The following is a 72,089-nucleotide window of genomic DNA, read 5'->3' on the forward strand; positions in this document are numbered from 1 at the left end:
TGGAAATCGGTGGTTGTTACGAATACTCTCCGGTTCTGCCGTCTGGGTTGGTTCAAGATACGTGACTCGGATGATAATAATTTAAACATCCCCTCCCCCCCCACCAGGTTACTTACTTAAAGGTACGATATTCGTCTAAATCAAGAATGTATACTGGTATTATATGTTAATATAACGTCGTTATAACGATGTTCGGGACCAACTAAAAGAGTATAAAGTGCAGAATTTGCTACAAATTATGAATACGTGTTTGATATATTTGTATGTACATGTGTGTGTGTGTGTACGAGAGAGAGTACAAGAAGAAAAACGTATAACATCAGGACGTTTAAAATACGAGAACGAGGATAAAAGCTGTCGCAAATGGCCAGAAATCCCGATGCGCCGAAACGATTATTCTTAAGAAGGATAAAACGATGCTTTTTCTTCGGAACTTTTATTTTTTTTCCCATACGGATTGTAGTTTTTTCCGGTGAAAAATAAATACGCATTTCTATATATATTCATAATGTTACATAACATATAATTGTTTATTCAAAGCGGATTTAAATACGTGTACGTACGTATTATTATTTCGTATGTGTATAGCCAATCGGGTGTGTTCGTATTGTCGCAATCTCGTCTATATTTTCCCATGCGTATTATGTGTAGTGAGATACATCGATTTATTCTCTTTGTTATGCTGTCATTTTTGTGTACCAGAAAATACTCGTTTCACCAGAAATATAGTAATTTGACGTATTAAAAAATTGAATTATAATAGTATTGTCAGTTGCCTTTTCGATTCCTTATTAGTTTATAATACGTTGGGCTTAAATTTATATGATATCCAGTTACACTATAAGGTATATATTTTTCACTTTCATTGAGTGGTTTTAAGTTCGTATTGTGTATTGACTTAACCACCGGAAAATATTTAAAAATATAAAACACCAAGTTCCCGCATAGAAATATGCTCGGTGCTCGGAGGTGTGCGTAGTGGATTACGTATCGGACGGATTGATCATATTTTACAGTACACTAAAGATTCTTGAGGTATACGGGTATTTTGTAGATTAAAATAACTCGGATCACTTTCGAGTTGCTATGACTTTATGAATATCAAGAAAATCAAGATACTGAGGACAATTAAATCAGAGATTATATACCGGCATAAGTAAAAGTACTATACAAAATATTTGGTGTGCTTTGAAAAAGTTCAAGGAAATGAAAATATTTATGTAATTAGTAAGCAAGCAGACAAGTTCAATTAAAACATACAAAATGTAAGGAACTATAATTTGACTCCGTTGAATTTGACAGTTTTATGTTGCGCGACCCTGGCGGCAAAAGAAAGTGCGATAAAAATAGTTAAACACCGGGAAAAGATAGCTAACACAGAACTGAAAAAAAAATTCAAGATTTTACGATAAGTAATTTGTTGATATGGTTCAACGATATCCATGATTTAAGTGCACTAGTTGAAGATTATAATGGTTAGTAGAGAAGTAAAATGATTTAGTATATCGTCAATAAAAAATTTGCTCCGTAACAATCATCGAAGCATAAAACGAGTTTCTTGTCTAATCCAACTTACAGGATTTACAGGAGTAGTGAAACTTACAATGGAACGGCACTACGTTTTGTTTGTTTTGTTAAAGTTGTAAAGCGTATAAGAAGCGAAGGTTGAGCTGCTACAGTATAATTGATAGGTAGTAGATTTGTGGGCGAGAAGGAAATAAAAAACGTATCGAGTACGAACAGAAAATTAGACAACAGATACGGATACATGGCGAACGATGCTAGAGATGAACGTGGAAAAAACCGAGTTTGGAGTGGCACACATGCGGGGTAGGTACGTGGGTGGAGAAGAGTTTGATCCAAGTCACATTAGAGATCATAAATCCAATAACAATAAATGGAATATCGTTGTAAGGGTTGCAGGCACATAAATAGGTACTTATTTTTGTTAGGGGGGAGGATTGGTCTTCTTCAAAATTGTTGAGGCATAAGGTAGTATAAACCGTATATCTTAATTCGTGGTTATTGAAATACGATTTTTGGGGGTAGTGATCGCGCCTACAACATCACTTCCTAAATTACGTGCTCGAGGGGTCAACATGAACAGGGAATAAACGTGACGGAACACGTATATACGGCCGTCGACGAAAAAAACGATGCACGTTCATTTACAAATGGTCTGAACGTTGAACATGTATACGGATTAAAAACAACCTGTGTTTGCGTGAGATTAATTAATAGAATCCGATGATCAATCCGTCACCCGCGTACCATTGAAATGTAAACAACTAAAGGTTAGCCGGCCCCAGCAAAATGCTCGTGGACGCGGCACCGTTTTACGAGTGCAACAGACGTCGTATCGACGCTCCATCGAAGTATTCGGATAAAATACGATTACCGGTCGACTTACACGGGACGTAGTCTCGTACGGTGAGATTGCAGATATTTTCGTCAACACTTGTCCCGACGGCGGTCGACGACGATTGATAATTGTTGACAACATGACCGGAATTATGGGGTGGAACACGGGTATTCATCCCCGGGCGTAAAACTATAGAGGGTGTAATATTTGTAATTATTAACAACTAATTTGATATTTTTAACTTTGTTAAATACTGTTATTAGGTTAAAACTCAATAAGTACGATTGCATATTAATTGTTAGAAAAGAATTGAGTATTCAAAAGAATGAGTATTTGATTGTTGGTCTATGATAAGGTGTAATTTTAACATTTTTTCCGGTGTTTCAGGCAAATCATACCACCGGAAAATATTACGGGGGGAGGGAATGATAAAATATAGATAATTAGCAAAATTGTGGTACTGAAATATAAAATTGCATATATGTTGGTAAAAATTATTTTAAGTAGATAACAGGAAGGAGAAAAAAACAAATTTTATTAATAAAATAACGTTTATACCTGCAACATTGTCTTTACATTAAAAAACAGATCGCTTAAAAAAATAATTGTATTTGTGCTGTATTTTCAGAACGCAGGAATATTGTACCGGGGGGGGGGGGGTAAAAATATTCTAGGAAAATCATACCCCCCTGGAGGTACAATATTCCTAGTAAATTCTTACCGGAAAGTAAGATTATCCTAGGATATTCTTACCGGGGGGTAAAACTTTCCTAGGATAATCGTACTCACCGAAGGGGGTATAATCAACCTAGGTTAATCTTATCGGGGGTAACGATAACCTAGGATAATTTTATCGGGGGTAAAATATGCCTAAAAAAATCTTAAACCCCCCTTCCCCCCGGTAATATTTTCCGGGGGTATGATTTGCCTATTACACCGGGCGTAAAATTTTTTAGTTCTATCTCTGGTTGTCAATCATCGGATCGGCTGGTTACGACGACGTCGGTTACGAGCCGCGTATCGCACGTGCCACAGGGATCATCGTGTGTTGCGGCGACACGGAAAGATGAAATATTGCAGTCATGTGCACACGGACAAATGTTGATTGTCGCGAAGGAAATATAGATGTCCTATCGCGAACTTCGAATGTCGAGATCGCGATTCGAGCTCATCGGTGTTTCCACGAATTGTTTTTGAACCTGTTACGAACGCGAATTGCGCTTAAGAGATCCCAGAGCGAGAGAGAAGCGAGCGTAGAAATAATAAGCGATTACGACGTTAGATGTAACCTCATTTGATCTCACTGCAACAAACCGTGCAACAGACCGAACTTCAAATTTTACCAGGGGACCGAAGTCGGACCGGACCACATTTAAACGTTAATCAAAGACCAAAATTGGACCGAACCGACGGTATCATATTATTTTTAGACCAGACCGGACCGGTAATCAAATAATATTTAATAAAGTAGACCGTGGACCGTACTGTCGGTCCGATCTTAAAACATTTTGGATCGTTTATGAACCGGTCCGTGAGGTTCAGTCTGTATTAGCCCAAACCGTACTATATGATGCGTTTACACTGGACCGGACTACCCGACTTTATGAATAAATATATACCTAAAGTTGTAAGTTTTTTTTTTCGTTTTATTTGTTTACAAAATAATATCTGTGTTTAGATTTTAAGTACCTACCATGATTGGGACTGGACTGAGACCGGACCGGACTGAAAATAATGCATTTGATCTGTAGACAGGACCGAACTACAACTAAAAATTATTGAACCGGACCAAACCGACGATTAAATAGTTTTTGTATGTTAGGACTGGACTGATTAAGACCGGACCATGCAGAGCACTAGTGTACGGTAATGAACCCGTTACGCGCGCGCTTCGTGCAGATCGTGACGACATGTTTTCAACAACGGACGAAAACAACTTTTTCTTCGGAAAACGCGAAACGTTTAGCGAAGAATAATAATAACATAATAATGCACACGTGTCCGCGTTCCGGGTTGCAAATCAGCTGTTGGCTCTATTTGCTCCGAACAATCGTTCTCGCGTGTTGTTTGCTTTCAAACTTTCGGAAATGGAAAAACTCCTAATTACAGTTATTGAAAAATTAATAAAGTGTCATCTCGTCCTTTCTTTTCGAACCGTTGTGCGGTGACGGTTGGTTTGTATTTTTTGATTTTTCACGTGATTGTTGTCCGACCGCCGTCGTACTCGAATTCCACGTCTTCTTGACAACGCCGTTTGTCCAGACTTGGGAATAATACTTTTTAAAAGTATTTAGAATAAATACTCGGATACTTACAAAAAATAGTATTCCGAATATGTATTCAAATTCATTATACAAATTGTATTCCAAATACATTATTTAGAATACTTCAAAAGTATTCCGGATACTTTTAAAATACTTCTAATTTTCGTACTATAAAATAATAGATGTCCATTCAACAGAAATATTTGAAACTGTAGACTAAATATATGTTATTTTATTGTATTTTTATATTACATAACTGTTATAGTTTATGGTTTACAACAATAATAAATACCGGGTATTAGCTTATACAAGATACGATGGAGAAGTAATAAAATCATTTGAAAAAGAGATGATTTAACAGTATTCAAAATACTTTATTCAATACTTTCAAAAAAAGTATTTAAAAAGTATTCTGAATATAGTATTCCGAATATTTTTTTCAGAATACTACCCAAGTCTGCGTTTACCACTCCGAACGAATAACTTCTACAACATATCATATCGTACCGCGAAACGGGTTTTTCCGTGAATAAGAAATAATGGATAGTTTGCATATTATTCCGTCCTCGTATACAAACGCACGCGCAACAAGTACGCCGGCCGGTTCGTTGTTTTCCATAAAATGTGTTACACCTACAGACACATATTCACCATTGTTTACGTGATGCGATACGGATTGTCTTACAGACGTCTATGTGTAAACCGCGTTCGAAAATCGTTCGACGTAATGTTGTACGAAATCGTATCTAAACCTGCAGCTAACCGCGCGAGTTCGTAAATTGTTATTTGTTTTCACGCATAAGCCTACGGCTATAGCCCATAAGCGCAAAATATGACCCAAACGCAACCCAAAAGCACAAAAAAAAAAAAATTACCATTTTAATAACCCGTAAACGCCAATCAATTTTACAAAAAGGAAGTGTATTTCATTCAAATCATATAATTATTAAGTTTTTAATGATTATAAAATTAATTAAAATATTTGAAATTTAAATATTTATTAGTAGTAGGTATAATATTATAATGAGTACCTTAAATAAATATTAATATTAAATTTTAAATTTGAAGCCAATAGTTTTCAAATAGTCGTAATCCGCAAATATTTTTTTCAGTAAACATGTTTCATGCATTTATATTGAAGTTGAATTTAGAGCTGCGTTTTGTAGTTTTTCGTTCATTTGATTGCGTTTTTAAGTAAACTTCGGCCTTTATTTCCCTTTAACTTCAGTTCTTCAAGCATTTCGATAAAATTATAAATAGATGGATATGGGTTATAAAATTGTTCTTTCCAATGACGGTGGTATGATTCTGAACCATTAGTAGTCCTTGACTCGTTTGAAGGTGGCTCAGCCTAGAGGTGCGGTGGATATCTACCGTCGTTTTCAACAAAATTTGCTAAAATATAATCAGAAAACGCTGATACCTTATCATTGTCAAGAGCAGTATAAAATATTTCATAAAACGCAACAGATATTTCAGTGGAAGATATAAAAGCTAATCCAAAAAAAAAAAAAAACTTTAACCAATTTGAAATTTCTGATTCATTTTTGTCATATTCAATTTTAAGTCACAATTTTCCACTTTGTCTATATCAATCATGTCCTCGGTGAAACCGGCAACATTTAATTTGTGCATTTGGAAAAATATGCAAAACGCCATTATGAGCAGATAATTGAAAATCCATAAGTATATTTTGAGGTTTTTATTCGTTAGTACATTACGTTTTTTATTAAATGCCACATATTGGCATAAATATAATTTGTTTTGTATGGAAACATAAAATACGCCACTTAAACATAAATTTATTTATGCAGAACATCAACTGTATAAAGTTGCTCAAAATGAGTAAAACTGTTAATCCACTCGTCCTATCGATTTTTTTTTCGGATTGTCAAAAATCCTCCGACGAAAAAGTAAAACCGTTTAAATCGTAATAATCAGTGTTAGTGAACTTGCGTACAATACTAATAAGGATTTAATTCGCAGTAACCGTATGGTCCAGGAATTTTTAATTTTTTTTTTTTTTCGATAAAATATATATATTATTACATGTTACGACGCCCGCGTGACGAATACAGGTCACAAAGGGTGCACAATACACATGTATCGTCGTGTACCGCTACGGTCGAACGGGTTTCCACGTCGTGGGCGAGCGCACGAAGTCACGAAGTTACGACACTCACATCGCGCGCGTAGGTGTTAACGTTATAGATGAACAATTTACGTACGTTATTCCTTTTTGCCGTTAATTTACCGAGAAAAATTTATGTACGCATACCGTAAACGCTGTAAATTCGGTAAATTTTGATAATTATTACATGTTGTCACCATAGGGAAAACCCTAGGCACGCACCCATCGCTTCCTCTTCTCCTGAACTTATAACTATAGCAACGCTTGTTTTTGTTATTCACCGGACAGGATCAGGACAGGTCGACCGGAAGGCGGTGCGTTGTGAACGAACGGCCGAAACGAAAAATCGGTTTCAGTTAACATTTGAATCATATCCATGACCCATCTCGTAGCTGTTTTATGGCCTATTGCGATGAGTATTTTTTACAGCGAAAACGAGATTAAATAATTTTTCCAAGTGAAATCAGTTATATTTAATGAAAAAAAAAAAGAAAAAAAAATCCAAAACATTAAACGATTTATACCAACTTATTATCGATGTACATGTCGTATTCGATGAAAATTAAAAGTTAAAAACCAGTTCAATGCAAAATGTATAACTTTTACCACTATGATAAGAATTTAACGTATTCATAAATGAAAAATTGATCGAGTCGCTTGAGATGTTATTTTATAAACAGTTGGATTATTATTTTTCCAACCATGAGTTGGTCGGTCTTAAGGTTTTTGGACTTTCAAGCGAAAACAAAACAATTAATTTAAAAAACAACATACTTTTGGACACATATATAGAAAATAATATTCCGTTAGAGAAAATGTAGTAATCAATGAATGTTTTGAATACCATGGATCGATTAGTTCTAAATTCCAATAAAATACAAAAATTTTTAAAACTCGGTTTGTTGCACATGTCAATAGTTTTTGTTAGTTTAAGGTTTGATTTTTTAAAAATACTAAAATTAAATTTATAAAATGCCTTACCTGTTACTACAAATTTTTATTGTTCATTTTTTCATTTCAGAAGTACACAATATATAACTTTGAGAACAGTTTGATTACACTGAAATATAAATAAATATTTAAAAATAACACAATGATATAAATGTATAAATGTCGTGCAACGAATTTACTCAACACACCGTGTTCAGAATTCAAAATGCCAGAACTTTAAAAGAAATCAAATTACTCAAAGAAAGAGTCCGACTTTTGTACAGCTTGTGTATCTCTGAAACAGCTAAAAAGTTTCCTTTTATTTATAAAATAAATGAGCTTTTTTATGGTGGTATCGAGAAGACTTTTGACCTTCTAAAATTAATTAAGTAACCTTAATATATATATCAAGATTTTTTTTATTAATTAAACCGAAATAATTAAAAAAAAAGAGATTGAGATATATTCAAACAAAGGAACGTCAATGGTGCAAATTGGAAAAACTGTTGGACACCTCATCTAAATATTCATATACATATCAAATGAACGAAATTCATTAATTATAAAATGTATATCATTATTAATAAGATGAAGAGGGTGGACGATCCCATATAGCCGAGATAAAAGGTGTTGTTAAACAAAAAATAATTTATATTATTAGACATTGTAATTTGTTAAAATTGCAAACAATATCTTCAATCTGTGGACGGAGTTCACCTGAGGAAATTAAAATTATAAAAACATTATGATAGTCAATGACGTTTTAGCATAGTATAATTATGTAATATTGGTGTAAACTTTAATTGGGAATTCAAGGATTATAAAATATTAATGTTTTGTGTGTTTATGGATCATAACAACATTATTATCAGTATTGTTCTTTCTAACGTAGTGGTTTATTAAAGATCTCTCGCACTAAACACAGAGTTTACTAATTTTATTTAATTTAATTTAATAATTATACTAATTTTATTTTAATTAATTATTTTTCCTTTTTGATCTTTCCTTTTTACACCGTTTGATGGCTCCGGAGAGCTTATAGTTTTTAATTTCCACCACTGTTGCTTATAATAGTATATTGTCATTGGCGGGCGCATCTACATGTGGACCGTTAATTGCGGTTATCATCGTAGCCAGCAAAAAAAAAATAGGAGGCAAACTGGGCAGCCGCTTATGGCCTAGCGCTTTATGAGGCCTCGTGCTTCATTGTTAGTAAAAGTATACAAAGTCCAAATACCAACTTGATATGCATGTGTAACATTACTCAATGCTCTTATTAATTTTATGGATGATTACAGAAAAACGAAATTAAATAAAGCTAAACTTGAATTAAAATACCTTGCAGAGTCTTTGTATTTTATTCAGATGAGGCGTGTACATAAAATACAATTTGAAAAGTATTAAGTTGGTGTTGTAAAAGCTATTTTTAGAGCCCTCTGGAATACTTTGCCTAGGGTATCGTAAAATCTTGCACTAGCCCTGGCGGTTATAATACAGAACTCCCGATAAAAATGAACATAAATAGTAACATTTTGGTACAAAATGCGTAAAAAATATAAATATGTGAGAAATTCTGTATTTTTAATAATTAGTAAAAAATCAGTTATTTAGATATCAAAACTTTAATATAAATCATACATAAAATAATACTAATCTAATTTTTAAAATCCATAATTCGAGTTTAGAGTAAAATAAAAAAAATGTTGGACAGAGCATAAAACGTGCAGGCACGAGAAAACAATGTACATTAAATATGTTATTACGTATACCGGATAGTTGATGTAGCATGTGAAACACCGAATACCATCGCAGGACATATACATTTTATACCATTTGATCAACACTTTTTAGGCGGCCGGTAGCTCTAATGATATTTAGTTAAACATACCTTCCAAGTGGAAAATACGTTTTAAAATTAAATGTTATCGCTGACTTTGAAATTTAATTTAGACATAAAGTATATATTAATGTTGAATGGAATTTGTGAGAGAGGACATAAGTTATTTTCCGACAGTTTTATATTACACGTTTATTTAATAGAACATGTCAAGCCGTACCGCACTACTACAATAAATTATTCATCTGTTTCTGTTTGCTTTTTGAAACGTAACTCAAAATGAAAAAATAAAAAAAAAAATTGTTCGTGAGAAAAAGTAGAAGGAAAAATGCATAGTGTATTTATAGAAGGTTAGTACGTATAATTTTTACCCTTGAAAAATAGTTATAAAATTGATAAAAGAGGACGTTGTAAAACAAAAGGAAAAAAATTAAAAATTATGTAAAAATGAACTTTTTGTATATTACATGCAAAAACATGTGAGCCATTTGAAGTGGGGTGGACTCATAGGTCTAAAAGCAGTAAATATATAAAAAAAATCTTTGATCTCTGCTTTCACTGTTGCATTAGTTGCTATGAATTATCTCTTGTATTATCATTTTTAACACGATTTATGTGTTTATCGAAATGGATAAAACAAACGGTATTTCGTTGAATGGTAACTGAAAACATTGACATATTTTATTTCGTATCGTATAACCTACGTACAAGGCCGTAGCTGGAGCAAATTTTCTGGTAGGGTTAGGGGGTTTAAAAATGAATTATCATATGTATTTAAATAGTAAAAAAACCTAGCATAGGTGTACAAAAAAATTTCTTTCATATCATGTTAGATAATATATCAAGATAAGATATTTAATGGTATGTATTACATATTTACATAGGTACATTGTAATTATAATTATAATTGACCTGTTATAGTTCTACAACATTTAATTATTGCAATATACTGCTGTTAAAATACTAAATTATGATACAATACAAAATGATAATACAAAACAATGCATAAATACAAAATGTTATTTTCATAGTACAAGGTCGGTCAGTTTTTTTTTTCTTTCGCAAAACGGTCAATCACTTCATCTGTATTTATTTTAATGTGTTTATGCGCACTCAGGAGAGCTAGCTTGTAAGTCGTTCTTGAACTGAGGAATTTCTTAAGAAGTTTTTTAACCTTTTCAGGATAGAGAATGAGCGCTCTGGCGAGGCAGTCGATACTGGTAATGTAGCTAATATTTTCAATAGAAAAGATATTATATTTGGGAATTATTCATAATTATATTTAATATATGCTACAATAGCTAAATTTTGAAGGATTTTTTTCAATCCATTTTAATTTCCACATAATAATTTCTTGTGGTAGTACATCCAAATTTAGAAATGCTGAGTATATTTCAAAATCATTTAAATTAATCTCAAATTTGTTGCACATTTTTGGTAATGACTTGTGTATTGAAGAAATTTTATTTTATGAATATTGAACCTTGTTTGAATTTGTTCAATGAATTCGTCAAAAAAAGGAATAGCTACAGTAATTCAGTAATATTCTTCAAGGGAATCCATAATAATGTTACTTCTACTTTTTTGACGTCCAACAATTCTAGGTACTTTTACGACTTCTTTGTCATCAATTGATTTTATGAAAGCATCTGTTTTTTTAAATATTTTGGAATATGAATTATTCATATTATCCCGCATATATTTTATTTCGTGTAACATAAAATCAACATACTCCATTGCTTCAGTCAAATCACAATTTAAGGACTGTAAATTCTTACACAGGAGTAATGTTAGGGAAAAAGTACTGATGCTGAGACCTTATAACAAAGTCTCTTGTTATAATAGTTTTTCCTAATTGTAACGAGTTTCAGTATCACGAGTTAACTGAAATTTTAGTGTATTTACAATAGCCTTATAAATTTCTGCAAATTGTATAAGTCCGTCGTGATTTTTACCCAACTTATTTCACACATTGACGTGAGTTTGGACCATTTAGATTCAGGAAATTGTTCTTTAAAACTTCTGCATGCATTGCTGAGCCTTTTATGGATTTGCCCACCAATTTTATGGTACCAATACAGTTACGAATATGTTGAATACTACACGAATGAGAGAGTGCCAAATTTAAATAATGAGCACTGCAGCGCACATAAAGTGTGGCCAGATATTCTTTTCAAATAATTGCTTGCACTCCTTTATAATTTCTTCTCATTGCAGCCGCCCCATCATATCCTTGGCCTACTAAATATTTCGGATTTATACCAAGAGAACTGATATTATTTAAAATTACACTGGATCAATTTTTACCAGTTGTATTTTCTACCGACACAAATTTTAAAAAGTCTTCACGTAAAATTAATTTATGTTCAGGATCTTCATCCATACATCGAATACAAAATTACATTTGTTCAATTCGTGAAATATAGTCTACTAAATTTGAAAATGATTCTGTTAACTAAACAATCTTAAATTATTTTTCTAAAGACATCGGTTAAATTATTTTGTGTAGTAGGACTTGAATATATAAGCTTTAAACGTGTCATTTTCCATACGATCAGTCATCAATTTTATCACCACAGTTCATTCGCATTCGCGGAAGAGTCGTAAAATTACCATCATTGTGTACTAACTCATTTATTATGAGAGGTCCAGCGTCTGATGTACCACGAAGAGCCAATTGTTGACGACCACGCAACATTATTGTTTGAATAACTGGTATTATTTTTTTTCTATTTTCATCGATTTGATTATTTATTATTTCGATATGATGGATTAAACCCTTGAAACCCCCTCCCCTAAAATACGGCCTTGCCTACGTATCAACGTGTCCCATAATAGAATTAATATATTATAGAAAACGCGTTACGTTTATTGCGTAACTGGCAACGGCGCGCATTAGGTATACCTACATGATTTCTTCTCAAAAGTCTAGAACTAAGCCTCATCGGCCGTGCAATTCCGGTTAACCAACGAGTCCAACCAATTGCGTTTGGTGTTTTGATGATGACAATGATAATAATAATTATAATACGTCGGTTGTAATATATTTTTTATAAAATCATCATTTTTTTTTCGTCGGACTCCGGTTCTTCGTATTCATACATATATACATTTAGTATGTGTGCTGTGTACACGGGAAAACGCGGGAAGTGCGGTGATTATGTAATTTTCTATATTTTCAAGTAAAATTTAAAAATACAACTCTTATGTCATTGATAGAAACATCAGCCGGCGCGTTCCAACACGGAATCATTGAAAAACCGATTCGATACGACGTAACAACGGATACGTGTGATTAGAACAGTATATGATTTTGTACATCGCACATCATAAAATACAATATTATGGTTTGAATAACGTGTTTTTTTTTTCTACGTCGGGCGGAAACTGCAACGCACGCGCTTGACTTTTGGTCCGCACACAAAACGTAATAATGTAGGCCACGATTAAAATATTTACTGATAAAATGTTTTTTCCCCTCTCATCGTTTAAATTACTTCGTAATTGTATTGTATCCACAACAGTTTTAGTGCACGTCGGATCCTATCAATATTTACTCGGGATTTTTCTTCGAAAATATTTACCATGTTCAACCGTCGTTTATACGTTAATACGCTACCGTTCGTGTACAACAATGTGTACGCATTACCATGATAAAACATTAGGACGTCAACGTTGACGTACGTCGGAATTCACGCCGATCATCATGTTATCTAAAAATTGATGCACATCATCACGAATGAACACCACTCTGTAACGATCGTCGTCACCGAGTTTCGGTTTCTACTTCGTTATTTTCAGTTTTGACTGGTTTCCAGGTTCGGGTCGTTCGCGAGAGCATACCAAACGGGTATTGTTATCGCCGAAGACTTCAAAGTCGGCTCCGTAGCAGCGCGGTCGCTGGTCCCGCGACCAAGGGTCGATGACGAAAACAACTCTCATACCGTTGCGATAGGTCAGTCGGCCACTCACACGCAATTTATAACGCAAATCGAATAGATTCGAAGCGGAGCGGTTGGATTGGATGACGTTTTATCTCTCCACGTTTTTTTCGGCACGAATTTATCTTTGACGTCGTACCACCGTATCCGGTGTGCTACATGTGTACATGACTGTACGTGCAAAGCATGCGCGTAATAATATTTTATATTAATATTATTATTTTTTTATCCGAAGCCCATTCGACATTTGTTGCAGCGAGCTCACTGCAGCAGCTGTAACGGTTAGACATTGGTCGCGCACCTATGTACACACTACGGTGCAAAACAGTCAAGCGAAATGGTATCGCATACGAGCGGACAAAATAGTTTTTTATTATTTAATTTTTATAATGATATCGCAAGAACGATTGCAGAAACGTAAGGATGTTTGTTGAGAACGATGTAGAATATTACTCGAAAATTACACACGTCAAAAATTGTGAACGAAGTACAAGTTTATAAAACCGCTCGTGATTTTTTGTTTTTCATTACAGGTACGACAAAACGAGTCTGAAAACATTGCAATAATATTTTAACGAGGAATATATCGAATTTTACTCGAAAAACGGAGAGTCGCGATTCGTGGATCAAAAACGATAAACAATCGAAAAACCAACAACAACCGAATCGTTCGAGTTTATTTTTTTATTTATTTATTCGCCTCGGTCAGCGGTATACTTCATAAGAGCTGTAATCGTACATCTCTAACGTGGTACGATGGTTTCGCACTTTAATCCGTAAATTTTAATACCGAAAACGGTCAACTATAAAATAGCAATACGCGCGATATTTATGCGCGTACGGTCGAACTCGGTTATTGATCGTGTTACGGAACAGGATGGGTCCATTGACCTAATGGGCCAGGATCGTTTGTTTCGTTAACGACCGTCGGTCTGGTACAATTCGTGGTACGTTTATCGACAGCCATAAGTAGAGCACGGTGCGGATCCTGTATAGATCTTCCTTCTTAGTTTAGACCGATCTACGAGCGCGTCTTCGTAGACAATACGCTCTGGTTGTTTTCCCGTCTCGGGGTACGACTGCGGCGACCGCAGTATAGTTTATGTACGAGCGTCGGAACGGCGGCCGACGGTTGAGGGTTGGTCGGCCGGGTCACGCGGGTTGGTGACATCAGTCGTTGCAGCAGTAGTGAAAACGATGTAGACGGTCCGATACGTTTCGCTCGTAAAAAAACTATACTTTCGTTTTTAATATATTTAATACCCTTTTCGCTCCCGCTATCGCCGATCACATTGTTCTCGTTTTTACGGCCCGCGCGTATCGCCGCAGACGAAAACAATAAAACGTCACACCGTCGCCCTCGTCACCCATAGCGGACGAACGAACACGCGCGTTGAAACCAAGTACGTGCGTGCGTTATTGCGCAGGTCGTAACGGCGGTTTTCAACAATGTTCGATCTCGTTCCGCCGCCCGTCATGGGGATGCGTGATGGAAATCGTTTGCAATAATGACGATGACTAACCATTGCGCATACCACGGTCTAATAATAACAATATTGAACAATCAAATAAGTGTACTTACAATACATGCGAGCGAATGGTACGCGCGTTAAAATGACGCGTACCTACGAAATCGTACACGTGCATCGTTCGAGCGTCGTCGAGATACGCTTTTCACTTTTTTTAAAAAAAAATTTTTACTCCAATTCGCCCCTTCCCTCCCCCAATGTTGTGTACACCATTATACTGTTTAAAATGCAAAACAAACTTATACCACACGAAAATCTCGAGAAGATTTCAGATAAATACTAGTGCATTTTTTTGTTGTTAATTTTTTGCTTGATATATCAATCGGGCGGTTTTAATAACGTAATAGGATGAACCCTTCGAACGGCTGCAACAACCATTACAAACGAGGCGAGTAAAACTATTATAATGTATACACGCGCACACTCGGATTATACATATTATAATATAATCGTTGATGGTCTTCGCGGCTGTTGGTGGTTTTTTTTTTCCAACGGATAATTTTAGTCTAATAACCTTGGGACGGTTCATGAATTCACGACAGTCTGATAAAAACGTCACTGGTTCTTCTGCCCCTCCACCGTCACACTTGGTTTGAAGGTGAAATGAAAAATAGTTTTCTCTTAACTTAAGTCGTCACGCATGCGAACCGAAACACGAACTTATTTCATTGTAAATAAATTTAACACGGGTGAGTTTGTGTGTGTGTGTGTGTGTGCGTGCCCACTCGCATCAAATATTCATAACTACTAACCACTAGTGTAGGCGCAATAATGTTTGCACATTTCTCGTAAAACTGGCTCAGCGAATCACTTATAACTTATTGCCACTCGTGCTATGCCTTTGACTTCCACAATGACCGTCGTTAAACTCAAGGTCGGGTTAAGGGCAAGGACATTCGGGCGGTCGCCTAAGGCGATGTTCTCAAACAAGCGCCATAATGCAAAATTGTTACTTTAAAATTGAAATTTTTATAATAATATTTAAACCGGGTTCTTAAATTATTTATACACGATAATGTTGTTAAGTGTTGTCATTAAAAAAATACTCGAGCAGTGGAATTATGTTTCTCCCTTGAGTGTTATGACCACATTTAAACACACGCTTTTAAAACGTTTTGCTTGCGGTGCTATTTTACCTCACGTCATCCTTAGTTCGTATTGTGTATTAAAATATTTTTGCGTAATGCATTCTAACTCCGAAGTTTGGAAACATAGGATTAAGTGACCGAGTAAATCATTCAAATTATCATTAATCGTCGCAAGTACCATTAAGTACTCTGTATACAAACACACACACAACAACACACATATTGTGTATATACTTATACATACTGTACACTATTGACCAAACACTTTACACAATGTATCGTACCTAACCTACCGCCAATTGCGTTTATCGAATCACCCTCGGCACCCTTAGTCTCTAAAACACTAATTTATTATTCTCTACATTTCACAATATAAACTTTTAGCCTTACATTATTCAATGAAAACAATTTAAATAATCAAATGAACTTCACGTCGTTAAGTCAAACATTCAAATGCAGAACAGCTAATATTCGATGACTGAAATCGTAATGATGTAATGAATCATAATAATAATAATAATATTGTTTTTTAACTGTATAGAAATGTACAAGAATATGGGTTAAGTGAACGAACATTGTTTATGCATCGTTTATCAGTAAAGATAAAATTGTTGTTTTGAAAGACGATGTACAATATGATAATATGTAGGGAACGGATTTATATGTAATAAAAATACAGAAATATGTACATATATATGTAAGTATAATTTATAAAATATGTGCTAAAAACATCCAAATATGTGGGGGAAAAAAAATTAAAAAAAAAGTGATTATTATTATTAAATTATCAAAAAGATTTGTTGCATTGAATTATTACAATATCTTGTAAATTATCAAATGTTAAATGTCTCCTATTAGGTATCAAAATACTTTTAAAGCGGCTAAATTATCGTTTCACATCAACCGATGTATTAAAAGCATATTTCAAGTGCATACTATCAGAAGGCGATAATTCCAAATTTTTAAAAGGTTGTCTGCCATTCATTATGTCATTGATTGTTTTAAAATCAATATTGCCTGGAATTTTTTTTCTGTAACAACATGAATTTTCTTTTTTACGACATCTATTGGTCCGCTTACGAGTTTTAATCGCTGATTCAACAATTTGCATACTATCATTTGGTGAAATATTTTTTATTAATAATTTTGTTAAATTATTTTTAATTAAAATTAAATTATTTTCAATGTTTCATTTTGCATAATATTTTGAGCTTTGCCAATAGAGATAAAAGTTTCTGGATATAATTTTTAAATAATTTCTTGTATTTTCGTACGAAGAAGACGCATGAATGATGAAATGATAAAAATATGTTTAAAAATATTTAAAAATTAGTGAAATATGTAAAAATATGTAATTATACCAAAATATGTAAAACTATGTAAAATAAAAGTATCATAATTTTAATAGGAATGATTTAAACCATAAACATTTCTTATCGAATCTTAAATACCTCGTTTTAATAAAAATATGCATTTACATATAAATCCGTTCCCTAATAATATGTAATATGTTGGATTTTTTTTTCCAACTACGTCAACTCATTGTAAATTATATACAGTATGTCTTTATTCATTCCAATCGTGATTAAGTGTATGTAAAAAAAATTTAAATTGCAAAATGATAATTATGATTTAAGAACAATAGCTATTTGTCGTGTATCTTATATAAGTACATATGTGACATTTTGGGGGACGAGGTGGCAGTTGCCCTCCCAGAAAAATTATCGAGGGGCAAACTTATCATTTAGCCCTTCTCCTATGTTAAATATTATTTAAACAATTTTTAATTTATGTTAAAATTACATTTGCACAATGAGAAAATAATTTCCCTTGTTAAATCAGATCAATATTATCAATATTACCATAAATTAATATAAACTAATGTACATGTACATTGATTAAATATACAATATAGTATACTTAATCAATGCTTAAGTCAATTCTTTTAAAACATAACATAACATATTATAGGTGTAAAAATGTTTAGTATATATATGAGTTGAATGTGAGTAAATTTTTAAATTGGTTAGTAAATTGTGATTAATTTTTCCTATTAATTTGACACTCGGAAAATCGTCCGAAGACGCGTGTGTTCAAATTGTGATCAATCTCAAAATTCCAATAATAGTATAAAAATATATTCGTATATTTATTATACGGTATAAACGGCACCTGAAGGTGCATTGTATTGAAATACATACGGCTCAAACCTTTGTTTTCGAGACGATCTGATTAGTCTTCTTTCAGTATTCCTTGCGTGATTTTTACCCTCTAAAAAGTCAATGTGTGCTAGATTTTGTTGTGATTTCAACTATACAAACGTAGTCATTTAATTAATTTTGCTGCCTAACATGTAAGTTTTTTTTTTTGTATCAATGTTAGTTATTATTATTTATATATTATGGTTTTGTGTTTACGAATATGAAACAATGGTGGGCTTACTAACCGGCCCAATACGAACAAGGGGCATACAAATCACCGATCCTCGTTCAAATTTGTAAATCACTGTAAGTATAACAATATTATATTATTGGATTGCATATTTACTACGTAAACCAGGGATGGCAAATAGGATTTTTTTTTAACATGCCAATCTATGACTTAATTAAAAAAAAAAAAATAATTTAGCCGTGCCAAAATTATTTTTATTAACACAAAAAAATACAAATGAAATATATAAATGAAAAAATAATGATTATAATATAGAAAGTTATATAAAAATAGAAATAATGTAAAAAAATATTAAATTATTACTGTTGTTTGTTAGAATACAACTTCTAGTCGAAGTGAACACACAATTCTAGTAATCTAGTATCCCACTATATTACAACATATAATTTTTTTTTTTTTTTTTTTAATAATAAATATAAGATAACAATACGTGGTTGTGAAATATGTATTATTAATATGTACAATTGATAATTCAATTTATTGTGTTTTACTTAAAAACCTATAAATATATATAGACAAATAAAAGTTTTTTGAGTGCCATCGAAAATCTCATGCGTGCCACTTATTTGTCACCCCTGACGTAGGTATTGCTGTGCATATTTTTATGGCCAATGATTAGTTTGATTTTGAAATACATATGTGTATTATTTAATTAATATTTTAAGTGTTTTGGGGACCCGGGGATTTCGTCACGCATCAATTGGATGGCTACGACAGTTGTATGCAATAACGAAGATGTGTAGTAAAAAATGATATGATTGAAAAACTATCCAAACGTACTCGACGAATATTTATGCACTGATAAGTATTGACCTAATGTAAAATTAACTCCATATTTCAATCACTTCATTTTTTTTCCAATCCCACATAACACACTTTCCCGCATAAAACGCTCTGGAGAGCCGGCCCCTTAAAGAGCGTCTTAAGCGAGTTTTACTGTATTATTTAGCGCAGATGTATAAATATAACTATTTTTTTTTTTTACTCCAAACATATAATACACTTTAAAATCAAGACACATTTGAACACCTCGAACAAGTACAAAATAAAAAAAAATTATCAGGTATATCATGAATATAAAATCATTGTTTTTTAAAAATGCTTTTTACCCACATAAACTATGGTTATCTTTCATAAAAACAATTTTAGTTGAACTTATTTTTATATCTCTAGGAATATATTTTTGGTATACTATCTTTATCTAGATAAAAAATTATTTATCCGCGCTCAACATTGGCCGTGACCACATTACCGATACACCAGCAGATAAATATTGGCGTACAATGACGTAAAAAAAAAAAAAAGTAAAACCCGAACAGTGGTAAATAAATGTTCACATCTCGAAGAATCTGGGCGCGGTGGCCGGTTCGTCATTGTGTAATGCTATTTTATAATATATAGAAAGATATTCTTGTACAAGTTTCACTTTTCTTGCGTACCGTACGCAGATGTTGCTGATACCGACACGGTGCGTTCGGCGTCACGTATACTTTGTAATCTTAGCTTACAGTATAATAACCCGGTTGTTAATCTATGTGAAGAATTTGGTGTATTTCGTGCATGGCGTCCGTGATTTTATGAATATTTTTGTTGCGCGGTAATCATCGAAAGAGAAATTCAACTGGTTCGGTAAAAAATAATTACGTTTTAGCGGAATTCCTTTTTTTATTTTTTTTTTAACCCACGAAACCATGATAACCGGTAGTGTACTATAATGTCATATCGAACATTATTGCGAACCGACCAAAAGTCACGTGTACTATGTCTAACTTTAGAAAGCTTCAACACGGGGTGGCGGGCGTTCAATTCGCCAAACGCATCGATTGCGTTTCGGTAGATTTAGCGTGCACACGTCGTTTTCTTGTCGGGGAACGAAACGGTGCAAGACGAGTGAATGTGAAAACGGCCGAGTCGGTGCAAAACGTATAGGCTCGAAAATCCGCAAAGCGTCTGAAGGGAAAAACGGTCTTTCGCGATTCGTATTGTTTGCGGTACACGTTGGAAATTTGGTTGGTGCTGATCGACGTCTCTCCTGCGAGATCGAATCATCGACCAGGGGCGAGAACCGTTTAATCACTACGACCGGTGACCGACTATTACGGGTCGGAACGTGGTCGCGTGCGATCGGTCGGTCGATGCGATTTATATATCGTATATAAGAAATACGATCTCGCGCGCCGTTTTACGATCGTTGGCATGGTTATACGGTCGGGACGACGTGACACGGTGTACGCGGCTGGTGCACGGCGATTGCATACGGGTGCAGCGGGCGGGAAGTGAAGGAAACGGCCGGAGCGGTCATCGACGGCGCGGGGCCGGTTGGCAGGACGGATTGGCGGGCGGGCGGGCGGCCGTCGCGGTCGTGCGTACCTAACCGGCGGCGGCAGGCGCGCGCGAAAGGTCTTAGACCCTCTCGTACCGCCACGGGCGCAGCGGATAGTCGCCGACTTAAGAGTTCAAGGACATCAGCCGCGCACCGTTCGCACCAATCGCGCGCGTTTTACATTGCATACGTTGCACGTCGTTTTCTCTCCGTCGTCGTATTATAACGTTCTCGCTTGCTCTCACTCTCTCTCTCTCTCTCTCTCGTTATCGCATCGTTTCGCGCCTCCGTCCGTCTCTCTCGCTTCGTCGCCGCGCGTGGGTTCTTTTCGGTGTTACGCGATGGCGGAGGCGGACGGTCGCGTTTTTCAGCTCTTTGTCCCGATGGTCCAATGACCTCCTATCTCCGTCGCTCCAATGCGCCACCGCTGTAATACTGCTACGATATTTGTGCACACCTCTCCTCGGGCCTCCCTCCCGCCGCGTTCTCGAAGCCGATGAACCCGTGCGAACGTATTCTTTTGGACTTTCCGACGTGCGGGGGCGGCCGGTCGCGGTTCGGCTGGCCGATTTTTCGTTACGTCACGCCCGGCCACCACCACAATATTATTGTTTACACTTGCGCGGTGCACATTGTTATTACGCCGTGTTTTTGTCGACGAGCCGCGTGTAATGTCGTCGACCACGAAATCCGCGAACCGTCTCGGTGTCCCTGCTGCTGTTGAAAGCAGAGCCGTAGCAACCGAATACCGCGCGCACGGGGCGCAGAGGCGTAGGAAGACTCGCTAGAGCCCCTGGCAAACTTCGAAAAAGTTACCTTTTTCACCGATACAATGTCATAATATTTTTTTTAGCCTTGAGTTTTACTAATATTTTTAAGTACACGATTCATAATTATAATAAGTTATTATTACAGTGTTCGTTTTAAACTTTGAGAATTTGCTATTCTCGCTTTATCACCGGCAAATTCATCGATAATTTCTTCGTATAACAATTTTTTTTATTTAAATGCCTTATTTTCATAGTTTCATCGTCAAATTCACACGTTGTGTGTACAAATAGACAACATCTAAGTATTTCAAAAAGTGTAATGAAAAAATGTCGATTTAACTGTAGGATAAAAATACGACTTTTACACAATTTTGCTTTGGGGTATGCGTATTTCTCCATACCCTTGCTACACCACTGTCAGAGCGAAATTCCAAAACGCGGCCTTAAGTATTTTAACTTATACAAAAACTCACAAAAAAACTGAATAATAATAATAATATTTCCTTATGATTGTGGAAGCGTTTGTTGTCGATTTTGTTCAAATCGATAACTTATTAAAAATACATAATAATTATAAGTAGGTTCAATGTAAATATATAAATACATAATATTACTTTTACTGATTAGTAATAAGTTATAAGTAACAGTTAAATTTAAATGTTTTCATTTTTGCCCCTCCCAGGAATTGCTCCCGGTGGCGTAGGCTCTTCTAGTCCCCCTTGCTACGGCCCTGGTTGAAACCGCGAACAACACGTTTGCCCTGCGACGGTTACGAAAATCGCGTTGAGAATATCACCTGGGTTACATGACCCTCGGGTCACGATAACCTCACAGCGCTCAACGAGTCGTCAGACCACTCGATATTACGGTTGTAGTCGCACGGGACGCACAAATCGTTTCGAGGACGAATTCGTTAAAACACACTCGACTCTCCATGGAAAATTAACTAAGTGCGCATGGTCCAGTAGTGAGTTGTACGCGTACCTCGCGATATACCACGCGGTTGCATAAAATATACATGGGCCGTTCAAAAACAATTAAAAATGTTTAAATTACATTCAGAATAAGACACATCTCTAAATCGCTATTCTGTTTGTGCGAGATTCACTCGAAGTAAAGGTCGGTTGATCACATCCATTTCCAGTAGCAAACTTAGAAGAAAACGTCTTTTACGCAATTAAAAATTTTTGATAAATTTTTTAACCTTTAATTTTACTGATTATTTATCTTAAGAATACAATGTATGTGTATAAGTTGCTATTACAGCAGAGCTTGAAATCGATTTCAAATATCGATAAAAATTGTTAATTCTTTTAGAAAATCAAAATCAATATCAAAATTATTAATGGTTGGTAATGATATTCAAAATTTATATTGAAATTAAAAAGTTAAATCGATATTTTATATCAAAATCAAAATCATTTTAATAATTAAAACGATTTTAAATCAAATTAATTTAAAATTCAACAGCCAACAGTTCTATTTATACCGTCAATTCGTAGATATGGCCATTTTTGGTAATAATATTGATTATACATAATAATAGATAACTAGTACTTATTTTGTTTTCTTAGAATATTTACGATAGGAATCAGCGTTCGACGAGCGATTGTTGTTTTTATACACACGATTTATTCCGTATAATATAGTATATAAAGATATTTTGTAGTGTATTATTATGAATAGGATATAAATTTATAATACTCCATTGGCTGTCACCCGTGAGTTATACTTTTAACCAATAGTAAACAATTAAATAACCTAAAATAGTTTTATTTTGTACTTTTGCAGTCGTTACAGCCTACAACATTATTATGCTGATGATGTACTAAAATTTGAGAAATTATTATAAGTCATGGATAACATTCTGTTGTGAACCCGAAATCGAAAAAAATAAATACCGATTTCTGAAACCGAAATTGAAAACAATTAATATCGATATTCGAAATAAAAAACGAAATTGCAAAAAATAAACATCAATATTTGAAATCAAAATCAAAATTAAAAAAAACTAATATCAATAATCAAAATTGAAATTAAAATCAAATTTTTTATTTCGATTTCAAGCCCTGTATTGCAGTGTAAATTTGAACTTTGAAAATTTGCTATTTTCGTTTTAAAAATGGCGAATTCATTGATATGTTTTCCTACATGAATTCCCATGTACTATTTTCATAATTTCATCATTAACTGTACAATTAGACAAAATTTACACATATTAAAAATTATAACGGAAAATTTTAATTTCTAAGGCAAAATGAAAATATGAATCACGCACGATTTCGAGGCCCTGGCGTAGGCACAGTTCGCCATGTCCTCGCTACGCCACTGCCAACTTCACTTGCTTAGACGAATGTAAAATAATCTCTCTCTCTCTTTCTCTCTCTCTATCTATCAATCCGTAGCGAAGTTTAAATTTGATCGAGGCAAAAGGCTGTACAAGTGCGGATGGCGTCTACTGGCACGAGTCGTACATCTTAAAATGTCGATGACGCGGTTCAAACGTAATGCACGCACATAAAATTTACGCCGCTCTCGGACGACTTTTATACACTGTTAAGATTCTGGGTTACATCACGGTAAAACAAAATTTTTCGAGTACGTGATAAATCGGAATACAATTGTCGTTTTTTACGTTTTTTTAAGCGTCTTACCATTGTGATATATTACGTTTTATTATTTCTACGTGCATTTTTACTATCAGTATCATGGTACATTACGGAGGTCACGACCGATTGCGCACGCGTGTCATATTGTTTTTTACTCGCGATACGAAAAAAAAAAAAAAACACCGTGAAATAAAATCAAAAATCTGCAGGTTCGCGTACTGTTCGGTTTCGTATTGGTGACGGGCCACCGCTACCGAGATGAATCATCACACGGCTATCCGTGACCACGCTGTGTTATTCATCCCCGAAACGATCTGTTCGCACGCCCCCGACTACAGCAAGTGCCTACTGCGTTGGGGGTTGGTGTACGTGTACGAACGTAGAGCTAAAACGGGCTATTATACACGTTACATACGGAAGTGCGAGGGGGTTGTTACCACGACGACGGCGGTTCGAAGAAAAACCATATGTGCGCGCGCGTGCAGCAAAACAAACGCGCCGAACGTCGTCTTTCGAATACGTACGCGTGGTATTCGTTTTCTCGTATTACTTTATTATTGTTTTCGTGGTGGTGACACGTCGTCGAGTCCCGTCACCGCCACGGCTGAAAACGATATAACAAAACGAAAACAACAATTTAGTCCGTACAGAAATGTGTGCTACACAATTCATGTTTTGAACATTATGAAATAATAATATCACAGTATCATACCATAGTACATTCTATATTAATATAGTTCATTTATAGCTTTACTGAATAACATCGACAGCAGGTACATCGTATACACCGTCATACCTCTGTGGGGCTCTATCTACATACTTGTGCGTGTCGTATAAATAGTCCATATTGCATAATATGCATTTTTTGTTAACAATATAAATTTTTTTTAAAAATACGGTACGGGCTTGGGGGAGGGGATAGACCCTCCCCTGGAGCCGCCTCTGTCGGTGGAATGTCCGCGTTATTATTGTTTTCGCCGCTGGTACGGATCGCACGGAAACGTTGACCGAAATGTCGCAATGCGCACGACGCGAGTACAACGTTTACCGTCGCGGTCGTCGCACGCCTCGTGGGTCAAGGGGTCTCAGTCGACCCCCCGACAAAAATTTGATGGTTAAAAATATTTGCAATTTTCTAAATGTAATTCGAATTTCGAACGCGTTAAACTCGATTGGACCTAGGCTCATGCCTTAAGCGCTAAGTCCCACAACCTCGAGCTCCAAAATTACCTTTATTTGAGTGTTGCTTTGCTAATGTTTATGTGTAATGGGTGGGTGGTCGGTGTTAATATAATATGTTCGACCATGTCGGTAAGAACGGGTGTGCGTCACTGGTCGCAGGTCGGTCTCGTGTACGGTAACGACGAGCATTTTCGGTTGATTCGATCGGTCGTCCGACTGCGACCTGATTCACCGGGAGCACAATAAAATCGCAGCCGTCCAGTCGAGTATTCCGCGACCCTTCGATTAATTCGTATTCGGACGGAAAGAAAACGCGATCCCTCGTACCAAGCGCGTTGTAAAGCTCGCCTGGAAAAGTTTTATTGCTATACGACGTTGCGACGGCACACGGTTGCGGTTTTTTCTTTCGTTTGTTCGTCCGTTTTATGATCATGCAAGGGCATCCGTATTGTGTCTGCGGCGCGCGTATACGGTTTTATGGAGATTTGACCGTAAAAAGCGGTGCAACGACGTTGTTGTTCGACGTTTCGGCCCAGGACGACGGAAACGAACACCAGTGGCGTGTGCAGGGGGATGATGAGGGATATATCCCCCCATGGGCTTTTTTTTTTTTTTTTTAGTCTTAAACGTTTAAAAACGTTTTTAAGAAATACAATGGGATGGTCACGGTAAACGAATTAATGAACATACATCCAGACATTCCATTATCTACAGAACAAATATTTGATGGATTTGATGTAAAAGCCAGAAGGATGAATTTCCGCCTTGATTGCATTTTTTTTTTTTCTGCATAATAATAAAGAATAATGATTGAAAATAATACATTTTTATTTGTGACATCCTCCCTCCCCATACCAAATTCCTGCGCACGCCATTGATGAAACACGAACATTACTGTCGGCGCAGCACCGTCGGTCGTCTCTGTTTTCACTCGGACCGCGTGTTGTTGTTATTGTGTACACTCCGACGTAAACACGACGCCTGTATAGACACCAACGGCAATCGGAATACGTCACACCGTTTACGCGCGCAGCACGTTCCGTCTCGGAGAAAAGTATTATATTTAACTGTAACATACTTAAAGGGTACCGAAAGAAATAATAAAACATCGGCAGCGGTCCCGACCCGTTGATACGGATGTTTGCGATTAGCCTGGGAAATCGGCTCTTATTGTCTGTGTGGGGGGAGGAATTAATCACAATTTACCGATCGATTTAAAAAGCTTTCCACGTTCAACTTATATATATATATATTTTACATTTTTACTTGCTGCGTGTATGATAATCGATAAGACGATAAGTATATCAATTAAACAACTATGTTATGTTACATTTTAAAAGTATTGATTTAAACATCGTTTGAATACACTATATTGTATGTATAATCAATATACATTAGTTTATAATGATTTATGGCGATATTGATAATATTGATCTGACTTAACGTGGGGAATAATTTTCTTATATAATTGTACAAACGTAATTTTAACACGAATATTTTATAAAAATTAAAAAAGAGTTTAAACAATATTGAACTTAGGAGGGGGCAAAATGATAATTTTTATCTTCAATATTTTTTGTGGAAGGGCTACTGTCCCCTCGTGCCTCCCCTAATGCCGCCTAAGAGCTCGGGTCAGCGGCATCTATCACTTGATCCCTGATTCATGAGTTTACCGGCGAGAGTGTTACGGTGCACATGTATCATTACATTATCGCGCACACGCACGTTACAAGCACACTCGAATTCGCACTCGTTTTGAACCGTCCTGTATACATGCCAGATTACTTAACATAAATATATATGTTATTATCCTTACACATTTCCACTCTCCGGAGAAGTGGGGGTCTCCTTCCGTCCGAGTTCATTCATCTCTCGACGTGTGACGCAGTGTTACCATCGATCGTCCGCGGGCAACGGACTCTGAGAAAACAAATTTTTTCGTCTTCTCTTGTACATTTTTCGGACCGGTTTTCGAAAATTCGTACCGGTAAACAATTTTGTTTTTTATTTTAAACCGACTGTTTAATATTCAGTAATACACACGCCAGTAACTTCCCTCCGGACCCCGACGTCAAGTTCTACTGAGCACTATCCACTGCGGTACGACGTTGGTTTAATGAAAACACGCATTAACACTTGACATAGTATTTTTGTGACACACAATTTTCAATTTGGTAAATTATAGTTTTAATATCTTCACGTTCTACGATTAAATAATATTTATTGCCATAAATATAATCAATCGACTGCACAAAAATGGTATTAATTGTAGGTATTATAACTATGTGATTCACGAATTGTCACTAAATATTTCGTTTTATTTAAATACGTATATACAATTGTTCTAATATACTGATTTTCCGATTTTAATGAACTCCGTAATTATTTTTATAATTCATGTAATTATAATTTTTTTTTATTCGAAATCCTATATTTTAAAAATGCATAATTATTTTGTGGCGCACACAGAAACTGGAAGGACTTTTGTATACTTCATGTACTGAGTGTACACCTTTTAAATCATTCTAAGTATCAGATCATTTTTTTTTCAATTTCTAAAATTGCGCGTTGCTAACGTTGAGAAAATATTATATTATGTTTAATGTAAACCATTTAATAGCATCGGATTTACATTCAGAAAACGGTTTTACTGTTGCAATGATAACTAAGAAACGAAAGTATATGTTCAATTTAATTGAAATATAGTACGGTATAAAGTGCATAATAAGAAACAAAATAGTTGTAATAACGTATATCGTAATAAAATGAAAGCCGATATTTTCATTAAGACTAATTATATATGACTAATTTTGTTCATTGAAGGGTCATAATTGGTCAGGAGGTTTTAAATTTTAATAATTCCACATCAAGAAGGTTAGGTATACACGATTTATAAAAAAAATTGTGTTATTCGATTGTTGATGGTAGATATCCGCTGTGAACTAAAATTATAGCGCAATTAAGAAAAATGTAATTGCATTTCATTACATATAATTAAGAAAAAATAAAAATAAAAAAAAATGAATTCAGGACTATGCCTTTAATATGTGACAGGCGACTCCGTACCGAAATGAGTTACTAGTTTTTAACGGAGGAACCAATTATCGTTTAACTCAAGGTTATATTATATAAAACGTTATGACCCGTTCAAACAATTCACATGGGATCATAATCTAATTGAACTTCATTAAGGCCACCCTTACTACGGTGGTCTGACGATGTAATAAGATCCTGTCCTCGAAGTCCATTTTAGGTTGTTAACGGCTGTCCGAATAGTTAAGTTGTTTTTCTGTTGGTCCTAACAATAAAATGGCGAGTGCGATTTTATTGTTGCTCGCCATAGAAGTACAAAACGTGCGAATGTTTATGTTTCATAAGAATATATAGTTTCAACATCGACGGAGTGGTATTTTTCCGTAGAAATACATTTGTTGTACCTTTGGGAAAAATTATTTTTGTCGATTTTTTTTACTTCCCGTTTACTTTTTTGAATACTTTGCAGATTTACTGTTAAGAGTACACATTTTTGACCATTTTTTTACTTGCTTAGTTGAAAACGATATGTTTCATCAACATGCACCTATGTATAAAGTGAAGTCCAATGGTATTGAAATAGATCTAGCACTTTATATCGTTTCAAAAATAAGTAATAATCATTTTTCACCTTTAGAATACTGCTATTAAAAAAAATAAATGTCAGTTAATTTACTGTTCAACAGTGAAATACAATTGATTAAATGCTCTATGTATAGTTTTTTTTTTTTAAATTTACCAACCGAGTCAATCTGATGAACTTATTTTGATTTCACTGTTTCTATTCGGTTGACGAAGATTTTAAAATAATTTGGGTGTCACCAATGCTTACTCAAAAAACAATAATAATAACATTTTTTAACAAAAATACAAAATCAAGCACACGAATAGAATATCGTTAAATAATAATATTTTTATTCGGTTAACTTTTTCTACTTTGGTGCAAATGTTCCTTTCGACAAATTTAAAAGTAAAATATATTTTGGACCCATTAAAGTTTAACGTTCACCGACAGGTAGTTACTTGTACGTTGCTCAAGACATGCGGTTTCGTCATACAGGTTGTAAAATATGTCATTCGAATCGCAAGTTTGTATATGATACAGTTTTATATAATATTTATTTTTCTTTTGCTTTCAGCAGATAAGGACAGATACAACCAATCGTGTCTTAAAATCTTGCCACGTTACTGGCGTACCTAGGTATAGAAGTCCTTCAGCGTGGTATTTTATCTGAACATTTTACATATTATACGCGTCTGATGGGGTTAAGTTTCTATTACAGTCATTCGTCGTACATTTATCAGGTGTGCACCGCAGTGATGGTGTATGTATTTCTTCTACGATCGGTACAAAACGGCCGCGATCTACTTTATCTCATTCATAGAAATAACGGATACCCGCAACGTGTTAGCACGTAAATTGTTACGCGGATCGATCAAAAACCGCACCTGTACGGTGAACGAATGCTATTATAACGCGCGCATTCGTTTCGATGGCGTTCGAACGTTTTCGACACGCGGTGATTTCGACGTACACGAGCTGATCGTAAGCGTGGTTAGGTTTACGTTGCGGCCATTCTGTAGGGACGTCGCCCTTCCGGAAACCGTGTGCTATTTCGGGACGCGTTGGCTGCACACCAGCGCGCGGCAACTCTCCCTCGCACCCGAAACGCAACTCGGGTCGATCCAGAGGACGATCGTCGGAGAACGTTAGAAAATTTTACTGCACGTTTCCGGTGACTGCGAACAGGAATCGATTGTATCGGTGTGAACGCCCGAAATCTGAAATCACCGTCCAGTCGGTCCCGTCCGATTGATTAATCGAATAAAACGGTTATTTGTTCTCGTAGCCATCATTGCTTACGCCGTTCGTTCGAAACCGAATTTTTACGAAATCCCGATCGATGTTTTAGTGTAAAAAAAAAAAAAAAAAAAAAATAAGAGAACGCGCTCGTGGTCCAACAAGAGTTTCTCGAGTACCGGATAAAACGATTACGGCACCGAACTCGGACCGTTTTATTACGTTCCGGGCGTACTGCGTTCCGTCTACTGCGCGTTACACACGTTTTGATATTGGAACGAAATGAGAAAATCATTACGTGCAGCCGAATGGCGTGGTTTTGTCGTACCATCAACAACAACAACAACAACAACAACAACAACAACAACAACGGCATTATGCGAGAACCGAAATGGCGACGAAAGGGTAAACGCGTTTCGCTTGAAACGGATCCGACGGTCCCGTGTGTTACACATTGGTACGAGTACGTAACTATGAATGTCGGTCACGACCAGACTTGGGTAAAATACTTTTTAAAAGTATTTAGAATAAATACTCGAATACTTACGAGAAATAGTATTCCGAATATGTATTCAAATACTTTATAGAAATTGTATTCCGAATAATTTTAAAATACTTCTAGTTTTCATACTATAAAAATAATAGATGTCCACTCAACAGAAATATTTGAAACTGTAGACTAAATATATGTTATTTTATTGTGTTTTACATTACATAACTGTTATAGTTTATGGTTTACAATAATTATAAATACCTGGTATTAGTTTATACATGATACGACGGAGAAGTAATAAAATAATTTAAAAAAGAGATGATTTGACGGTATTCGAAATACAGTATTCAGAATACTCGTTAGAAGTATTCATAATACTTTATTGAATACTTTCAAAAAAAGTATTTAAAAAGTATTCTGAATACAGTATTCGGAAAACTACCCAAGTCTGGTCACGACGTTGCGTTACGTTTCGTTGTTACGGTTGTTCGGTGTGCTGCGACCGCGGTGGAAATCAACGTTTTTTTTTACGCACACCGCAAACGAATTAGCTAACCGAAGATAGAGTTGACCGGTTAACTGGTGGTCTAGTCGACCAGGGTTTTCAATTCGTCGGCTACGAGATCGCCTCGCTTTATTTTTCACACCGAGACGTGTAGTTCTCCTACGGAGGAGTGTAGTCTTACCGCGCAGGAGAAACGAAAAAGCGAAAACCATTTGCAATATGTTTGTTTTAAATTGGATCCGGAACAGTAAATTGCCGCGTCGAGAATTATGTTTAATTGTACCCGTACCCACGACGTACGTACCTATAGGTACACGCGCGGTTGTCGGAACTTTCGTCTGATATGTTATTCAAAAATATTACATTTAAAGAGCGATTTCATTTCGCGTTAAATACTAGATTATGCGACGGCGTACAGGTACGCTTTCTAAAACTTTCAAGTGAATGGGCGAACATTGAAATAATTCGTTGAAGTTATAAACTTTAAATTGTGATCGAAGCAACACCCGTGCACGGGTCGTATGCTGTTATCTGTGCTTTTTAACACAACTGACTTGCGTTTTATCTCATGAAATGAACTTAATTTTGTGTACCTTTAAGTAGTATTTACTGGTATGTTTGCCGTGTGTAGCCCTGTGGAAAATCGTCTCTCAAAACAACTAAAATAATAAACCGCACAAATTGAATCATAATTTAATTACCTACTATAAATTATATATTAGTTAGGTACCTAAGTAAGCAAAACAAATTTTATTTCAATACTAAAACGTAATTTACAAGGTTTAAACCATTTTTATTAATAATTAATAACGAAATAAATTCTTCAAATCTACCGCCTTAGGTTATAAAAATATTATAATACTTATAACTACGTCACTGCCATTAAGGGATTGCACCCGGCGCTTTACTCGGTTATCGTATAAAATTGCAACAGTAACATATCAATACATATATCACACTGCTATAATTAAAATAAATTATCATTTTTTTTTCCCGTCAGGAACGTCTTATACGCTATACTATATACAATAATATAAAAGATAACCTAACCTATAAACTTGCAGTAATATTCTGAATAATTCTCCTCGACCGTCCGAGCACGCACATTCTATTACATATGCATACAAACGCTGAATACTGTAAATTATGCTTTATACACTCAGGCATCTCGCATTCCACTCCTTGTTAGTTCCCGCGAAACACGAATAGGACGAAAATAATAATATTGTAAGTATTTTTTTAAAATTATTTTTATTAATTTTGCTTTTGTTCGCGAGATATTATCTTTATTTGCACATCGAACGTTCGAAGTTTTCGGTTGATGCACACGGTTCAGCTGGGTTCGTCTACGTAAATAATAAGTCTTACGCGGTATTCCGTCCCGGTATAGAATCATAATTTCGTACCCAAAACCGTGTGCACGGTGTTGCCATACACGTATATAAACTATAACGTTTGTTTTCGTACGCTTGAGTTTTTTAATAATTTTTTTTTTTTTTATTCTATTTCAAACCGTTCCATTGTTACGCGAATTTAATTAATCGGGCTCCCAGTGGTAATTTTACACATCGGTACGAAAACGGTACGCGCTCAGGTACTTATGACGTACGAATCACACACCTTTCTGTTGGATCGAAAACTTTTCGGCTTGTTTTCGAATAACAATACGTGTACCCGTTCAAGGTCACTATTATAATATTATTCTGCACGCACGCTGGAGCGCGGCCAAATCAAATCGAATAATAACAATATTTTTCTTCTACACCGCCCACCCGCTGCTGCAGTGTCCATAAGAACTTCGTGTAAATTATAATACGTAAAAATAAAACCCATAACGTTGTACACGATAATAATAGTATTAAGTTATGTTATACGGCGAAGAAAAATAAAAATCACGTACATTATACGAATGATGTTTGCGTACAGCGTTATACCCGCGCTCCGTAGATCGTTTTGCGGTGGTGTAGCGATCAACTGATTTACACGGTAAAAAAAAAACTAATATCGAATTAATTCATCGATAATATTCGATTCCAGTATCGTTTAATGCCTCCTTCGATCATTCGACCATGAGCTACATTATTTGTCATCAAATTTGCTTACTGCGTTATTTACACATTATTTAAACGGTCTATTATTTTCCAGTAAAACGATAATAATAATATTTTGCTGATAACAGCTGGCGCCGGAGTCGAGTGAACATCGAGCCATCCCCGTACGAGTGGGCGTCCGCGAAAAGCCGCTGAACACGTCGCACAGTGGTCCGAAAACGAAAATATTTGGCCAAAAATGATTTTTTTGAATTTCAAAATATTAAAATCTTTCTTTTGTATATCATTTCTATAGAACTTAAGGTATACAACTGTACAACAATAATGGCATAATGTATTTATATTCATGGAAAAATAATACATTTAAGTAGTAGTAATTTAAGTAAGTAAATAAATTATTTTAACAAATACTGCGATTTTCGGTTCGGTAATCATTTCTTTATTAAATTGTCCCCACCAAATAAAATAAAAGTCAACCCAAATGTTTTCGTTTGATATATATATATATATATATAATGTATGAATTACTGATATTATTTAATGACCCAATTATTATATAATGATTATTATCGACCCGTAATAATAGTGGAAATGTATACATTTCTAAATATTACAAAGATAAATCCATAGGTATTTAAAATCTATAAAATTAATAATATTTTTTACCGAGCTTCACAGACATATTGGTATGATCTACTAAATCTACAGAAAAAAATTGTGTAGTATTTAGCTGCGCATATTTGTTGTAGTAAGTAGTTGAATTTTGGTGAACCAATCATTTTATCGTGAAAAATTTTTATTTACAAAATAAAAAAAAAATTATAAATATGGCTTTAATTCCTAAAATTACACGAATGATAGTAGTAATGAATATTCAGAATAATATAATTTACATAAATTAACTATTTTTAAATATATTATAATAACAAATATTTAAAAAGGAATAATATTATATCATTTTATGATTACCATTAAAAATATTTTATTCCCTATAAAACACACAAAAATATAAACACCCTAAAAATCAATTAAAAATGAAAATATTGTTTAATTAATTTATACTATATTATTTTTAACTAGTTTTGAAAAAATTAGAATTTTGGTCAACTATTTTCATTTTTAGACCACTGTGCGTTGTCTACACCGTGCTACTGGTGAACACGTGCGTGAGATCACTTTATTTACGTTGCCCGTTCTAAACATGTTCACTACTCGCGCTCTGTACACCGCTGCGAGCGTACCCTTTCGACTCTCCCCGTCTACGCGTCACGACCTCGAAAGAAATTTCAGCAGTGGCGGTGCATGGTTAATTTTTTTTTTCTTCTAGACAGAGCCAATAGGATGTCAATAATTACAACGTAGGTCCACAACAAATAAAATAAAATAAGATTTCAGTAAAAAAAAATTACATGAGCCAATTATAGTACGTTTTAAAGTTTTAAATGATTACTGTGCACTATGGTAAATTTATTTTATTTATATTTTCAATTGCTCGGACAATTGAATAGGTGTCTAATAGGTTCGTTTATCAAATAATTTGTGGAAAAATGATGAGGGATAAAGAAAGGAATGGTGGTTCTTGTTGCCCGTTGGGGTACCTTAAAAAGTAAAAAAGACAATATACAACATTGACACCCAATAGACCACTTATGCATTTAATTACAGCAGTGTGCCTACGCTCATCTAGGGAGGAAAGGCCAAGCAAGTTAGCTACTGGAGCATAATCATGTAGAGGACAATGCGTTTTGAGTATGGAGCTGACAAAACGCAAAGACTTTCGCTTAATTCGCTCAAGCTGCACTGAGCCAACAGCAGTACAAGGATCCCGGACTACACGACCATATTCAATAATAGGTCCGACAACAGAATAGAACAATCCTTTAAGTGAAACTCCTTGCTTAAAATCTTCAGTCAATCGCATGATAAAACCGATTGCTTTAAATGCTTTGCAGCACACAAAATCTATATGCAACTTGGGTTCAAGATAATAACTAAATTTAATGTCAAGATCCGTAATAGAATTCAAATCACGCGAAATACTTATTTCATCAATTCTAGTTCTACAGTTGGTAATCAATTGGTAGTTGTATCCTGTGATACACCAAATCAGAAAGTCTATTGATGTCAGCATGCAACTTCAGACAGTCCTCGATTGAGCGTGTTCGCATAACGAGTTTATTGACGTCAGCAAAACATAGAAAACGGCAGTGGTAGACAACATTATGGACACTGTCAATAAATAACGGAAAAAATATATATAAATATATAGGAGATAGATGAACCCTCCAGGGGACACCAGATGAGGCCAAAACTGTTTTAGACTTAATGCCGAACACCTTAGCCCATTGATATCTGTCAACGTGTTTAGCCGCCATTGGATTTCAGCGCGTACACACACGGGCGTACGCGGCGCGAATCGTTTAGCTTTGGGTTATTTACGACGGACGCCGTTTGCGAATTCGGTGTTGCGTTGCGCGGACGATCGTCGTGTTGTTGTACTCGACTGTTTGATTATTTTCTCATATCGATCAAACGGCGGTAAACGTACTTTACCGTTCCGTTAGTAAAGAACGACGACGACACTTGGTAAAAATAATGGTTTTCAAGTAGCATTTGTAATTATATCACTACGGTTAATCGTATTCTTTCACCATGGTTACTAACATTGTCATCATCATCATCATCATCATCGTCATAATTTCTTTAGCTTTTTATTATTATTACTATTACTTTCCAACGTCTCGATTCCGGTAGTGAACAGTAATCAACAAGAACGCTAATTATTTTCGCTCTCAAAGCGATAGGAGTGCAATAGGAGTTCAGTACGAGATTATTTTTTTCTCCTCAGAAACATAATGCCCGTTTGATTTCAAGATTTCCGATTACATTTCTCGAGGCTTTCATTGCGTTCGATCCCACTGTGCCGCCGGTTCATTCGATAAATAATCGTGTTGTTGCATTTTTCATCAACCCATCACAACTTTTACCTTTTACGAACACTTTCATATGGTGTTTTGATCATTACAATTTAATGAGATTGATTATTGATCGAATAAGAGAAATGGTCTAGGACAGGGTCCTCCGGACTATGTCCCGCGAACAAGTCTTAACCGGTAACCATCTTTCTTCTCTCAAGGATGGTAAATACTTTAAAAATATTTGTGTAATATCCAAATTCGTTGTTGTACGCACGTGTCAATTATCGCCCGTACCTTAATTTACAAGTTGAACGATTACACTTAAACCCAACGCTGAGAGAGATTAGCTACATTAACAACATTTTTTTGTCCGAATCTGCCCGAAAAATAATTTTTGACCTTAAATCCAATTTCAACTACGTTTATCTGACCTTTACGCTAAATCTGAAGAAATAAATAGGAAATAAATAGAAATTACTATTTAATATTTTTATGGCCCTCGATCAAAAAGTTTGGAGACCTCTGGTACGGATAATGTACTAGTAAAAATTATTGCCAGTTTAGCAATAAATTATTGCATTTGAATGGTACACGTATAAATATTGGAAGAGTTATGACTATAACTGTTGTGTAATTTTACTCACCTACCTAGGCAAAGAAGTTACAATGATAATATATCGTTATACATAACAATATGAATAAAGCATAATATGATTATAATGTAAAAGATCTATTTGAGAAATTAATATTAAAAACGTTCTATATTTTTATATGACATTTTCACGCGTATGAATCGATTAGTATAGCTGAATGTTTTCCGCGAGATCACCTGTTTTCGAATCAATTTTAGATTTCAAAATACTATCACCATATTATTACATGGATGTGTTATAAAAAATGTAAAAGAAAAAATATTTAATTTAAAACAGTCGATTTAATTTTGTATTATTTTTTGCAAAATATCATTTGACGAATTATCATCTCAACGTGAGTAACTTATGATCAAGATAATACAATATCAAGAGCATTCCTTTTTATCATCTCCACCTGGCATTCGAACCATCATTGTTCAACGCTATGGGCAAATAACCAGTCGTGTGCATTTAATTACTATATTTTATATTTTAAGTAATGAACATCATTTTATAGCTCATTTGATAGTTATATATTTTATGATATCGATGATCCTTTCAAATCACATAACATAACTATCAATACTGATTAGAGTACATTTTACAGGGGATGTCTAGTCAACTAAAACACAAAGATTCTATCGGCGGAGATTCGCTATCGTTAACGAATACCGAATAATCACATCACATCACTTAGTGTTTTATTATATTATAAGACTGTAGGGAAAAAAGAAAATTCAAAACTCTTTGAAATTTTTAAGTTACACTACATGAAATAATCGTACACAACGCACAAATTTTATTACAAAAGCGAAATTTATTACTCCGAAAACATAAAAACAAGAGTTAAGAAATCGCGTTTTATATTCGTTTCACTTTTTTTTTTAAAAACATCGCGTCCATGCTATTGTGTTTTATTGTACTCGGTTTTTAAATGGCTTTCATTTCAAGGACACGTGGGGTAGCCGACTCGGTGGATATTCAGTTCGAACACAATGTGCTGGGGAACAAAAAACAACCTGAGCGCACACGGTCAGTTGGTTTGCGAATTCACATAATAAACACGTACCTATGCGTGTAAGGTATATAACAGAGGAAGATAGTTTGGCAGAGAGAAAGAGAGGGAAAAATAAGTCTGAGCGAATTCGGTTTATATGTACCACCGCGTGGTGGCGCGTCTACGTTCATTGCTAACCTAAATACTTCATGAAGGACTACCGGTGAGGTGTGTGTGTGTGTGTGTGTGTGTGTGTGTGCGTGTGTGTTGTATAGGGGAGCCATGAATATTAAAAACCATATGGAATTGCACGAGTGGTCGTGTTAGAAAAGGAGCAGGAAGAGAGGAAAAACGAGAGTTCTCTCGAATATTATGTTATACACGGTACGTATACGCACACGAATCACATATATCTTATATGTATATATAGGGTGTTTCAAAAACAACGCAGGATATACTTCAGCTATAAATTAAATTTATTTTTTTTTAAAAAAAACGTAACAAATATATCATTCTCTTCAGGAGAGATTAAAGTTTAACAGTGAAAAATAATATCGGGCATATGACCGTGCCTACTATATAGATGACCTACAGGCGATTATTATTTTCATAAAATGTATCATGACTCGATCACACATTGTCCCATCAAGTTCGTTGAGGACGCGAGGAATTTCTTGTTTAGGTTCCGATACGTTTCGAAATTTGTTCTGGTAAACTCGTGACTTAGTGTGTCCCCATAAGAAAAATTACACCCGGCATCAAGTTGCAAAATCGAAATGGGTAGTTTTGGTCTCCACGCAACGAGATTAGTTTGTCCAGGAACTTCTCACGCAGCAGAGTGATTGTTTCTCTTGAATCGTAACAGTGTAACTTGTAGCAGATCCTGCGTCGTTTTTGAGACACCCTATATATATATATATTTAAATGTCGGCCCTCCTCTTCCGGAGCAGCAACACCAGCAGCTGCAAACCGCGATGACCTTCGCGTATATAGATTCGTTTTTTACGTGCGCAGACGACGTATATACTATATGTTAGTTTGGTGTGCGTGCGTGCATGCGTGTGTGTGCGTGTGTGCGTGCGTGCACAAACATGAAAATAATTTTTTCATCGTTATTACTGCAGTGTTACTAGGAATCCTTAGGGTCGATGAGCGGTAGCCAACGCGTCGATCCCATTATTAATATTATATTCTCATGCGCTCACGAAGTACAGTGCGTCGGAACACGTCTCAAGGTCTTCAAGGATCATTACCACTGCAGTATTAATAATATAATATGTGTGCATATACACATATACCGCGCACGTGTAGAGTTCCGCGACAGCATCGCGTTAACCCTTTCGTTTTAAAACCGTCTTCGTTCTACGTCGGTCGTGCGTCGCAACGATTAAAACGAGTGTATATTTTAAAAAATCCTATCCGTCTTTCGAAAAATCGAACCGTTTTGACTGCACGCGCGCATTAGCCGCGGTATATAAATATAAATGTGTGTCTGTATGCGAGTGTGTGCTCGCGCGCGCGCGCGCGCGTGTGTGTGTGTGTGTGTGTGTTGTATACATCGCACCGGAGCAGTGGTGTAATCGTATTACGAGTTACGCGTTGCAGTAGGTCAAACTCTATGAATTGCTTTACCTACCGCAACAACTTTCCGTTACGTACACAAATAATTTTGCTTTCGTGACAACGCTGATTCACGGACGAAGAAGTTTTTTTCCGTTCTGTTTCTAAACGGGTTAAAGTTGTCAGTTTTTTCGCTTGACCGTGACTGAGACTTACGCGAAATCCGTCGACCGGTCGATCGTGTTTACAATTACTGACCACTGACGTATTCGCGCAAGACTGTTGGTGGATAATATAATATATTGTAATGATAACAAACATTGGACCCACTGTATTAACATATTATTCAATGTACAGGGTATGCCATAAGATACAGATGGATTTGGAAGAGGAAAAAAGAAAATTCAAAAACTGATTCTATTCCGCGGATACACAGCGCTTGATGATAATCGTGATTTATACGATCATACGTCACCATAACTGTTTGCTGATTTGAAAACCATGTTGCCAACTACATTGAGCTACCGATACCGTCGGTTTCAGACCCACTCTCTTTGCCACCCTTAATCTCTTTATCACTGGTTAGCTGATCCAAATCTGTCCGTTTATCATGGCCCATTCTGTGTATGTTTAATACGTATGGTTCACGTTTTAATATTACGTCAAGTTATCAGTGTAATTACTGCAGTGGTGCACATTTTTAAAATTTTTCATCGTTTAAATACCATTCTATATAATAATATCTATTATAAAAAGGGAGTGGGCATCGCGTGCACGTACATATTTAAATTCGTTTTGTTTTGTTTCTTTAGTTTTTAAATGTACTACCAACTGTTTTAAAACTCAGCATATATATGTATTTAATAGTCTGCAGAGAAAAAGAGACTTAGTAAAAAGGATAATTAAACTGTATTATGTACTCAATAACTGCACATCATAATAGGAAACCATAGCTGCTGCGTCTTCTTTAAATATTGCAACGCTTACGTTATTATTATAACGGCGATTCGAAGTTAGTCGGTGGATTACACGCTCAAAGCTTATTGAGTCATTATTTACATGCCGCTATCGTCACTCCATACGATCGCCACAGAAATAAGTCTCTCGAAGTTTTTTACTGTACAAACTTACTTGCGTTACCTCCGTCCCTTCCACACACGTTACACTCAATACCATTAATTAATCAATGGTAATACCGTCATAATAGTTAAACTGCGTGCTCAACAATACTGGTGACTTTTTAGAAGTCATGTAATACATGTCGTGTAACGCGTTTGCTTATCGCGCTCAGTCCGCACAGACGTATTATTGTTATAAATTAAAATTGATTTTGCCACGGCACGAGGTGCATAAAACGTAGTTATTTGCTGCCACTCGATTACAATGTTACACCGTTTTTATTTATACTTTTCGAGGCGGAACAGTACGTTGCACATTGTACACCATGGTGTATTGGTAAATATTCGGTATATTTGCAGGTGTACGCATTAAAAAATATGGATACTAAAATAAATTTTTTCGCTGCGCTCGAGAATTATTTATCCCTCGAAACGTTCGAAATATTATAATTAACCCTTTGCACCTACATATTTATAATGTTTTATACCCACGTATACGTACCAATACACCCCTGCACACTATACACGTGATGTCCAACCTTTTTGTTCTCGGCCGACCACTTCAACGAACGATTATCATATTACGATGTACAATTATCAGCACGTAACGTATACATATTGTTTCGTCATTGCTGTTGAACGTTCTTTACGCGACAAAAGCGGCGCGCGCAAACGGAACAGTATTGAAATCATTCGTCGATCGAAGCATGCGAGTTGTCCGTCGCGTACGATGAATTGCGTGCGAAAAGTTCGAGTTGCATTCGGAACACTGCGGTTAAACATAGTATAACGTAGTATACCACATATAAGACCGTAGTGGTAATAATACGATAAAAATAATAGCAATAAAAAGTTTTTTTCATACGTTTAATGCTGAAAATAAATCTCGAACCCTAACATTATACGCGACGTGTACTCGACTTGACGGGCGTCGTTCATAACTGCACACTTTCAAAAAACAGGTCGTCGTTCAAAACCGCACGCTTTTATATCTTAATCCCACATATTTTCGCCAAATTAAACCGTTCAATACCGGACAAATTTATGTATATATTAATTACGTATACATTTATTTAAAATAACATGAGTGCATCACGAGACCGAGCGTGGTCACTTGCTCGCTGCGCTCGCTCGGACAGTTAAAAACAAAAATTCCCCCTCCCTCCCCCCGATTTGTTATGCAACATCACCACAAGTAGATCCCAGGATAAAAAAAAAAGATTTTGTATGGGACTCATACAAAACCGGCAACGTGAACTGTACATTCAAAGTGTGCAGAGGGAACTGTTATCCAAATGTGTGCGGTTTTGAACTACCGACCTTTCAAATTTCCTTTTTTAACAATAGAATAAATATGAACGGTATTGAACGATGTAAAATGTATGGTTATGAATGGTAAGTGTGCGGTTTTGATGACTGCCGGACTTGACGTGTTCCGACGTATTTGTGTATTCAAACCAATAATGAGCAGTTATTAAAACGAATAATCGGTCGCAAGTGCAACGATACCGCGGTATCGGTCGGACGCGCGTTACTACGAACACAATCGTCACATATATTATTATCAGACATGTTGGTGCGGTATAAGATTTGTTTTTAACGACTTGGTAATATGTTAAGCAAACATACGACGAATCAACGGTAGACGTAGAGAACAGCGTCGCAGCATGTTCGTACGTCGACGCGATTGTCTTCATTAATTTAAACGGTTGAAGCATATTAGATAAATACAAATAGGTTCGATATTGTGGGCTAATATACGCTATACTTCTCCATTCAATGAATGAGAGAGATGTGTCCGATTGAAAACCGTCGACAAAAAACCTCTAACTCTATAGAGTTCATACTTTGGACGCGTTGTTTCCGGTGAATATAGTGCCTGAATGCATTTAATTACGGTTTTTTTTTTTTTTAATTTTTCAATAGAAAATTTATCGATCTAAAATAAACCCAACGAAATAATTACGAATTATTATTTATTAACGAATGTAATACACATTGGTAGTTAAAAATTCGGTAATATGATTCCAATTGCATAAGCCCTTTGTTGTGTTGCTCGAATTTCGTAAAAATATGGAAGCCTGTTGGTATTCAAAAAAACGAATTATGATTTCAGATCTGTGTAATTTAAATATATATTGAATATCTGTACAAAGAACATTATTAGATTTTTTTCACGTGAAATTTGATTACTAATAGAAAACTGTTTTATTTTACATCATTGTAATTGTTTTCGAAAATAATTAATTACCTACCAAATTTCGAATTTAAGAATATTAATGGAAATATTAACTATCAGAGCGGCAACTTTTTTAACACGATGTGCGTTATACATGTTATAATAATTTATGATTAGTCTTGTATTACATTTTTCGTGTGTGGAACACATATTATACAACTTAATAAAGTTAAAAAATGTAATTTTTCAGAAAGAAGCTCAATACTGTACACGCGTCCAGAGACAGCAAATCCGAATGGCTGCAAAATGATCAAAAAAGAAAAATACAATTTCAGTAGGATACAATTATTATATATATAACATGGTTAGATGGCCCATCTCATTACAGAGGATAACCTCTTATCGGTGATGGTGGAATACTATAAAGAGCTAAGTGGGTATATATTTATAAATTTTATAATATTTTAGATATTTCGTAAAAAACCGCGTCATATATGACTATAATTCAAAAACATAAATAGACATACCTATAGAACTAATTATTAATTAGAGCTATAGTAATTAAAGCATAAATTGCAATAAATAAATATAATATAAAGAAGTTCATCAAAAATGAAAATAGATAAATAAACAGAAGTCATTTTATACGATTTAATTTTTTTGTTCAGTTCTAATTCCAATCTAAATATGTAAATAAATTATTCATTGTTTTATATTAATTCAGTGAATTATAGCTTATTGTTCTTATTGTACTAACAGTTTATATGGTTTCAAGGAGTTAACTGTTGCTTAAGTGTTTGGTCAATATGGTATTTAAATTAAGGCAATTATTGTATTATTAAATGTGTTTTCTGTTTGTATTTTCAATACTGTAATTACATAATACATGTATATGTATAAAATATATTTTAATTTAATTTGTTTGTTTTGAATAAAGTCTTTTTGTCAAATTTCATAATCTAAAATGAATAAAAGTTTTATTAAAACTAAAAAAAATTATAAAAATATAATATTATAAATTGCCTGTTCTGTAATTAGAATTAATTATTAAACAATTTTTAAAATATTAGGTAAGAGCATGGTCTATACATTTATTGAGGTCTTTAAAGAACAATTTAAATGATAACGAATTTTTATAAATTGTGATAACTGACAAAGAGCATATTGCAGCCATTTGGATCTGTCGTATCTAGACGTTTGTAGTTTTTACCTTTGTATGTTTTATTACTAAAAATATAACGAGAACGTCAAAAATTACTTAACTTGAAGTACTTTAACATGTGGTCACTGCGACTGATTCTGATGTAATGAGATAGTTAATACACAGTTAATTACAAAAAGTATAATAAGTATAAAATGACTTATATACATAGCTAATTCATAGCATTCACATTGTTCGTGATTATTGCAATCGGTTTATTATATAGATAATACGCATTCGCAATGCACTTCGATCGTACGTATAAAAAAACGTCCGCTACACTACAGGCATCTTATGCGTCTACACATTATTTTACATATTCTGTAATAACTCGCGATTAGATATTAGTTGCTATGACTTAGGAATGTATTGTACATAAAATGTATATTAACCTTTGAAAGGCAATCGGTTCAGTCGACTTTTGTGTTTTCGTACGTAGAAAAATCTTGACCGGTGAAGGATCCCAGGTCTAAATATCTACGGAAAAATATCTCCAGTCAAAATATCTCTAGTTAAAAATCGATTAAAAATATCAAAGTTATTGTCGATTAGAGATATTTTGACTGGAGATATTTTTGCGGGGTTATTTTGACTGGTCACCCAGTGGTTGAAGACACGATTTTTTAAGTTTCATACATTTTTACAACGATAAAACTGTTGTTTTTAATTGCACGTACTTCTTTCAAAATGTCAACGCAAGCATTATTACCGAATGTTTTTAAACGTGCAGACGTTATTCAAATAAATATAAATGATCGGATTGGTTCGGTTAAACTTTTCGGGAAGGTCTCACTTAATTCCGCTTTTTATTTCAATCGAAAGTTTGAACACAATTTAGTAAACAGCGTTTTATTGGTTCGGATAAACATTGTCACCTAGTGACTAATTTATGTTAAAAAAAAAATAGGAAGGTAAAGTTGGAAATAAGGAAATGTTGGCTGTTCTTTGCTCGAACATTTTTTTTCGGTATTACATCACATATTAAGCAATATACTGCTTAGCTTGTTGCACTTGCAATCGGTTTATCAGCGTCAGGTATCATCAGTTTCCTACTCAAGAGTATATCATTATATTATGCGTAAGTGCTCGTCAATTCAACGGCGTGTTAAAATGAAATTCTGTATAGTAACTTGCATGTATATAATCAAACGTAGTGTGATGTGATTGGTCGTCGGTAAAGGGATGTTTAACACCGATTGTTTACTAACAAAAGAAAAATCTTTTCGTTTTCGTACAGAGTTTTATCGTTTATGTGTGTGTGTGTGTGTGTGTGTGTGTGTACATTGTACCTACAATATGTGGTATTATGTATAGATGGTATGAGTAATTGTCGTGAAAATTTGAATGAAACCTGTGATATAGGGTCATGCATGAATGTTACAGCGCGTTAGTTATAATAGTTATAATTTATGACCATAAGAACAATAAATACATAAGTCGATAAGTTTAATATGTTGGTATTGTCAAGTTTTATATTTTATTATAGATGAACACAAATTGTATTAGGCTTACGTTTATAAGCAGAACGTTTTGTTTTTATCCATACCATACATTCGTATTTTTTATCATTATTATTATTATTAAACTTTGATTTTTAACATATCTACTTATACATAATTTGTGAACGTTTTTTCAATTTTATTATTTTTCAGATCTGTACAAGTCTGTCAACAATAACATTATCGGATTTAATTTGTGTTTACGCAACAAAATAATTGAACTTATAATAGTCAACATTTGATACTTCATGATAATCCTATATGTGGGTTAAACCTCACATTTTTATACGACAGTAAATTATTTTATTAATTTTACATTTACAGTTATTTTTGGTTTCCGGTTTGAAAACAATACGTTTTATATTGCAAGAAAATATAACGTTGTTGCGTTTACATTGAGCGAATTATCTTGAACACGTTTTAGAGACGTTGACGTTTATATGTCGGCCATATTATAATATCGCTGTTCCCGACGGAAAAACGTTAGTTTTTCAATTGAATTTAAAATCAACATGTACGTAACATGTAAGCATTGGTAATAATTCAACATCGTACAAGTTTTAAGGAAGTCCGTCGAAATCGTTTCCTAAACGGCACCGACCGAACATAATGGTCACTCGGTCCGTGCGCACCGGTTAACAACTGCAAGGCCGTTTGTCGCGTTCGGATTGCCTAACCGGAACGAAGGATAATGAAAAACTCACTTCGAGACTTTATCGACACGGCCAACTCCACCCTTTGCGATGTGGAACTCGACCGAAATGTAGTCGACGTACACCGATATCCACCCCCCCTCGCTGTGGGACAAAATCGTTACTGAGATTTTAAAATTTCATGAAATTTATTTTCTTGAAATATTTAATTTCAACGAAAAATAAAAATAAATATATTGTATCTAAAACTTTATAGTATCATTAATTTGTATGTGAACATTTTTATAAGCTGGTTTATTGTATGTAATATATTTACACATAATTTAGAAGATATTTTACAAATCTATGATATAATAAACAGAGTAGGTACTCTTTAGATTTCTAGTTCAGCATGTTATTTTTATTATTTCTAGTCGTATTTATAACGAACGCAGCAATATAAAACATTAAACGACTCTTCGTTTTGTTTATTGAAATTGTTAAGAATAGCCGTAATTTATTATTGGATGTATTAGATTTTGATATTTATTTTAGACCGATTTTAAATATGCACTAGGAGAATTTGATATAATGATAACGAGAAACAAATATAAAAAATAAATGTTTGAAAAATTAACATAGGAAATATTTTCCGTGTGTAATCAATGCATTATTTACCTAATCATTAATAGACGAACACGTTTAGAAGAAGAAAAAATATTTTTCAATTGTGAAATATTTCAAGAAGAGTGAAGTTTTCGATTTCGAAATTCAAAATTCAAATTTAAAACCCTAATCGTTACGTGCGCGTTCGTTCGCAACTCGTCGACCTAATGTTGCGATTGCACTGCACTGTTCCGAACGTGCTTGCAGCGATGGTAAAAAAAAATAAAAGAAAAAAGTCAATATCTCGCGCGTCCCGTAAAACGGTGCCGCGAAGTGTACAGTGAGGGCATGTGGGGGTTGGAACCCCCCTAGGCTTTTTTAAATGTTATAAAATAATGTTCTTAGTGCGAGGGCGATAAAAACGTAAAAAAAAAAAAAATGATTTTTTTGCAAATGATCTCATCCCCCAATAAATTTATGTATACGCCACTGATGCCGCGCACATGTAGATCAGTAAGTCGGACGGGTACATTGGACCCGTTTCCGATCCGACAATCGAAAAACAAATAAATTTGTTTTGGAACCGACGTGTCCGACTAGTCAATGCGTCGGAAACGGACGAAACGGACAAACGTAGCCGCTGCCTATAACATACACGGTGGTTTTGTTTTTCTTCCGATTAGTCGGATCGTCGGATCGAGTCGGATCGGATTGGAAACGACGGAAACTAAAACTAAATGTGGCCGTAGCCCAAGTCGGACGGCGCGTCGCGTTTGTATATTGTTTCAAACAAACCCCGTTGTCGTGCCTCGTTATTTTATTATTTACGATCTGCCGGTATCGGGGGAAACAATAAAAATTCGGTATTGGCATCGGTTCGACCGCGCCAGGTGCGTTACCGACAAACGTCCGCGGTGGGCCGCGCGCGTAACTATGCGTCGCCGTAACATGAGGCCCTAAGGCGGTTGACTGTTCTGTTATTTATTTTTTATTTCAAACGAAACGCGGAATTAGGAAACTTCACATCTCGACCGAACGTTTTCGTACTGCCCCTTATTATTTTTCGGGAACACTTGCGCCGTGCGCGACTGTCGTAACGGTGGTAGACGAGCAGTTGAAGGCGCTGCGAGGGCAAAACACCTGGGCGCGGTACGACCGCTTCGCTTCCCCCACCCACCAACCGACCACGTAGCGGATTTTCGTTCGCTGAGAAACGAGGCATCTATCGAATCCGAAAACTGTGCACGATGAACCAAAGAATAGTCGATAGATACACTTTATGGATTGCTAGTATTTTAATGTTTCAATTAGTTTTTGTTTTCATTATTCATGAGCAGGACTTACGTTGTGTTTGCATATTCATTAATAATGACTGTAAAATGATCTGGATAAGATATCGATTTGTTTCGAGACTGAACGGAATGAAATGCGAACAACTGAATCGCATATTTATGCATATTTTGCAGTTTTTTTAGGGGTAAATGCATGGTTTTTGCTATTTAATTGTTATTTTCAACATATTTACTAATTTTTATGTTTTACGTAGACAATTTATTCTTAAGGTTAACATTTTTTTAAAAAAGTTTTATATTACCTATTAAAACTTAAAAATCGGACTCCTTGAATTGCTCCCATCCACGGAAATCTTTAGTAAAAGGCGAATGATTTATTCACAATGAAAGGAAACCGGAGTTTATACTAAACCTTTTTTTTCATTTTAATTGAGAAAAAACGAAAAAAATGAATTAGATTATAGGGGGTAATATTATGGTTTTAGACTTATAGAATTATTGTTTTCAAAAAATAACTAAATAAAAAAAATATGTTATTGCTATTGTAAAGAAATTCAGTTGTATATTTTTGCACATATTTCAGTTATTTTAAGTGCATATGTGTATGCATATTTCCTACACTTTGTGTGAAGTAAGTCCCGAACCATTTTCATAAGTTACTGACAAAAATAATATTGAAATGATGTTAAATCTCATTCTGCGACTTTTTAGACCTTTTATCTTTTGAGATTATATTCACTGTCATCCAATGAAGTAAATTTTGATTATAAAATATAAAGTCTTCTACAAAAATCAAAAACATATATGGTATTTTAAAGTTTAAAAACTTAATTAATAAAACTAATTGTCTTATCGAATCTTCTGATTTTTAAAAATGGATTAAATGGAGTAATGTTCCAGAAAATTTGAAGTCGTGAATCATAAAACTTCTCGTTTCATCAAAATATATTCAAATAGTGGACGTTATTTCTAAGTATTATATTCGTATGATCGATCACGAGAACTAATTTTAAAACCAAAAAATGACCCGTTTAAAGAAACTTTTTGCGTCAGATTCCCTGTACCGCATCACGTACTTATCACGTGGAATACTTGTTGTGCATTTACTATCCAAAAAAGTGTATTCAGAATAAGAAAAAGCACTCCTGACAAAGATGAAAACGCTTCAACAGACCCATTTGAGTCTTAGAACTGTAATAATTATAAATAATAATTTATAAAAATTGTGTTTTTATATTTTCAAATGCGACATGGACTATATCGTACGCATAACTACACACGACGTATGTACGTTCGAGTTCATGTACTGCACAAATATCACCGTGAACAAAGCGAGAAATTTTTGACCCGAAGCAACTCTTTCAGTTGCACTTGTCGCGATCAAATAGATCTCACGTAGCCACACTCGTATGTACTGTATAAATATGTCCAATGTCCTCGTGTTGTTCACAGCGCTTGTATACAGCGTGTATTGCCCAACTAAAACAGAGTTCAGAACTCGAATACATAAACTAATCTTGGCCCAGGGATACGTTCGCATGTCAAACGCAACACCGAAATCCAAATACTGTGACCTATGGCGTTTCCGTCGAGTACGAATGATATTCAACACTAATGCGATGGCTCAAATATATAGGTGGTTTGATGTTTTCCAGTCGACGTCGTTGACGGTTCTGAAATAGGATGTAATAATACCATCCAAAAGTCGCGAAATACATTAAAAAAACTTCCGTCATCACACCGTGGAAAAAAGTTTATGTAATTATTGTGTCTGTACTCATATCTACCGTCTGTTCGTCAACTCACGAACGAAATTACTGTTCATGAATTAAATTTTATACCGAAATTCGTCTAAAAGCTTCAGTGTTAAAGTTTGTGAATTTTCACGCAAATTTTTTTTTTTTTTTTACCAATACGGTGCCCCGAGTAGAAGATATTTCGAAGCCGTCTCCGCTTCTGGTGCAGCACATGCTGTTTAAAAATGTAATCCGTTTATATCTACCACCCATTGCCACAGCAACCAAACATTGCGCCCGGGGCGAAACTTCAAAATGTTCACTTATGTATTTTTAATTTAAAAATATTATATTTATTAGGTATTATTTTCAATGATTTCTTAAATTAATATGAAAGATGTTGAAGATTTTGTAAACAAAATATACGATATTGACCGTTTTAATTTTTAACATTAAATGCAAAATTTTCATTTTTGCACTCTCCCAGGAATCGCGCCTGGTGCGAAGGCACCTCTCGCCACCCCTTGCTACGGCTCTGTTACCACTACACTCGCACCAATAACGATTGATGTGTCGTGCAATTCACCACCGATTAGCTATCGTCCGGTTTTTGTATTCTATTTCGGTTTGTATAAATAGTTTTACATAGCACTGCATTTGCACCGGTGCGGTGTATACGACGATTAATAAAAATTACAATATTGCGTATTGGTCCTTAGAAGGTTTTTTCGATCACCGGGCGAGTAACACATTTTTAGGTAAACGATATTAAGGGTAAATGTTTTCACGTAAACGTTTCCAAAACAGTTTTCCTGCAGGTATGTTATAAGGAAATCTGATTTCAATGGTAATAATATTGTTCTGAAACGATACGGGATTCTTCGCATTTTATAAAGGCACTATTGGTTCGAAGACACGCGTATAGCATATATCCTCGCCTAATCGCGTTTCGGTTGGTCAGATGCCATTCGTCATATGTGCTATAAATATATTTTATTTTCATTACATGTTATTTATATAAATACGTTTTACGTTCAGTATATGCAAAGACGATGGTTCGATTATCGATTATTAAAAAATAATACCTGTATTGCAGGTTCCACCCCTAGTCTGGTTTTAGTTTTTTAAAACGATTAAGATTGTTCCGTTCGTGTTGGCAAAAGTTGAGTTTCTGTTTTATTTTTTTTTATGTATAGGTACAGCATAATATATACATAAAGTAAAATGCACCGAAACGAAGTATGACTAATTGGTTAGCAACACTTAATGTAAATCAATGTATACGGTAGAATCTACAGTCTAGAGAAAATAAATAGTGTAGACTGTTAAAAATATTACGCGTAAGGTATTCGATTAAATTTCAATTCTCATTTGCCGATGTACGTATTAACGTTAAGGATGTAATAAGAATCGCACAAAGTAAAACTTAAATCGAAATCACTATAAATATATTTTATAAGCACTTTATATTCAGAAATGGGATGATTTGAAAAATATTATAATCTGAACTTATGTTACACCCGTATGTATATATATCGACGATATGGTGTTCCCTAAATTTACGTGCTTTAAAATCAGTAACTTTTCAGAAAATATAAAAATCGATTCATAATATCAACCATAATAACCGATGAACACAATATTTGCTTTAAAGTTTATATTATTCTTAAAAAATTTTAAATGTACCAAACGAGATATTTACATCAACATCAAGATTGTGAAAATTGTAATAAACTGATATTTATATTTATATATATATATATATATATATATATTGAACATATTAGCTCATTTTCGGTATTTTTATTTATGTGCTATTTTATCAACGATGTTATTTTTAAAGCTATCTAATTTCGTAATGCCTTTCTCGTATAATCGAAAACGTGTACGATTTTTTCTAGTCGTATGTTTATAATAAATCTTATAACATATAATATATCTATCAGTAATACGGCGATATGGATCGTTTATATGGTACGATGTTTCACTAGTACGTGTTTTAGTAACGGACGCTTTATAGTGTACGTGCACCATGTAGGTCAGTCAGTATAACGTATTATTTAAAACCTTCGCTTTCATTCGACTTAATACGGATAATTTACAGTTGTAAATACGTTTTCGGTGAAAATCTAATTTCACGCGAGCAAAAAAATAAAATAAAAATACTTGCAGTGAAATTTATGCAGTCGGTCGTTCAGACGGTTTTCGAATGACTCGCATTCGTAATGCATAATGCACTTTTCTTTATTTTTTTACCGTCGTAATATAATCTATTATAACGTCATATTGTGCAGAACGAATATTGTTATGTAGTTTAACTAAACGATAAAAAAAAGTTGGACAACATTAACGGAATCGGTTCGATTTTTTTTTTTTTTTCATCGCACACACTCACGATTAACGGTTAATATACGCAAGTGACGTTATACATCAAGTGCATGTGTTTGAATCGAAATCCAGAAACTCATCTCGTGTGAGAGTGATGTTCGAAACGAAGTAGTTTTTAAGTACCCGACCGCACCACAATCATCACCACTTTAGCCGTGTTCATTATTGGAACTTTGACGGTTGACATTGAAACGTCGTAGTTCGGTTAATTGATTTGTCATTGAACGTAAAATCATTATCCGTGGCAGCGTGTTATAAGTAGCGACACTTCAACGTCAAACTCATTACACGTCCATACGTTTGTTATGATATTATAGCGTTATTATTATTACGATTATTGGTATTATTATTTAACACGAAACCTACGCAATACGCATGCGGTCGCGGACGGACAAGCTGATGATTATGCATAATAAATAATTGACGGACCACGTGTGAGGTGTGTTTTATTGTTTATGAATGATAGTTCGTGGTTTCTCATGCAAGACGCGCCGTTAATGGGAGGGGTGCGTGACCACCACTTCACCGCCTACGAATGGCTTATTTGTGTAGTCAGCAGAAGTGTAACTAGGAATTTTCACGCCCAGGGAAAATGTTGAAATTACGCCCTATCATGGACCAATAATCGAATACTCTTCTCGAGAATTTTTCGTCTAAAAATTAATATACTCAATCATACTTATTGAGTTTTAACCTACTAACAGTATTTAACAACGTTAAAAATATCGAATTAGTTATTAATAATTACAAAAATTACATCCTCTAAAATTTTACGCCCGGGGATGAATTTCCGTCTTCCACCCCCCTAGTTCTATCCCTGGTAGTCGGCGATCATCAACAAATCAAGTAATATTAGAACTGTAGAATTTCGTTTTAGAAAGTAGTCGGCAAATCTGTATGTTTACGACTCGCCTCCCCTCATAAAAAAATATTTTTTATCATCGACCTCGTCTCGACGTGCATAATAATTGTTATAATTCATTTATCAATACAGGTGTATTGCGTTGAGCAACAAGTTACTGGATTTGCTACCGACATTTTATTGCCAATGTACGTACTCAATACAGCGTATATTAATAATATTATGTGCTTACGGGCTATGCATCGTACATATCGTCACACATTCGTACTCGAATGCAAAGATCAATAATTTACATGTTGTTTTCATCGGGTACGATACGATTTCTGTTTAGTTTTAAATTTAATCATATTTTGTACAAATAACCCGTCAACGTTGCGAAAATTAACATAACTAACCGCTGGCCAGACACTCGTTCAGACGACATACGTAGAGTATAATACTATTGTGTTCATGCAATGCGTGTAAATAAGTTAAGACAATAATCATGTGTCCAAGTTAATAGTATTATTTTTATCAGACACGTCTTCGGCGAAGAATAAAATAAGTACACACACACACACACACACACACACAAGGATATATCGACCTTGATCTCGCGTTCAGTTATTAATAATGAAAACAATAATTATACCTAATTTACACTCTTGACGCGAATGACTCGTCCAGTAATAATTATTTATACGCACATAAATAATAATATTCCTGTCCGATACGTTCAATTGCTTTTTTTCTTCTCTTCAATCCGATTGTAAAACGTATTGAAATGCGTCTATAATATTTACAAAAAGTATAACCATCAAGTGGATTATATTAAAATGTAAAACGTATACACTTACTTTTTTTTACATTTTTTTTTTTTTTTTCATAATAATATTGATGTTTGCTTTGTAATTATTTATACTATTTACGTACGAACATTATTACAAAATGATTCTTTTTATCATAGGTTTTATTAATTTTATCATGCTATAATTGGTTTCGTTAAATCTGATTGCGCTAAACAATTATGTATTCGACTCGTTACCATGTACCCCCGACAGTCGATTGCAATTAAAATGTTTATAACGGCTAACTGGAACATAATTTAGTATATTATACACATGCAAACCTATTTAGAAATTTTCAAGTATTCGATCGAAATTCCAAAGTAGAATATTTTAACGTATTAATTTAAGATACAATATCGTAAACGCGTTATTTGTTAAAGAGGGGTCATTCGGCCGCGTTTTAAGGACAATAACATAGGCAATTCAATATCACATGTGCAGTGTTGTTGTATGGAAGAATTTATCGAAAGAACTTATTAATCGTCCATAAAATATCGATACTATGTAAATTACAACATTTACAGTGCTTACATTTTAGAAGATGACGCCAGGGGACTGAATACTAAATCATCAGACATTCTAGCATAACCTTACTATTTTTTCAAAAAAGTACGCATTGGACGGTACGTTGTTTAATTTTAGTTTATACAAAATTACTAAAGGTTATTATTTTTAAAAAAAAATAAACCGTTTAGGAAATACATATGTTGGATATATCTACAGATGTATAAAAATGTATCTGTGAATATATCTAAGTATTAGTTTTTGGTATAGCGGTACATGATAAATGATAAATGAATTTGCTAATCCTAAGTTTGAGTTTGTAAAGTATAAGTAAGTAGGTAATTCAAACTTTAATAGTTTTTAGTTTTCTTCGATTTATGTTTTTGAAAATATTTCAAGGATGGTGTGCTAGAGAAAAAAGTGGATGGATAAGTACCGAAATAAATGTTAAGCATCAATTTTTATTGGTGTAAACCATGCCATTGCACACTATGTTTATATATTGAGGTTATAGTTCAAACTTTGAAAGCGAGTGTTATAAGTTATGAAATATTTGTTGGTTAGTGGTAACATATTTAAGGGTGTCATAGTAGGAAGAACCAATACCGTACCTGGTCCCTTTTTTGGGAGGATGGGAACTTCATACATTTATTCACATATATGTATTTTCCTAGTATGATATAAAGAATACAAAACAAAAATTGAAAAAAAATTATCATGGGAAGGGGGCAACTTCTACATTCGTCCTACCACCGAAGACACCTCTTGGATGAACACGATTGTTTTCAAGTTACGTACAACGAACTTGACGTGCATTTTCTGTATTTTTGTATTTCTGTCTCGATTCAAACGTTACCTATGAGAATGGCTAACGAACCGATGAGAAATGGCTGCATCCGAATTGGTTTCCAATAAACATTTTCGAGTAAAGCGAAATGCGATGAAATATGATTTCCCATCGTTACAATATACAATTGCGCTTACTATGAAGTAACCTTTAACATACATACTAATTGTGTCTCTCAGATACAGATTCTTTTTATTGCTCGAATAAGTGAACTCTATAGCTATAGACTAATGATTCGATGTCAATGAAACCAATTAATGATACGGTTTATAATTTCTATGATTATGTAACACGAAATTATATTGAAACAAACTGCACATTTCCATCAACAATGTGGGCTGGGTGTAGATGTATTGTATTATATGTATTGTATTGTATATTAGATGTATAGAAGTTTGGAACGAACAACTAATTGCTGTGAGTCATTTCTCGGTAAATTTGACAATAATTTTTATTCCGTCCACCCGAATATTTTCCAATTAATCAAAGTTTTGAAATAAATCTAAATTTACACTTATACGTAAATAGTACTTAGTACTACGTAACTACGTAGTACGGAAAAACCATAAGATCATAAATTAAAGACCAGTGAGTAAAAGAGAATTGGATAAATTTGATAAAAAAATGAAATTTCTAAATAGATCAGATTTCATATCTAATATTATTTATTTATATAATGACATTATTTTAATAATAAAAATAAAATGCAACAAAAACGAATGTTTAAAATATGCAACAAATTCTAAGACTCTATAAAATGGGAAGAAAAATGAAATTGATTTAAAAAAATTTGGGAACCAATTCTGCTGCACCAGAAAAAATTACAAAACATAAATGTACACTTGGTTAATTCCTTTTTCTAAATTTAATACGAGAAAGACAATGAAATAATTTTTTATTCAAAAATAGCAACACTAAGACAATCAAAAATTGAATCTCAGCAGAGCTCTATATCTGTAAAATTTCGAGTAGGTATAATTAAATCAGTCAAAAATTACATTTATGTAATATGTAAAACACTCACAATAAAGATTGTAACAAATAAGCTTTTTCTAAATCATAATCGATATGGCTATTCGTTTGGTAAAATCATATTAACACACATAATACATTTGGTATCGAAAATAGAAAATGTATTTATAACAATATGAGTATTGAACATTTTTTGATTTAATTTACCGTCGCTTCATTTTTCAGAAGAATTTAAATCTTATGCATTATAAGTTATTAAAAAAAAAAAGTATTTTTTTACTTGTCATTCGGAGATTAAAACAGAAAACTTAAATACCGTTGGTTTTTTTAATTAATTATATTTTTAATTCTCTGCGTTTACAACCGCTTTTGGATTATACATTGAAATATAATATAACAATACATTTAGAATTGATATCAATTACATGAACACTTCACAGTTGGTACATGACATATTTTTAAATTTCAGTTCTTATTCTAGGTTTATTACGTACATAATACCTGATTGATTTGTTCCCACAAATGTTGGTTAATAATGTATGGTTAGACGGCCAATTTATACGTAATAAATCACTAACGTCGGATCGTCAGTAATAATTTAAAAGTTAAAACAAAATTACTAAGGTACAATATTATTGTCAGTTATATTTTTAAATAGCACTGCATGTGTGCAGTGAGTTGAAATATCATATTGTTTATCACACATACATACACATATAGACCAATAGAAATACGGAATGTATTGCTACCTATTTATTTGTCGAAATATTTTCTAAGCAAATTATATTGAATTATGATGTACCTATTATATCTATTTTATATTATTTATATTATTTTAGTTGGATATTGTGTTTAGTGTTCGTCATTGTATCACATACCATCATTGTTATTCATAGATGATTGTGTGTTTATTGAAAATAATCGTGATCGGGTCACACAATGATATATTAAACCGGTATGTTCGTTAAAATACCAAATTCGACGTCAACATCAAAATAATTTTTTTCCTTCAAATATTTAAATAAATATGAGAAACAAAAAACAGTAATTTTTACCTGTGCTGCGTTTATAATATACTGTACGTTAATTAAATAACAAACGTATAGAATCCTAAATTACAGTAATTGTTATGAGATAAAGAATGCTTTAGGAGTAAATTGTAAATAAAAAAACCAAAAACTACCCGACTAATTTGACGTAATTCAATTATTTCAATTATGCAAGAACCATTTGGTGTAAATGTAATAATCAAAATAGAGATGTAATGAATATTCCAATATCAGTATTCAATGCTACAATACCTTATTTGTGTTATCCATTTTTCCATGACAAGCTTTTTATACTATTTATTATTAATAAGTAATCCATATCTACACAACTAAAGATAATGTATATCAATGATTAATCGACCTAAATACGAAAATATTTTTTATCTTTCAGGTATCTGTTCGTAGTTAGCTTTATTTTACTCGTTGTAGACGTATATTTTAACATACAATCATATGTGCCGTGCCGGGACCTAACGTTTTGTTTGTTGTAATCAGTATCTCGTTCAAGCTATGTTCGCTATAGTGATTTGTAGTTTATACTGTATTAATAATAGTTAAATTATGATATTCGAGTATTTTGTTTAATTTTTATTTTTGTATTTTAATTGCCATGTCAAATAGTAAATATCGCTGGCTTCGAATCCACTTTTCGCAGGCCTTTATGCATCATAAGACGTATAATATTATTATTAAACGTTTTGTGTTGCGCGAAAATTTAAACGAATAATTTTCGTTACATATTGTATTGTAGCATCGAATACTGATATTGGAATGGGAGTAACCGAATCGGTTCCCGTGTGAAAAAGGTATTTTATTAAGTTAGGCCGAATTGGTTCCCGTTTAAAAAAGTTATTTTATTAGGTTGAGTCGAATTGGTTCCCGTTTGTGTACAGGTAATTTTTAATTTGGTACAAAATATAAATTAGACAGTACAAAATATAAATGTACCTACACGGCTACACTCTATAATCTATAGTATAATATACAATAAGATGGCAATATATTTATATATTGGAAGTTTAGCAAATTATCGGTGATATCCCGATCAATTAAAATAACGATTGAGATATATGTACTTTTATAGCTGTATGGTATATCATCTATATTATCCTATGTACGAATGACAATAATGTTACAACAATATTGTTGTACAGTCTTGAATAACACATCGTGTAAATTTGTAACTTGTATTTTGTATTTTAATTTATATTTTTGAATTTTAATTTTTCTTAATTATGGAGTTTATGTTTAGTGAAAAGGGAACTAAGTTGTTGATTATTGACAATTACAAGTTTGGATTCCAAAAGAACCTAGCAGATAACATACAGAGGTGGATATGTACAAAACGAAAATGTAAAGCATACGTTAAATATAGCGGAGATTGTTTATGTGAATATTCGAATACTCGAATAATTCCCATCACTGAATCAAAGAATTTCAAATCGTATGATACTAATAATATTATAACGAATTAACATATTATCACACTCGATATCGATTGTATCTACTGGCTAGAAAGTACGCGCTTGTTTTGCATGTAGACGTTTATGGCTCGTACAAGAGGCACATTTTTTTTTACTTAGCGTTAACTCGATAAATGTCGCTCAACACCGAAATGCAAAAAAATCACAATAGAACTGACCGAATCGTAGTAGTGAAACATTACCTAAAAGTTGTGTGACAATTTTAGAGAAACGTTTTCCGTGACACTAACTACAATAGAATAATGCTGCGAGGTACAAAAATGTATTGTATACGAAATTAAATGTTTACCAATTAATTAATTAACTGCACAGTGTGTTTCAGTTGATGTCAAATGAAAAATTCACAACAAGACTACAACGATCCTGTTACGAATGGCTTTCGTTCATGTTTTTCACACTTAAAAAATTAACAAATATGCTTCGTCGATGTTGAAAACAAATATTCGTAGTCGTTTTTTGAGTCTATGAATTTAATTGTAATTGAAATTTCTATTAACTTTGGTGTACATAAATGTTTTTTGTGTAACCAGAAAATCATGGTAAAGATTAGTTTACAAATAAATAAAAATGTCACCATTTGAATTAAAATCACCGGAATCGATTAATTGCTTACTACAAATCGTGCATTCAGTTAACATATTAAAAGGGTAGACATACACTTTTTATTTCTCGTGTGTTACTATTATTTTACGGACTACATGTTATTATTTAGTAAGAAATAATTGTAAGTTTGAACAATAAATTACATTTAATTGTAATCGACGAACTGGTGTTTGGTGGTGCTTTTAATCACTTTAGCGGACCTTCGCAAAATTTAGTGTACACTGCGCGGTAACTGATTACGTTGTGTACACAACGCTAATAATATATTCCGTGACACGTAAATTAACCGGGGTGCTGTAATCATTACGGTGCTGGAGGCATCGAGCACTCCCTATTCGTGTGCTGATAGAAAAAGAGGGGAAGAGGGTGAGCACTCTCGTTAATAACACGCAAACGGCGAGGTCCATCGGAAGGGTTGGTATTGGGGTTTGGTGTATACGCTTCTCGTAGCTAAAGCGTTTTACACGCCGACGATGTAGTATACACCGATACGGTGTACGACTGAAAGATTAGAAACATTGGCGACCCTAAAATCCGGGGTACGGTGGCGAGTTTCGCCGTGATCACTCGAACGACGGATGGTGACGGAAGATGACAATGACGATAATAATAATAATTAGGAACACGGTCAGTCATGACGTTGGACAGTTGTTGAGCGTAACGAGTACATATGTTGCAATTTCGTGAAACCATACGCGTTTAACTAGTTTTTATAATCTAAGGAACCATGGAAATTTTTTACAGTCACTCTGTATAATAGTAACGATAATAACGCCGAGCACGTTTATTCGCTGCTGAATCAAAGGCGTTTTATTTACTTAAATACGTAAACACAGATGTATGCACTAACAATAATCGTCTCATTAGTGTTTTCAGGGATTTTTTTTCCGCGGTACAAGCTTAATAACCCACGTAGTAGTAATCGTCAGTTTATATTCCCGCTACGTATACACGAAAACTTGTACTACATCGATGTAAGCAATATCTGCGTGGATATAGTTTTTGAGAACATTCAACGTCAACGTTGCACGATTATTTATGCGAGTAACTCGCACTCGATTCAATAGAATATTTTCGTGTCAACGTGCGTAATGAACGTCCGAATCGATTATCGAGCTAACGAGCGGACGGAAAGTTTCAAAATCAGTCTTATGTTATCGAGATTCCGATTGAAATCGTAATCCAACGAAACCGAGCGCAACGAAAAAGATCGCACGGGATCCGGGAACAAGTGCTCCGGTGGATCAACGCGAGACGTGACGAGCGAAACTTTCGATTTACCGTACGGATATCATCTGTCCGCGACCTTTGGATTGCGTTGGGCCAATGTCGACTATTCGCGCGACAAGTGTTGTTCCGAAATCGTACAACGGTCTCGGCGCGGTTAACGGTGTTCGTTTCGGGAAACCTACAACGGACTCGAAAACCGTTCTCGCGACGAAAAACGATCGCGCGGATTTCCGATCGTCTTTCGAAACGTAGACGCACGCGAATCCGTAAGCGCAACGATGCGTGGAGACGGTGGCGTACACCAAACGGGGCCGAGACGGGTTCGAGGTCAGTCGAACCGCCGTCGATGTCTGCATCGATACCGTCAAGCGGCCGTCGACGCGGTGTCGGCGCCACGGGGGAGGAGACGGAGAAAAAAAAAGTCAAATGCAACGAACGCTGTTGCGGCGTCGGAAACCGGCGGGACGAACGGGAGGGCTGGAACCGGGCAAGGACGAAAGTTCACCGACGCGATCGTGTGCGTCTATATTTATACGTACGCGCGGCAGACGAGCACGGAAGAGAAAATCCGGCCGAGCGGCGACCGGCGAGGGTCGCAGACCGATCGATTTGACTAGACGGTATCCACCCCCAACTCGTCCCGTGCCCGACGTGCCCTCGAAAACGGGGTCGAACGTTTCACGGTTGCATGTGCACTGTAAGCGCGTACAAGGGGTAAACGCACCCGGACGGGTACGCGCTTGTTCGTGCGCGTGCGCGCGGCGGCGTCTGAATAATCGCTTTTTCGCGGACCCGTCGAAATCGCGTAATACGTCCATACACTAATCCGTTTTCGTGTAAAGACCGTTCCTCTCAGGTTCGTATCACCAGCACGGCCACTTCTGAATAATAGTACCAAACCTTGACAGTAGTTTGTACTTTTTTTTTGTACAATTTTGTACACCCAAATAAAATTTTGTACACCCGCCCGAACCCGAGAAAATTCGATTTTTCTATGGCCGTGCTGGAGATGCGTATCACCGTGCTGTTTTTTTTTAACCGTGGCCATTAACCAATTACTATAAACTTGAAATTCAACTTATACGGCATTATGTACTTTCTTTTTGTACAATTTTGTACAACTAAAATAAATTGTACACCTACCCAAACCCGATAATGATACAACTATCTATAAAATACTTAATTTAGTTTATTACAATTTTCTCATAAGGTCAGTATTACGGACTACTGAGTACCTTTTACCATTCTAATCTATTAAGTTGTAAGTACCCTTATACAATTTATGATTGTTAACTTTTGTTATCTATAAGATAGCAGTGGTATAAGTACCTGCCTTGTATAGGTGCATACTTACTTACCACGGACATAGTCATTTATAGTCATTTATAGTCTTTTGCAGTATATTTTATTGACATGCCGTATACTTGTGCTCATGATGTACCTAATTATATTAATAAAAAATTGAAATGTTAATTTAAAACTTTTTTTTTTAATGAATCCATGTTTAAATATATGAATATAATAAGTAGGTGATAAAATTATTTATTTATGATTTTTTTTTTTTTTAAAAAAATGGCAAATACGCGTAAAGTAAAGGTTTGAAGTATATGGATGTAAAAGATATATTTAAATGTAAAATATAACATTATTATACTTTTTAATTTTTATACTTGTATATTAGTAGTTATTACTTTATATTATTAAAAACAAGAGACATAATATATACATATATTTATACTTAGATATTTTATACAGAATGTTGTACCCCCCCCCAAAAAAAAAAAAACACGATAAAATCCGATTTTTCGATGCGTGTTCTGTTTATATACTGAAAGTTGTAGCTCGTTCACTAACTTAAATTCTAATCTTTTTAATATCTTAATTCCAAACTATTCATATATATTATGCATGCTATTATTATTTTATTATTATTTCTGTTCTGAAATGTGTTATTTGTAACTTTAGGCACCCCCACCTTCATCGTATTGGATATTGTAACATTGTGATTTATAATTACATATTATTTAAAACAATATAATACTTATATGTTTTTAATTAAATGTTTATTATTTAACTATTATACTTACTTTAATTGGTAACTATCTTTAATATTATTTTGGGTTGTGATAGACATAATATAGTTTTTATTATAAGTTTTGGAGAAAGTAGATGTAGTCCTAGAGAAAAGGTTAGTTTACGCTAAGTAGGTATTTTGTTTTATTTAAAAAGAAAAATATGTAAAAATAACAATATATTATTAATTAATTAAAATAATCGCCAGAATAAACATATCCAAATAAAATATATGAAAATCATTAAACTATTTAACTTACTATTATTTTTCTGGACAATCTGATATCTAAATTTCATTATTTCACTATCTATGATATCATTAATAGCTTTAGGATTCCTTCCTTTAGTTTCATCCGCCATTTCTAATAGAACCTATCATATTATTTTAAGTTAACAAAATACGTATACTATATTGTATACAAGTAAGATAATAAGATTAAAAGAAACGTAATAACTTATGATATACATATATTTTATCTACCTTATATAATCCTGTAAAAATTAAACAACACTGATTTTAATTATTTGAGTAGGTAGCAAAAGTGAGAAAGTATATATCATAAACAGTATCCAGAATTTAGATCACACTATTCGACTGTCAAACACAACATTCATTTGCATTTTCGGAAATTACCGTGATAAATATCTAATCAAATAATAAAAGCTACATGCACAAACCAGAAATTGGGGTTTTTCTATTTTTAATTATTTTCATTCACATTTAGTCCACCATATATTATTATGAGGTATAGTGCGGGGAAAGTAGAACTCGGATGATACCTATTGATATCTATAAAATGTATTATGAACTTATGTCGTATTATTTTAGTAATACGGTATAATTGTACAGCGTTGTGGATTTTATAGGTAGTAGGCACAGTATAAAATGTGATGACCATAAAAAAATCGGTTTTTCTCGGGTCTGGATAGGTGCACAAAATTCTATATTTGTTGTACAAAATTGTACAAAAAAGTACACAATACTGTATAAGTTGAATTTCAATTTTATAATAATTGATTAATGGCCATGCTGGGGATACATATCTACAACACGGCCATAGAAAAATCGGGTTTTCTCGGGTCTGATTGGGTGTACAAAATTTTATTTTGGTTGTACAAAATTGTACAAAAAAAAGTACAAAATACTGTCAAGGTTTGATATTACTTTTCAAAAGTGGCCGTGCTGGTGATTGGACCTGTTCCTTTCGGTCGCAAACGTGTTTTAATCTCCTCCCAACTGAAAAAAACTGCCTAGAATGGCCTGATTAAACGAAAAACGAGTCCGATTCGACCTAACTCCGCACTAACCGTAACTCAACATTTTTTTTTATTTCACTCGTAGGTCCAATACGCCCAATACGAAAATTATAGGATTAGAAAACGTACAATTATTTTTAATGAAAACTAATTTAAATTTTAAAAATTCTTCGGAAATGTGACATATTTTATAATTTCGTCGTGAAATCCCCTCATTCAACTCAAACCATATGTTTTGGTCGACGAATAAATTTCTATGTTGCCATATCCATTTGATTACGAACGTTGGTCTCAATGGAAATGATCAATGAAAACATTCGTTTATGCGTTTGAACCCGGCAAAGCGAACGCTAACTCAACAACTGCTGCGAGATTTGAAATATCCACGTATTTTCTTTGAATACTCTAAACATTGTTCCATCGAAGTAGGATTTTTTGTCCAATCGTCGAATTTTTCTCGAAAACTTTTTAAAAATTCCATAATCTCACTGAAGTAATCGTCTGCGTTAACTACAAAGAACTCCAAAATTTTAAAATATTATTAAATAATATATATAAATATAAATAATTCCAAGAACAACCTCATAACGCATGCAGAAGTCACTGAATTTAGGTATTAAATTTTTTTTCGTTTTCAAAATCGGTACGACAGAGTCAAAAGAAAAAGATTTATTTAATTACTTCTAGTGATTTACATTTTGAAAATAGATGTGTATTAGTTAACCTTTTTGCTAGGTTATGTAGGAAAAATAATTGAGGTTTTAGAGGGGTTTGCATGTAAATAACATAAAAAAAATGAATGATGAATTCATACATATATTCCAAATTGAAATTGGACATTGGGAAGTACTAAAACTAATATTTATCTTATTGGTCTAAAGGCATACAAAATGCAGCATGCTCCAATAGCCTTAACGTGTTCTTGGCATTTTTCTATGTTACTTCGGTATGTTTTTTTTTTTTTTTTGATAAATGTTAACGATTTGATTCAGCCAAGAGTGATAGGGCATCGTTGACTCTTTTATACATTTTACCAGTGTCACTGCAATAATTTTACCGCCAGTGATAGCTTATTACTATCAACAAAACATGTTAAACAAAATCATAAAAAAAAAAAAAAAATCATCAAAAATTAAATTAAAACTTTGGGACGTTACTTCGTTGATGGCCAAGCACGGTAACTACTCATAGTCCCAAAGAACTTTTTCGATGCATCGGGACATGAGTTCTTAAACCGGAAAATCCGGGACGAATGGTAACCCTAGAAAATCCTCAAGCAAACGTCAAAAAACGCAGTTCTCCAAAATGTAATGGAAATACATTTGCCTAAATTAATTTCGGAAAAAAAAAAAATAAAAAAAATACCAAAAATTGCATTTCAATCGTTATTATCCGGACGAGTAAATCGGAGTTCGACACGTGTGCTACGCTTAAAAAACCGTTGTTTCGTCTGTTCGAATGTAGTTGTTGTTGTTGTTGCCGGATCGAGTAACCTAACCTCACCCGGGGACGGTCGCGACGCGAAACGGGTACAAATAAACCGAACGGTGTCGTAGACGGACTCGCGGCGCATTGGTGGCCAAGAAACCGGTCCGGACGCCCGCGGCCACTTCGACCACCGATCATCACACGCCGGTGTACCGGTATTCATTCCGAAGTGGACCGCGTGTTAGGTTAGGTTATGTTTCGACCGGCGGCGGTACCGTTCTACACGTGGCGCGGCGAACGCGCGCGCGTTAGGTTAGGTCCCGTATGCGGGGTGCTATTTCTCTATTAATGATCCTTAATGTACGATCTCGGAACCGAAACAAACTAATCACTTGCGGTTTAAATTCTTCAAAAACGTACGAGCTCCTTTACCCTTGGTCCTTAGTTAAATACCCATGATGATTACGATTAGCAAAAAAAAAAAATTAATTGCTACTAATTTTACCAACGTAAATTTTCAATTATATATATAATAATCATATTCAATTCTAATTGTTGTAATAACGATGGACGTACATTATTATTATGTATGTAAGGTGTACACCCATAATCGTGCGCAGATCCGTATTTTGGAGGGTGCCTAGAATACTTTTGGGCTCTATTTTAACGAAACGTATGGGTACATTTAATACATTTAAATGAATAAATAATTAAATAAACATAAAATACATTTTTTATTTACTACTGTATCCCGATGAATATGTTTTCCTTGAATCTTGTATATTTTTCTAAGAGAGCTTCAATCATTTATGATTTGTGTTTTTGTAGTCAATTGTAGCTGCTATATTAGCATACAAAGTTTTTGCATGAAAATTTAGAAAATGTAGTTTTTTTCTATTATTTATTTATTTTTTATTAAATATTTTAGGATAAATTACATTCGATTTGCGCAACATAAATTAAAATACTGGTCTTTTAGTTTTAGATTTAACTGTAGGGTAGAACCACATTTACAACATTTCAAGGGATATCATGGCAAATCTGATACCCCTTCAGCGCATGCCTATGGGTATACCTATAGTTTATATACTGTAGCTTAAATTTAGACATTTTTAATTTTATTCCTTATACGTCATAACAATCTAATTTAAAAATTTAAAATTGAAACTGATCAGCCTTCTATTAGCATTTTTTATCTTGCAAAAAGTTGAACGTTTCGGTTTCGTAAAAATGTTATATTCTAATGCTAATCAAAGTTTTTCGCGACTTTCTGATAATTTTTTTTGTTTTTATTAGTTTTTACCGTAGGAACTCATTAGGAACTTACTAGGAATTCTGTATTAAATTTTTAAATCTGAAGAAATTTTGTCGAGTTCTGTCGAAATTTAAAATTCATAGTAGTATAGTCAAATGGCTAATAAAAAAAAAACCTTTAAATAACGATTTTCGATATTTTTCATACAAAGAAAAATAGTGTATGTGGAAATTTTTACTTAATTATCAAGATTTTTTTTTGTCAAACAAAAATTACTAAATCAACATTTTACGAAAAAAATTAAAAAAACATGAAACATTCAAAAAATGGTAAATAACACCAAAAGAGTAAAAATATTCTGCAAATTATGTCATTCTTAGAGGACAGTATAATAACTCTCATAAAGTTCTAAATTCCTATGATCATTGTTTTTGATTTATGTTGAAAAAAAAATTGATTTAGTTGAAAATCAGTACCTCGTTAATATTGCTGTATTTTGAAATTTTTAGTCAATTTTTTTTCAATTATTTAGAAAACTGATGAGTATTTCGAAAAATGATCTCCCAAAAATGCGCCCATTAGATGATTTTCAATCTTATATAGAATAAAACAAGTAAACTATTGAGCAGATGAAAAAAAAAGTAAACACATCCTTGTAAAACTCGCTTCGCTAAAAATGCAAAACAAAATTGTCAACAGTGTCCAACAAATAATTAACATATAATAAAAATTATCTAATACATAATGTTTAAACAAAAAAATGAATAAATAAAGAAAAAAAGATGTCGTGGAGTATAGTTTAGTGGTACGAGGTATATTAGGTATACCTATGTATTATGAGGTTATATCCGTTGCAGTCTTGCCACTCCACTCCGTTCGTCGACTAGACAGTTCTACTATTGGATGTTAGTACATTCGATTCGTTTATACCTCTACACATAAGTGTTATGTTCGACAACGCGAGACCGATGTGGTAGGATACGAGTAGGTATATTGTCATAATAAAAAAAACAAAGATAAAAATTTACCCATTTCGTGTTAGATTAAATTTTTTTAACGTCGGAATGGACAACCAAAAATAATCGTCGATCGTCTTTATAACGTCTTATAACGTGAAAAAAAAAAAACATTTTGATCGGGACCTGCGAGGGACCGTACGATATGCTAAACGGTTGTTGTACGTAACGCAGGCGATCCGAAGTCACCCATACACAACCGGTTACGTTGCTTGTGATGGCGGCGAACGCTTATTATGTAAGTCAACAGCGCAGGTGTCTAATGCCCCTTGGAAAACTTCGGATGTAAATCGTTTCTCGTACGTTGTTGTTTTCCATCTTCTTTTAATAACCGACGTCGAGCAAGATTCCACGTGCAGACAAACCCCCCGTCGTGGGGTGGTGGGGGGGTGGGACGTCGGGGTGTAGTGCGTGAGATCTACAATCTCCGAGATCAGTGTACGATCTATAGATCGCGCTCTGACGGTAATGCATTTGATCCGTGAACGAAAATAGCTTTAAATATCCGAGGGTGAACCTGGGTTGGTTTTACGGCACTCCGGACTATAACGAACCCGATTAACGGTGTTAATATTCAAATACGTTGTAAACGTTTCTGTACGTTTTTCACGTACTATCCTAAATCCTTTTTGACTGTTAATATAGGCACGAAAAAAGAACACGTTTTACAATTATGGTTCGGATGTTTATGCACTTAAAATGACTGTAATGGCTTTATGCACTAAAGAATTACCAAATATGCACAAAAAAAAAAAAAAAACTATAAAATGTGCATTTTAGCAACAAAAAAAAACTCCAAAATGTATTTAATTTTTCCTATCAAAAATTAAAAATGTATTATAATTTATAAGTACGTATTTAATTTTATCAGTTGTTATTTTTACATTTTATATTTTATTTAATATTAATTTTATAATAATAATAATAATAATATTTTATTATTAATATTATAATTAATTATTTATTAAATATTTATTAATATAATAATAATTATTAATATTAGGTACTTATTTTTCTACTAATTAATTATTTACATTGTTTTTAAAAAAGTTCAAAAATTCATTAAAATATGTATTTAAATTCTTAAAATCCTAAAAACATGAATTAAAATATAAAACCGTAAAATATGCAAGACAAAAATAGTATTATTTAATTTAGTAGAACACAAATCAAATCTGTATCCAGGCCCAAATTAATTGGATCAATAGTAAAAAATATGCAATTTCTCAAAAATCCGAAACTTGTTATAATATATTACGTCCCTGCAGGAATATACATCGAAACGTATCACGTACATTATTATATTGGAAGAACTCTTGGATGCATTATATTATATGTTATATGTTATTAATGGACTATAATGCATAGTTCGATCCTCGTTATCGACTTAAAATATAATATTACATAAAATATTAAACTATGGTTAGGGCAGATCAGGATTTGGCGACGGAGAAGAGGGATTTAAAAAAATTAAAAAGCGTTAATTTAGGATAACACTTTACCCTACCTGTATCATAATTTAAAGTATATTATAATTATTTTACTTAGTCTTTTACATAAGTCCCGAATTTTAAATTTAAATTTCTCAGTTGAATTTATACACAAACATTATTTACATAATATGTAAATATTATTACATATACAATATTTTTAACGGCATTAACGACCCCTCAATTGACTAAATTAAATTTTAGACATATAAACCCTGACCTATACGGCCGCCGAAGCCCGCTATGTGCAGTCTAATATAATATCGAAGTCACTGACCTAATTTTATATAATGTATTATATTTATATTAATATTGAACGATTACAAAAACATATTCAAAAAATTCTCCTCCAAATTATAATCCTGGTGAAGGGCATAACTAAATGAACCTTGAACATAATGAACCCATTTTATTATTAGATGATAATGCATTTATAAACTGAAGGTAAATTTGATCTCTTGAGTTTAAATTTAGTAAAGTTTAAGAGTTTAAAATTGGTCTTATACTCATATAAGAGACAACAATATGTTATCATGAAAGTAAATAACTATTCAAATTTATTGTAATATTACTTTAAAGTTTTTCGAATTTTATATGTGTATGAATCTTCTATATAAGTGTAATTTAACACGTTAGAAGTTTGAGTGGTATGAATAAGGTCTTTTTTCAAAGTTCGTGGTATAGCAAAAAAGTAATTTTAAAATGCGGCATTTTGTTTTTTTTTTTTTATTGTTCTATATAAGTACTACAGTTGATTTATGTTGGAAAAACTTAGAGAGGCGAACGCTAAATAAAAATATCGTAACGCATGAAATAATAATATATTGTGTAGACAGGTAAGTATTACTATTTATTTCCCCAGTGTTTATGTATTCTCGTTTTCGCGATTATATTCTGTTCGTATTGTTTCGTGAAAACATTGATTTCTAATGATATTTAGCACATAAAGATTTGTTATTACGATCGAACGGTGATAAATACAATATTATTTATTGTATTTTTACTGTTTATAATCCATAATAATATGTGTATAATACAGTTTTGAATATAAACCTTAATTTAATGCGAAGGAAAGTTAGTGTACAGAAATGGGATCATTCGAGTCTACCGTGTTTATGACACCAATTTGTTGGTACAGTAAGCTGATGAAAAACGGCGAACACATTCTTCTGTTAGCTGCCATGATTTTTATTAGCATTGAAATTATAAGTAAAAACTATTGCGCTAACGTTAGAGTAAAATAAATTTCAAAGCGATCGCATCAAGAATATAATATTATATAATATTATTTATAAAAGTGTAATCGTTATAATTATTGCTAATCATTTTTTATCGATTCAAATTATAAAAAATTTATTTATTTTATTCCTACACTGAATATGGTGTGCAAAAATTATCTAAATATCGAGAACGAAAGTATAAATATGGTGTTAGTAAAAATGAAATTGGACGTATAGCAGCATTAACGGTTAAAATATCAACTCATTAACCAGTATAAATGCTATTGGTGTGTCGAAGGTTTAGCCTTCAGAAATTTGTGGCTTCGTATAGCTATTTCGTTATGATTAGTATAGTATTGCTAGTGAAATCAAAGACGAAGCGTTTTCGATTTCGGACAAACTGCACTTTTTGAAAAAAATACAAATAAAGGTGAGCAAAAAAGAGCAACGTTCTACGATTTGGGAGTGTACGAATTTTACTGGAACATAAACATTGAAATTATTAGGGTCGTAGAAGATTTTTTCGATTTCCAAAAACGTTCTTTTAAGCTGGTCCTTTGAATAAAATCTAAAGCGATTTTCACCGTATTAACTAAATTCGATTGTTGTTGTATTAAAATTTGATCATACAACGACAAACATCATACTATAATAATATTAAAAGATCCTTGACCATAAACATATGTAGAATGTACATAATATAATATACTAAACACTATTGTGATGTATTATTCTGTTGCATAATAATTATAATATACAATAATAAAAAAATCGTTTACTACCTGTTTATCAATTTTATACATGTGCTTATGTATCACGAATTAATGAAATTTTGATTTTATCTTTTTTAACCAAATATTTTATTAATCGTTTCGAATTTTGCTTACACAGTTATACTTTTACACTAATATAAACATTTATCTTCGACGTTTTAGTTGCGATATCTTCAGACAACCCATTATAACGTAAATTATATGAACTTTTGTGTTTTTATAACATACGCTCTAAAAATAGCCACAACAATTTCGGTTATGTAATTTTTCGTTTTTTCCGTACAACGGATCCAGACGTTTCTAATCGAAATTTTGTCACGCGTTAAACAATTGCAACGAACCGATCAGAACGCTAACGAATTCGTAGAAATTTGCCGTTTTATCGCGAGGAAAAAGAGTAAAAATATTGTCATGTTAAAAAAATGTATTTAAAAGGGTGTGTTAGTGTTTTTCAAAATATGACACATCTAATGTCTACCCCATGTCATGCGCAGGATTTGTTTTAGAGGTTCGTTTTCGTCTCGAAGGTTAATGCTGCAATAATCTAATTTTCAAATCATTCCAATATCAACGTATTGCGTCAACATTTGATTAACCGCGATAACAATGAGAAATTATAAGCTCTATAGCTATAACCGAGTTTTTTATCTACATCGAAAGAGAATAATAATAAAAACAAAAAAAAAAACTGAAAATAATGAATATAAAATTATTATTATACTCCATAAATGTATATAATTTATTTTTGACGTAAACGCATCCACGGAGGGATGTCGTGTTTTAATATTGTACGTGTACACTGTACAGTGACACAAAAATATTTACGTGTATATTACAATATAATTGTTTACACAATGCGCGCAATCTCTCCATATCAAATGTCCGTGGCGTTCAGAGATTAGAGTAATAATATTTTGGATTCAAAGCAGAGTCTGTAAGTTATACGTTTTGATTTTATGATGTTCCTTTTTATTTTTGTTACCATGATAAAACTTGCAAGTATCGAAACAACACTGATAGCCACTGCAAATACGCATAACCTACATTATGATCTAGTCCTTAACAAAATGAATATTTGCGAAAAAAATAAAATACAAATTTAAAACAATATTATTTGTTAACAAAGTTCTGTACGCAATGC

At 33.9% G+C, this 72,089-nt stretch overlaps 1 long non-coding RNA gene and 1 other non-coding gene across 2 annotated transcripts; one reads left to right on the forward strand and one right to left on the reverse strand.

The window, feature by feature from the left end:
* The first annotated feature begins 27,320 nt into the window (after positions 1-27,320).
* Positions 27,321-46,344, forward strand: LOC112686783. The gene is made up of 4 exons (XR_003148917.1): positions 27,321-27,591; positions 42,955-43,137; positions 45,558-45,667; positions 45,729-46,344. It is a non-coding gene; the product is annotated as an uncharacterized LOC112686783 (long non-coding RNA).
* A 1,873-nt stretch (positions 46,345-48,217) lies between these two features.
* LOC112686812 lies at positions 48,218-48,337 on the reverse strand. Its single transcript, XR_003148921.1, has one exon. It is a non-coding gene; the product is annotated as a U5 spliceosomal RNA (small nuclear RNA).
* Between the last annotated feature and the right edge of the window lie 23,752 nt (positions 48,338-72,089).

This window comes from Sipha flava, unplaced genomic scaffold (assembly GCF_003268045.1).
Source record: "Sipha flava isolate LNK unplaced genomic scaffold, YSA_version1 324_pilon_pilon, whole genome shotgun sequence".
Classification (NCBI taxonomy): domain Eukaryota; kingdom Metazoa; phylum Arthropoda; class Insecta; order Hemiptera; family Aphididae; genus Sipha; species Sipha flava.